This window comes from Mixophyes fleayi, chromosome 2 (genome assembly GCF_038048845.1).
Source record: "Mixophyes fleayi isolate aMixFle1 chromosome 2, aMixFle1.hap1, whole genome shotgun sequence".
Taxonomy (NCBI): domain Eukaryota; kingdom Metazoa; phylum Chordata; class Amphibia; order Anura; family Limnodynastidae; genus Mixophyes; species Mixophyes fleayi.
The window spans coordinates 2565119-2637207 of NC_134403.1; the positions used below are offsets into that span (position 1 = coordinate 2565119).

Sequence of the window (72089 nt, forward strand, 5' to 3'; positions counted from 1 at the left end):
CCTGTCGCTTCCAACTACGCAACATCGCCCGCATCCGTCCCTTTCTCTCTCAGGAGGCCACCAAAACCATCATACACGCACTCATCATCTCCCGCCTGGATTACTGCAACCTCCTCCTCACCGGCCTCCCCCACTCCCGTCTCTCCCCTCTCCGCTCTATACTCAATGCGGCCGCAAGACTCATCTACCTCTCATGCCGCTCCTCCTCTGCCTCCCCTCTCTGCCTTGCCCTACACTGGCTCCCCTTCCCCTACAGAATTCTTTTCAAACTCCTCACCATCACTTACAAGGCTCTCTCCCACTCTACTGCCCCTTATATCTCTAACCTCCTCTCCATTCACACTCCCACTCGCTCCCTGCGCTCGGCCAATGACCGCCGCCTCTCCTCCACTCTGATCACCTCTTCCCATTCCAGAATCCAGGACTTTCCCGCGCAGCCCCCCTCATCCGCCTCTCTTCTACTCTGTGCTCCTTCAAACGTGCACTCAAAACTCACCTCTTTCTCAAAGCCTACCAACCATCCACTTAACCCCCATTTCCTCCACTCATTCTCCCCTCTCTCCCATTCCCTCAACTGGCTCCTCTTGTGCCTGGTCTGTTTAACCCTCCCTTAGGATGTAAGCTCGCATGAGCAGGGCCCTCTTCCCTCCTGTCTCCTTACCCGTTATTCTGCTCCGTGTCTATTGCATCTGCCTGCCTGGAGTTTCTGAAGTATTGGTACTTTTGTTTATTGTTCTGTACTGTTATACCCTGTATAGTCTACTGTTTGTACTATGTGCGGCACTGCGGAAACCTTGTGGTGCCTAACAAATAAATGATGATAATAATAATAATAATAATAATATCTAATTCAGTCAAACCATTCCATTATAAAATCAACGAATCACAGACAGTATGTCTAACAGTTAAACAATTTGCTGATAGACCCCTGCTGAAAGGGAGAGGATTGGAACATCTTGACCCTACTCCCTGAGTAGACAGACAGGAATATAAGGAGAGCAGTATGTCAATGGATTCAATTCTATCATGGAGGATGCTGGTGTACAAGACATCAGCACAAAGAACTATGGGCCAGGACAGGGTCTGTATGAGTCAGTAGCCCAGGCTTGAGGATACATGACTGTGTAGAACTTTATACTGCAAGAGACCATCAGGAGTAAAAAATGTGTTTTTTTTCGGCTTGGCTGAGGAAGTAAGGGGAACTTGCCAATACCCCTTTGTCAAGTCAAGAGTATTCAAGTTGTTGGTACTAGTTTTTATATCAGTTCATCCTCCCATAGCATAGGGTAGGTATTGAACTGGGATACGCTATTTAACCAACTAAAGTTTTTACAGATGCGAATACTCCCACTGGGGTTTGGTGCAAGGACAAAATTAATGTTCCTTTCACTATTGGATTCCTCAATCACCTCTACTTTCCTTTAATACATCCGAGATATTCCTTGGCTGCCTCCTGAACAATAACCCAAAGGAGGCTTAAGCTACGTCACAGATAGCAAACATGGAAAAAGAGTGTTCCAATCTTTTTTTTCCTTGTGCCACAGCTTTCCTCAGTATGTGCTTTAACATGCAGAACTTGGCGCTCCACCAAGCCACCAATTTGGCATATGTCCTTCATCGATTTGGACTTGAATGTTGTTCCCTGCTCCGTAAGAATTTCCTTACAAATTCCCAAATGTGACAACATCAACACATGCTCTTTGGCTATGGTGCTGGACATATGTTCCATAAGGGAACTTCCTCTGGATATCGGGACACATCACTAATTCATATTGGTGCCCGTGAGCAGATTTTTCCAGTGGCCTCACAAGATCCTTAGCTACACATTAAAATGACACTTGAACTATTAAAATTGGTATAAGAGGTGCCCTGTACATGGGTTTGGGAGAGGTTTTTTGACAAATAGGATATGACCTGCAAAACTTTTTCACTGCCATGTGTACACCGGGCAAGTAACACCTGAGCAGAACTTGTTCCCATGATTTATCTTCCCCAGGTGTCCCTCACAGACATGTGTATGTGCTACTTTTAACACTGGAAATGCATGAACCTGAGGGAGCATTAACTGTTCTACCTTTTTCCCTGTTCAATGCAGTTCTATGCATTAAATTATTTTTAGCAACATAATATGATATACCTTCTGCAGGCTTTTTATCCTTGTCTACACCATTTACCTCAGGCACATTTTTAAATGCATGTTCCAAAGTGGCATCATTAAGCTGGATGCGAGCAAAGTCCTGCAAACTGAATAAAGCTGTTAATGAGGATGAGACCGTATCCTCACGAGAGGCGGGGAACGCTCATCTGCAACGTCACCAGCCGGCACTGTCTTCGATTCTCTAGGCTTCCCCGAATGGTGACAGTTTTGTGCAAGTCCTGTCATGACCCCAGGAAAGCATTGAGGGTTGGCAGTTCTCAAAGATCGAGGTTCAGACACTGTTACTTCTTGGCCAGATACTTTAAAACAGGCTTCTGACCGTTGAATTTGTTGCAGGCAGGTCCGGCCGGACTTGCTCACAGAAGACCTCTTTAAACAGTGGAAAGTCTCTACAGAATATGTGGATACAGCAGCTGAGGTGCTATGAAGGCCACCTCCATGGCAGTTTGGTTTTTAAGGGTGACTGGATGAGAAGTTCTCTCATACTACTCAGTTGTCCGTTGTGTACAAAGACCTTCACCTTGGGCGACTGGGTAGTTATAGTTTTGGGGATGGTAGAGCTGGAAACCAACGAAAGCTCACTCTCTGAGTCAACCAAGGCCAGGACAAGATTTTGGTTGATAAGCACAGTCACTTGAACAAACAAGGACTTCCTGATGTAGAGTTCATGGTACAACAGCTTGGATAAGCAGGTCCAAAATGCGCAACAGAACAGTCCATGGGTTCCTGTAGTCTAGGACACTTGGCCCGAAAGTGGCTTGGCTTACCCCATTCTAAGCTCTTCAGATTAGACAACTTTGTAACTGACCCTCTGCCAGTAGTAGTTTTACTATTGGGCACTGTAAGAAGGATTGTCAAACCTGACTTTCGAGGTGGCATCAGTTTTGGCATGAACGCAGGTGCTTTGGTTATTTGCTGTAAAGCACAAAACTTCTCTACTACTGTGGCAAGCTCTTCATAAGTCTGTGGGTCTGATTGCAGCATCCATCTTTCTGACAGCGATCCTGCTCCCCGGATACAGTAATCTATCGCCAGAATTTTAATAATCCGAGTAGGCGAAATCTCCTCCGGTTACAGCCATTTTGTTTAATTTTGGAAAGCTCGGCTTTTGACAATGCACGCACGAGCAAGCTCTTGCTTTACACTTTGCTTTATAGTCTGGATGGTAATGTAAATTGTCAGCATAGAATTACACACTCCTTCTTGTGACCCTAATGCTAGATAGACAGAAACCAACTCCCTATTAACCGACCACTATCTGGCATCGGTCACAACTGAGCAATGGTCTGCCTCAGTTTACAATTATGAGAATAAACCCTTTTTGCACTTGGTCTGCCTTTGGATTCCCATTCCCTCCACCTTCCCACTTCTCCAAGCATAAGGAAGCAAGAGTAAAAAATCTACATACAATTTATTTTCTTGTAGGCATTCGCAATTAAGATATGCAGACTTTTCACTAAGCATACAAGCATACAGCCCAATTAAACATTATCCTCAGTATGGGAAAGGCTTGTTTTTATGCTATAAAAGTTTTTTTGTATGAATTTCTCTTTGTGACTAAAGTAAAAGGCTATTTCCACACAAAATGAAAAAAATAGCTTGTGGTGCAATAAAATGGAACATAATAAAATACTAAAGATTGCTTTTTAGAGCCCAATTAATTCAGTATAATAGCAGGTCCCATAATGCATCTAATGATCCTGAACAGAAAATCCTCTCTCCTCCTCTTCTCAGGGAGTCTTGTTCACATTAAAACTGAGTTTTCAAGACCCCACCGCCTCACTTACATACTTTTTTTTTACCATTGAGAATTTCATGGGGGAAGGGAAAGAGAATCTCTTGCTTTGAAACTGTTAGATGCATTAGGGCAGGCCTGACAACCTGTAGCTCTCCAGGTGTTGTGAAACTATAATTCCCGGCATGCTTTTCCTTCCCAGTTCTCAGCTTGCTATCTACTGGTAAAGCATGCTGGGGCAAATGGCTTCACAACACCTGGAACTCCACAAGTTGCCCATACTTATAATAGGGTAATCAATATCAATAGATATTCAGGGGGTACCTGTAACCATCTGATGTTCAAATACAAAAGCTATTGTATTTACAATAAGACAGGTATACTGCCATGATGGGTCAATTTTGATCTATCTGATTGGATTGACATTTGATTATCTAGGATAATGCAATTAGTGGACAAAAACAACGTAGTATAATATTTTAGCTTAAAAAAGATGAGGGTAAAGTTTAAGCACATCAAATGTAGAGCGACAACATCTCAAATAGCCACAAAACTTGGGTAGGGATTGACATCTTTTGGCATTGATGGGCAAATGCAACCAAGTGGACCAGGCTCTTCTACCATCAAGTAGCAATGGAAAAATGGGTGTGCCAAATATTGGATGGGTGTGGTTGGTCAAATGTAGATGTGGATTTCTAGAGGCAATACAATTTATAGAATATTGTTTTTTTTAAAAATAACTATATATGCATATCAAATACAACACAGCCCAATCTGAGTAGTTTCCAATTCAGATACTATTCTAGTAACATTTATTCCATGTGAGAACATTCTAATGACTTCTACACAACACATAGAGCAGTATATTGATCTCTACAATGCAGAAAGCATGCTAGTGATATCCATTCAATACATGAAGCATTCCAGGGTTCTATATACAATACAGAGAGCATCTTAAACATTTATAATAAAGAAAGCATTCTAGTAACCTCAGTAAATATTAAGTGCTGATGACTGAGAATTTGCATTTCATACTTTACAGTTGTCCCAAGGTGTCACTTCAGTACCAGAACTATCAACATACACATAATGATCACCCTCATCACTATCAGAAAGGACAGCAATTTTAGCATCAGGAATGTGTACTGGATTGAGCTACTAATTAGTATTAATGCAACTGAAAAAGGAAGTGTGGAGTCTAATGTACCCCTGGTATTCACCAAGGACCCCGCAAGGAGGTATGGACTTGACTGCAAAGGATGCACAGATCGAAGTTCTCCAGGACTGTTACCAGTGTAGCAGTGGTGAAGAATAGTTAAACGGTCCAGGTCAAACCAAACAGGGAGAGCAGGACCAAGGGAGATCAAAAGAGAGATCAGGCTAAAAAAGAAAAGCAGAATGCCAAATCACAATCCAGAGGAGTAGTCAAGGAGCAAGCAAGGTCAATACCAAAGGAGCAGCAGGTCACATGTTAAATATGCAAAATGCTGGAAAAAGGAGGATCTGATACTCTGACACCCTATTGGTGCCAGAGCTGAGTTTACATAGAGGAGGTGGGAGGCTGATAGGCTAAGGAGTGAGAGGGCGGTCAGTGACGACACTGAAAATAGCGTCCCATTGATTATCAACGTGATGTGCTGCTGCGCATGCACCCGATGGCGCAACGAAGGCCAAGGAAGCTGCGTCCCTGTTGTCCGGCAACAGTATGCCCCCAGCCGGAAATGACAGACGATCGTTCCTGCACCATGAAAGTGATGCAGGGATGGTGCCTGACAGATTTACAATACACTTTGTTCTTTTGGAAGTGCCATCTGGTTTATCAGGTCTTCTCTGTTTCTCCCAAATGAGTCTATGATGCCTTCATATTTGTTGAATCAGGTTGGATGTTTCAAGTTTTGTTCTCTAGTGACCTCGATTGACTATTTGGGTACACACAATGCACAGTGCCATGTTATCCATGTCACTCTGAAAAAAAAAACTTTCTCATCTTAAACACATTTTTTTTCACCTCTATAATACATTTCTTCCCTCACCGCTCCCCTCTAAGACATTTGTCCACCCTCATAACTAACAAATTTCCCTCTCTCCCCCACCTCTGTAAGAATTTATTGTTCCTAACCCCTCCCCTCTAAAACACGTTATGTATTAACAGATATTTAAATAGTGCCTACATATTACACAGTTCTTGACAAAGATGTTGTCATCATTAGCATCAGTCACTGCCCCCAATATGTCCTTAGAGTGTGAGTGTCACGATCTGACTCCCTATAGGATGCTCCGTGCCTTCTGCAGCTCCTGTTTGTTTAGAACTGTGTTAGTCTTGCCGTGGTTGTGTTCCTGGATGCAGTACTTCCATGCCGTGCTGCTCTCCACTATGGACATTTGCACTCACTAGTAGGAGTTAATCTCTGCTCCTCATTGATGATACACCTGTGTCTCTTATTATTTATGTCTGTTCCTTCCCATGTACCATGCTAGTCATTGTTGTTGCTATATGTTCCTTGTTGTGCTCCTGGTGCACCTGTTCTCAGGGATTTCTACAAAACTACTTGTTTACCTGCATCAGCCGTGCTCCTGTTATCTGCCTTCTGCATCTCCGTGTAATCCCTGTGCTATATCTACACCATCTGGTCTGTGCATTTTCTGGAAACATATCTGCAATAAATTTTGTGTATTTCACCACATTCTGGGCTCATTAGCTGTGATTTTCTGCATTGAAATGTGACAGAGAGAATAAACTGGAGCACCCAAGGGAAACCCACACAAATACAGAAAGAACATACAAACTCCACACATTTTAGATCTGGGTCAGAATCACACCCATGACCACCATGCTGCCCGATTTTCTACTCCTTTTTAATAACACATCCCCCCTCAACTCTGGAGTAACATACTCTGTAACACATACCCCCCTGTAACATCCCTCTGTAGTAACACATCCCCTCACCTCTCTAGTAACACATTTCTTCCACTCATTCCACCACTGTAACATACATCCCTGCACATGAATTACCTGTCATGTTGTCAAAAGAAAAAAAGTCAAGTGGGAAGATTCTGTTGATGGGTGGAAATATTATTAAATCTGTTTTTGAAAGATTGAGTTTGAGTTGGCGAGAAGACATCCAAGATTAAATGACAGAAAGACAGTCAGTAACGCGAGACAACACAGATGGTGAAAGATCAGGAGAGGATAGATAGATTTGTGTATAATCTGTATAGAGATGATACTGAAATCCAAAGGAACTTATTAGTTTTCCAAGAGAAGTGGTGTAGATAGAGAATAGCAGAGGACCTAGGACTGAGCCTTGTGGAACTCCAACTGATAAAGGAAGCGGGGCAGAGGTGGATCCAGAGAAATTAACACTGAAAGAGCGATTAGATAGGTAGGATGAGAACTAGGATAGGACAGTGCCTTCAAGACCTAGGGATTGTGGCATTTGTATGAGGAGAGAGTGGTCAACAGTGTCAAATGCAGCAGAGAGATCCAGGAGAATTAGAAGAGAGTAATTACCTCTTTAGCTGTGATCAAATCAGTGCAGTGTCTGTGGAGTGTTGAGAGCAAATGCCTGACTGAAAAGGATTCAATAGGTTGTTTGCATAAAAGAAGTAACACAAGATTAGAACACTGGTAGTTGGACACTGGCAGCATGGACGCGCATGTGCACTATAGCCGGACAAGTCACTTCTTGTTGCTAGGTAATCCCTGAATGGAAGAGGGATGGCGTCTGACAGTACCCCTCCCCTTCCTTCTGTCTGAAATTACATTCAAATGTTGATTGTAGAAATTCTTCAATAATCGAGGAGCATGTAAGTCTAGTTTGTCCACCCAAGATCTCTCTTCCGGACCAAAACCCTTCCAATGTACTAGGAATTGTTCACGGCCATGAAATGTATGAGAATCCAGGATCTGACTGATTTTGTATTCACACCTGAGGAAGACTGGATAGGAGCCAAACAAGGAGGGAGCTGCATTTTTTTTTGCAGAACCAATGGTCTTAGTAAAGGTATAATGGATTTTAAGTATGGGAGGTAGATGGAGTATATTGGAAAGAACAAATAATATTAGAAACAGACACACTACCTAGTGGTCACAGGTATATATTGCAGCCCCTTATTCAGACTTCGATGTATTTTGGAAACGGGCGGGATAAAATATAGATCTGATAATTTTACATGTCATTATTTTGGAGGTGTTTGGCAACATGTAGCATTAGAATTAATGAAACCCCTGGATAATGGTAATGTGTTTAATTGTCTAGGGATAAAAAGGGGGATCCTAATGCACAGTGGTATATGCCACTCAAAAATGGGACATGGGAATTTCCACTTATGTAAGGTTACACAGCATCTGATAAATGCCATCAGAACTGTTGTAACATTATATAAGGACTAGGTAGGTAAGTACACAATTGTATGTAAACATGGTTAATTAGAGTCAAGGAGAAACCCAGGGTATGAGTATTAGTGCTTGTTGATGGCAGACACAAATTTTTAAAAGTTTGTGTTCATAAATACCCGTAAAACTGAGTTAAATAAAATAAACCCCAGTGAGTAGTAGTTTTATTCACCAGGATCAGGGGGACTGATATGGATCATGTAGTAGATTAAGCAGTGAGTGTTTACCAACTGCAGTAAATGTTTTAAAACAAAATGGTGGTTTAGTGATTTTGTTGCATTAATCTTTGCTGGCCAGTAGGGGCAATAACGTGCCTAAATCAGTTTTTTTGGAGAGTACATCAGTAGTGGATATACAGCTCCACTACCCAGTAGAGGTGGTTATGTACAACATTTCTAATGCTTTTATGTGTTTAAATAGGTTCTTTAGAGGGAAATTGACATCACCAATATACTAAATGGGTAAATCTCTAAACATTGTGTGTCCTTGGAGATATGATTAGGTAAGATGACGTTATGTGACATAAATGTATTATGTATACTCACATTTCTTTCTGTCTCCACATGTAACTAAGAACAGGATTCCTTTGTTTCTCCTTCCCAACTGATACATAGATGGAAATGAGAAAAGGGGGGATAATGGTAATGCTAAGAAGGGTATAAAAATTTCAAATTTTCCCAGGTACAGGGAAACGTTGAAGGAATTTTTATGGTAATGTAATAAGATAAGGCAGTCTACAGATCCCTGTCGCCACCTAGTGGTCGAAACTATGTGAAGTTTGGTCCATAATACTTGCAAAGGACAGCAAAATATGTATGTTTGGCTTTTTTTTTCAATTCCATAATGATAGTAACACCTGGAATAAAATCCGTAAGTCATCAGAGGGGACGGGATAGGATGCTAACCATGCTCGGAAGGGAGAATTCCCAGAAGAGTATTTTGTTTTTCTTCCCATATTAGGAACCAAGAAGTGGACAGCTGCAGAGGATATCAGAATACCACAAGTGGACCGGACGCAGGAACGACAGATGGGTAGGAAAAAGTAAAAATTTCAAAACAACTGATATTTTCTTTTCTTTCCTACAAGATGGATGAGAATGAAGGCGGAGCCCAGCTGTAGCAGATGATATCCCTGACAGATGACACGAGATCCTTAGACAGTCATTAAGGACACAGAATGGCAGGACTTGGACACAGATGAGATCCAAACCAGATGTCAAAGATGACTGTACCCCACAAGACCCCCCCATCGTATTTGGCGAAGATGATGACATCATGAAGAGACACCAAAGATGGAACAACCTTCGGATCTTAGATTTAATTGTTGAGGGATAATTTATTGGGGACTACCCTGACATGTGTCGATCTCTTTTCTTAAGACTAATTTTTTTTTATAAGACATGGCAACGTAGGAGATCCATTAGCTTCTCCCCCCGTTCTTACTTGATATTTGTACTAAAAATTTTCTTACCATAATTAATTCCAAACTCAAATATATATATATATATATATATATATATATATATATATATATATATGTAGCCCTATTGACCACCTGTTCTCACACACTCATACATGTTGCATACAATCACTAGGAACATTAGGGACACTGATAAGAGATGACAACAGATATCTGTCAGTCTAACTGTAATGACAGACAACTGACATCAGGGGGAATGATGAAGAGTACATAAATAATCTATTATTTATGCTTCATTTTATAACATATAACAGATTCAACTACAATTGAATTAGCACACTGATTGGGAACACACTGTTGAAGTCCTATAATTGAATGAACGAAAGTATATTGGTTAATATTGTTTTATTGTGTGATTGCACTCAGTATGCCATGCTACACGTGGCATACTGCGGATGCACGGTAAAATACGCACGCACACACTTGCATTACAACATTTAGTTATTTATATAATTCATATTCATATTTGGTTCCGTTATACAGTGATTTATGAGCAGATGGTATTTAGTTTATATTAGTTTATATATTAAGATTATATGTACACTTTAGTGTTATTTAAGGTTCAGGGTATAGGAAATGAGTCAAGTCTGATATCATTTTTAGTCCCCTATACATCAGCAGTTGTCCGGTTCATTCGACGAAAAGATCGCACATTGCATACTCTAGTTAGTGATGTTAGGGAATAAATACTTAAAGTTATACTGACTGTAATGTGTACATAGACTAGCTTAAACTGGTTTCTAGGCAGGAGAATCATCTGGAATGTTGACCCTCAAAACCTTTTGTTCACTCTGTGTTGCGAAACCGAATGTCCATTGTTGCATAATCTGAAGGAACGCTAACTTGAATCTAGGGACAAGAAAGAAAAAAAAAATGTTTATTTTTATTGTCGTTTTGCGTTTTCAAAGGTAATGCATTGCATAGGGTATGTGTACTTCCTGCCTAGCGTAAGTGTACTTCCGGTATTATTGCCACGTGTTTAAACAATCATGTTCATAGTCTGTTATACATGCATAGTATAATCACTTGTTAAAGTCTCTTAAAATATATTACTATTGTTTGGGAAATCTATTTTCTGTACAGAAAACAAAAGGTTGTGTGTGTGTATGCGAGAAATCGCAAGTACAGTTGAAATTAGACAGGAAAGCGTTGTATCCAGAATTTAAGTACTGTTGAAATTAGACAGGAAAGCGTTGTATACAGTTGAAAAGAGATAGCGCTACGGTTCAGGTGTGTCTGACGAGGTGACACTGTGTTTGACGAGACATGGTAAAAAAGGTGACCTGACAACAAAAGTTCTGTCCTAAGTGTGAACAGGATATAAAGAAACCTTTGTGTGAAGTGGTGTTCTGTTCTAACAAAGAACAGGGGATAAAGAGACACCACAGAGTATACATGGCAGGTATACTTGAAGCGAAAATAACAGGTTTTTCGCGGCATTCCCAATAGTAATCGCAAAGCTTACTGATAGTCAGTATCTGTAAGCAGTACGATCGGACCGCATGGTTGATTTTGTGCAGCCTTGATTGTGACTTGGTAGATGTGGGAGGAAATACGCTGCAACCACTGATATTCTTGATTGATATCGGTTGCTAACAGTGGTAAAGTACTCAAACTAGGAAAGGCATTGATATTTTTAAAGAGACGTACCTGTTGAAATCGTCCAGGGCCAAGAAGACATGGCCAATTGTGTGCTGCCAAATGAATGGCCGGTTGGTGCAGCAAAGTATGTTATGCATAATAAATATAGGGATGAGCGCGCTCGGATTTCTGAAATCCGAGCCCACCCGAACGTTGCGGATCCGAGTCGGATCCGAGACAGATCCGGGTATTGGCGCCAAATTCAAAAGTGAAACTGAGGCTCTGACTCATAATCCCGTTGTCGGATCTCGCGATACTCGGATCCTATAAATTCCCCGCTAGTCGCCGCCATCTTCACTCGGGCATTGATCAGGGTAGAGGGAGGGTGTGTTAGGTGGTCCTCTGTGCTGTTTAGTTCTGTGCTGTTTAGTTCTGTGCTGTTTAGTTCTGTGCTGTTTAGTTCTGTGCTGTTTAGTTCTGTGCTGTTTAGTGCTGTGCTGTGCTGTGCTGTGCTGTGCTGTGCTGTGCTGTGTTCTGCAGTATCAGTCCAGTGGTGCTGTGTGCTGTGCTCTGTCCTTCTGAGGTCAGTGGTGCTGCTGGGTCCTGTGCTGTGTCCTGTTCAGTCCAGTGGTGCTGTGTCCTGTGCTCTGTGCTTCTAAGGGCATAGTTATTTCCCCAATATTCCCCTGTGTTTAAAAAAATAAAAATTTTTTTTTTTTATAAAATACCAAAAACTACTTTAATATTTTTTAATTACCACAAAATTTTCACAACCAATCCTGCAGTATAAGTCCATTGGTACTGCAATATTACCAAGTTCACACATTCAGCAGTAAAAGTCCAGTGGTACTGCAATATTACAAAGTTTACACATTCTGCAGTATCAGTCCAGTGGTGCTGTGTCCTGTGCTCTGTCCTGCTGAGTTCCGTAGTGCTGCTGGGTCCTGTGCCGTGTCCTGTTCAGTCCAGTGGTGCTGTGTCCTGTGCTCTGTGCTTCTAAGGGCATAGTTATTTCCCCATTATTCCCAAGTTTGTAAAAAATAAAAAAAAAGTAAAAAAAAATAAAAAATTAAAAAAAAAAAAAAATATATAATAATTATAACCAAATTTGCAAAACCAATCCAGCATTATAAGTCCATTGGTACTGCAATATTACCAAGTTCACACATTCAGCAGTAAAAGTCCAGTGGTACTGCAATATTACAAAGTTTACACATTCTGCAGTATCAGTCCAGTGGTGCTGTGTCCTGTGCTCTGTCCTGCTGAGTTCCGTAGTGCTGCTGGGTCCTGTGCCGTGTCCTGTTCAGTCCAGTGGTGCTGTGTCCTGTGCTCTGTGCTTCTAAGGGCATAGTTATTTCCCCATTATTCCCAAGTTTGTAAAAAATAAAAAAAAAGTAAAAAAAAATAAAAAATTAAAAAAAAAAAAAAATATATAATAATTATAACCAAATTTGCAAAACCAATCCAGCATTATAAGTCCATTGGTACTGCAATATTACCAAGTTCACACATTCTGCAGTATCTTGTGCTACATATAATGGAGACCAAAAATTTGGAGGATAAAGTAGGGAAAGATCAAGACCCACTTCCTCCTAATGCTGAAGCTGCTGCCACTAGTCATGACATAGACGATGAAATGCCATCAACGTCGTCTGGCAAGCACGATGCCCAATCTCCTAGTACAGGGCATGTAAAATCCAAAAAGCCCAAGTTCTCAAAAAACAGCAAAAAAAGAAACTTAAAATCATCTGAGGAGAAACGTAAAGTTGGCAATATGCCAATTACGACAAGTAGTGGCAAGGAACGGCTTAGGCCCTGTCCCGTGTTCATGACTAGTGGTCCAACTTCACCCAAGGATCAAAGCCCTCCTCCCCCCCCTACAAAAAATTTAAGAGAGTTATGCTGTCAGCAACAACAACAAAACAGCAAAGAACTCTGCCTTCTAAACAGATGACATCACAAATCCCCAAGGCGAGTCCAAGGGTGTTGTTGGTTGTGAACCCTGACCTTCCCATCACTGTACGGGAAGAGGTGACTCCATCCAGCATTTGCAGCACGCCCTCTGCATATGCTGGAAGGATCACCCACAGTCCAGTTACAGATTTGGCTAATGAAGGTGTGAATGTTGTGCACTGGGAGGAGGATATTGATGTAGCTGGCGCTGAGGAGGATGTTGATGATTATGATGCAGACAGATACCAAATTGCATTTCTCAATTTCTATTTATATTCTAGATTATATAACGGCTGAAAAGTTTTCTGTTTTACTCCTAGTGGAGAGGGGATCTGATGCAGACAGATACCAAACTGCCTTTGTCCATTTCTTTGTATATTTGAATTGCTAGTTCTACAGTCTATGCAGGCTGCTTTATTTATATTCAACTACAAGTGTAGGGCGGGGGGGGGGGGGCATAGATAGCCACCAAAGTAACGTGGTCCATTTAATTTCACTTTCTAGCTCCACAGTCTGTGCAGCCTGCTTTTTTTTTATCTTCAAAGTATTTATATTTACAAGCCTTGCAATCTAAATTAACTAGAGGTAGTGACGTGGTAGAACTCCAAAAGGCAGTTTGGAAGCCCCTGTACAAACTGGCTCTATTTTTTAACTGAGTTGTCCCCCCTCCAGTGTGTACTCGGAAAGAGTTTTTAGTGCAGCGGGGAACCTGGTCAGTGAGCGGCGAAGGAGGTTGCTTCCTCACAACGTTGAAAAAATGATGTTTATAAAAATGAATAATCAATTCCTCAATGAAGTACAGCACTGCCCTCCAGACAGTACAGAGGGACTGTGGTTGTGGAGTCCAGCGGGGACGAATTGATAATGTGTGAGGAGGAGGAAGTACACACTGTAGGGGGAGAGGAATCAGAGGTTGAGGATAAGGACGACATCTTTCCTCAGTAGAGCCTGTTTAGTTTGTACAGGGAGAGATGAATTGTTTTATTGGTGTGGGGGCCCAAACAAAGCAATCATTTCAGCCACAGTTGTTTGGTAGGCCCTGTCGCTGAAATGATTGGTTTGTTAAAGTGTGCATGTCCTATTTCAACAACATAAGGGTGGGTGGGAGGGCCCAAGGACAATTCCATCTTGCACCTTTTTTTTTGGCATTATGTGACCATTCAACAGTCGTTTGCCATGTTCAAAAAGTAAAAGAAAATGCCAACAAATTCAATAAATTAAATCAAAAGTTAAATGCCCTGTCATTATTTAAAACAAGAGGTTTTGACGTGCTAGAATTAGTGTAGTGTTAAGATGTTATAAACACTACACTTGGAAATTGGAGGAGGTAATGTGGCCCCGGTATCAAATTGGGTACCGGGGCCACCCCACTATGCAGTCCAGATACTTGTTTGGTGGAATTCCGACACGTGGAGGGTTTTTAAATTATATTGTGGCCTCGGTACCAAATTGTGTACCGGGGCCACCACACTACGCAGTCAAGATACTTGTTTGGTGGAATTCAGACCAGTTGAGGGTTTTATTATTATATTGTGTGGACCACTCTATCTATACCACACTACAACTCTATACCACTCTATTTCCTACTTTAATTCTATTTAATTCTATTTCCTACTTTAATTCTATTACTAATTAATTACCATAAAGAGGAACAAAAAAAACAAATTTTACCAAAAGTATAATATGACTTAGACTTACAAACACTACACTTGAAAGATCGTGCCTTTAAATGAAAAAGTCAGTCTTCATTGCACGACTATGTGCAAGTGCAACAGGGACATTTTTTTGGGTTTACAAAGTCAAACAATAACACTACGACCCTGTCTGTCTGGGGTCTGTCAATGACGAATTGTCTGTAGCATGTTTGGAGGAGGTATTGTGGCCCCGGTATCAAGTTGGGTACCGGGGCCACCCCACTACGCAGTCCAGATACTTGTTTGGTGGAATTCTGACACGTGGAGGGTGTATTTATTTTATTGTGGCCCCGGTATCAAGTTGGGTACCGGGGCCACCCCACTACGCAGTCCAGATACTTGTTTGGTGGAATTCTGACACGTGGAGGGTGTATTTATTTTATTGTGGCCCCGGTATCAAGTTGGGTACCGGGGCCACCCCACTACGCAGTCCAGATACTTGTTTGGTGGAATTCTGACACGTGGAGGGTGTATTTATTTTATTGTGGCCCCGGTACCAAATTGTGTACCGGGGCCACCACACTACGCAGTCAAGATAGATAGATGCGTATCATAGATAAAGTACATTCAGTGGTGTGGGGCAAATTGAAAAATATTCAAAATGCACTGACATTATCAAAAACAAGAGGTTGTCACACGCTAAAACTCCAACATGTATATGATGGAGAGGATGGAGGAGCAGCCGTATGTGTAGTGTAATGCAGACCTGTTGAAGGTTTTTTATATATTTTATTGTGGTGCCCAGTGCCCACTCCTCTACGCAGTCCAGGTACATTTATTGGTGCGATTCATAAAAGTTCAGGGTTTTTAATATATTGTGGTGACCCACTCCTCTACGCAGTCCAGGTACATTTATTGGTGCGAATCAAACAAGTTGATGGTTTTCTTATTATATATATTGTGGTGACCCACTCCTCTACGCAGTCCAGGTACATTTATTGGTGCGATTCATAAAAGTTCAGGGTTTTTAAGATATTGTGGTGACCCACTCCTCTACGCAGTCCAGGTACATTTATTGGTGCGATTCATAAAAGTTCAGGGTTTTTAATATATTGTGGTGACCCACTCCTCTACGCAGTCCAGGTACAATTATTGGTGCGAATCATAAAAGTTCAGGGTTTTTAATATATATTGTGGTGACATACTCCTCTACGCAGTCCAGAAAGATACCTTGTTGCAACGTTTTGGACTAATAACTATATTGTGAGGTGTTCAGAATACACTGTAAATTAGTGGAAATGCTTGTTATTGAATGTTATTGAGGTTAATAATAGCCTAGGAGTGAAAATAAGCCCAAAAACTTGATTTTTAAACTTTTTATGTTTTTTTCAAAAAAAATCCGAATCCAATACCTTAAATCCGAACCGAGACCTTTCGTCAAGTGTTTTGCGAGACAAATCCGAACCTCAAAAATAACGAAAATCCGGATCCAAAACACAAAACACGAGACCTCAAAAGTCGCCGGTGCACATCCCTAAATAAATATGGTGCGTATATAACGGCATACTGCGACAAATGGGTCAAGATGACCCAGGAGTGTGTGAAACCTTTCCCAAACATAGGTAGTTTTGACTCAGAGGTGTTAAATAATGTTAGAAATAAAGTGCTGTTGATTGAATCAACAAAAACAAGAATTGAACATAATGACTGTTTAAAATTGTGGCAACAAGAAGGGTACACGTGGCAAAGAAGCGCGTGTTCAGCGGAAGTAAGCGTACCGGAAACAAGCATTCCGGAAGTGTGCATTGCAAAGCGTGGAGAACTAAGCGCAAGCGCGCCCCCAACAAATGTGGTCGGGGCGGTACGTACAGCCAATACCAAAAATGTTAAAAATTTAATGGATAATTTGTATGATGTCTTAAGTTATGATGAGAGTAATGTTTTAGAAGAAGAAAATGTACCCACCGTCATTTCAGCCATTGCCCATGCCAGTAACACACAAGAAACAGTACACGGACAAGGAAAGGGAACGGTTCCAAAAGCAGGGGAAGCGGCTGAAATTGGTGAGAATAATATAGGAATTAATGGAAAAGGGGACATTCATTGTACTGCAACAGCAATTCCAGCAACTAGTTCAGGATTTAGTGATTTGGTAGTTCCCAATGGGAAGGCGGACAGAGATGGTGTAGTTCCCATAAAGCATGTAGTAACGCATTTTCCATGGACTAGGACGGAACTGTTTACAATTATTATTATTATTATTATTATCATTTATTTGTTGGGCGCCACAGGGTTTTCGCAGCGCCTTACATAATACGAACAGTAGACCATACAGGGTAAAACATCACAGAACAATAAACACTAAGTACCAATGCTTCGGAAACTCTGGGCAGACATATGGAGTGAGGGAGGAGCAGAAGAGTCGGTATGAAGACAGGAGGGGAGAGGGGCCCTGCTCATACGAGCGTACATCCTAAGGGAGGGTGGACAAAACAGGCACGAAGGGAGGCAGTGATGCAATGGAGAAAAAGGGACCAGGGGAGAGGAGGGAGAACAAGCCGAGTGGATGAGGGGTTAAGTGGATGGTTGGTAGAATTATAATTATGTCTGATTGCCCTGATCCTAGAAAAGATTTGGCCAAGTGCCAGAAATTTATTAGACATTTAGGTAATGCACATGAGCCTACTAATAAAGATTGGCGAGTGGTATTTAGAGCCTGTCTTCCTCTCGATACTGATATACAAAAGTTCATTAAGGATTGTATGTTAGAGGAAGATAAATCCTTAACCGAGGATGATAATCAGGAAAATATTAGACGTATAATCACACAGTTGGCCATATATTTTGCTGTGATAGTGGAATGGGTAAAAATTTTCACTATTAAACAAAAAGGTAGTGAGATTACAACTGACTATTTCGCTAGGGCTCTAGTGCCCATGATTAAGTACACAGTGATACCAAATATAAGGGAAAATCCACATCATAGGGAGGTAGCTGTTGCAGTACTAATGGACGGTCTCCAGGAGGATTTAAGAACCTGGATACAAACCTCTTTCCCTAATTGGAGAGGTCTCACGGTAAATGCAATTAGAGAGCATGCCGTGGAACATGATAAAAATATATGAAAATGGGAAAAGCACAGTGTGATAGGCTAATGATGATGCGTATCCAGGCTTTAGAAAGATTACATTCACAACTTCAGATTTGTAATAACCACTATAAGGGACGAAAGAAACAGAAATCTCTGAAGTGTTTCAATTGCAAAGAAGAAAGACATATTATATAGGATTGCAGAAAAGAAAAACACAATCCTAGAGGAGGGTCACATAAACACCCGCAAAGAAGGCGCACACAAGTCTCAGAGGTTTTCCAACAGGCACCTGCACACCTCACAGCAGTACATGTTTTGAGGGAGAACTATAGTCAACTCAAGAAGTCAGGTCATATCTGTAGTCCTACAACCAAGCAAGGTAAATGTTAATCTGTGGTAAGTATTAGTGTGCAGGTTTAGAAAGAAACTGATTTAAAAGTAATACTTTGTTGATTTTGCTTGTTTGTTTTATGTTGTCACATGTTTGCTTTCCTGATCGCTGGCCGATTGTAAAGAATGAAAATGTTTGTTTCATTTGCTGTTTAAAGATAACTATCTTGTCTTTTCTTCTCACAGATAAGGGTAGACGAAAGAATTATAGACTTAGCGCTTAAGGGGGTGAGATAGAGAAATAGAAAAATTACTCTTTAGAGACAAATTAACAATGGATCATTGGAACACTCTTTGTTTTAGGCTGCAGTGAATCATGAAAATTTGTTTGGCTGAGAATCATTATTCAAAAATGAAGTATGTACATGCTTTGTTCCAAAATATTGTTTTATGTATTTCAGATACGTATGAGTCACTAAGAGTTAATCTTTCATTTCTCTATTATAAGTCAGGAAGTCCGTTGGAAAGGTATGTAGTTATGGTGATACTGAGTCCTTAATGAACAAAATGACGGATGACACTGGATTGCACGGTTGATGTAAGACCCTCTAGTCAAGTATGGGGAGGGGTGATAGTTTGGTGAATAGCTAAAGGGATTAGTGGAATGAAAACAGCCATTTTCCCATAGTGTCCAATCCAGCTGTCATGTTTGCTGTAAAATCTCCCTTTCTGCATGTCTGTTTGTTTTTAAACTCTTGTATTCACATCTTTGTATTCTTATTATTTGTTGCTCTCTTATTTCCTCATTCTTTACATCTATGCTAGTATCTCTCTCTCTTCTCTTGTATAGAGATACAAAAAGATGTAGACATGGTCTCAGTAATGGGGCTAAGAATTTTTTTTTTACATAAGACGGACTCAGGGATACACACACTAGATTGACACAAGTCACAGAAACAGTTAGGGGTTTGGTGTTATATGTATAGAAAATGCTGGTTTTTAAGCAAAAAAGTTTTTTGTTGTGGAAATATGATTCATGTTGTTTTTTAGCTTGCATATCTGCTTTTTGCCTTCTGTACAAAATGTGCCTTTATATTTATGCACAAAGGGAGGAGAGATCGCTAGAGGTTAGGCATACAGATAGGCATCTCTGTGTAGAACATTGGAGTAGGATTTTTGCCACAAGATACAACATAATGTGAAACCCTAGAAAATGTAGAATTTTCGTGTTTTATATTTTTTCACTGTTGGACAGACATGTACTGCATACTGTTATATTTGAAGAAAGTGTTATAGAGATAGACCCCTTTGCCCTTCTCACTTAGTCAAGAAGCTGAATGTGAGGTACTGAGAATGGCATGTGAGTTGGCAGAGGGAAAATCGATTGATATACATTGGTCTTCAGCATTTTTCTAGTCTAGGGGGCGACATTGAGTTGACTGAAAAATTTTTTTTTTATACCAGCACGAGTAGGACACTACATAGAGGACTTTATACAGTGACACAGCTACCAACTGAAGTAGCTGCTAGTAAAGTCCACACTTACACACACGACCATACATGGCTGTCACACCAGGGCGAAAATAGCTGTCAAATAGACAGCAGGGTTTTATGTGACAGCTGACAAATTTATGTTTTGTTTTGTTTTTCGTTGTATTGTTTTAAAATGTGAACACACACACACACAATGCACATATTAGTTAATATATGAAGATTTGTGTTACCTGAAGAATGAACTGTCTGGAAGGTGAAGAGATGTGGTGAGGAGTCTGGTGGACTCTGGAGAGATGGACAAGGTAGCCCAGTAGCTCCCGGAGTGTATCTTCCAGACCCAGCGGAGGCAGCGCATGGTCTGGCTCAGCTGGGTACAGAAGGTATGTGCAAGCTGGTAAGAGCATATTGGGGTGTACCAGACGTTTCTTCTCAAGCTAGTAGGACAGCAACATCCTATCTTGATTAAGAGAATGTCAGGAAAATGATACCAATAGAGCCATCCCATATCCCTCCTGCAGATGAGTTTTTCTCCAGGTAAAACAAATCCACGTCATCCAATTACCACCTTGCAGGATTCTCAAGTATACACTGGTGTACCGATGAAATATATCTGGTTAAAGGTTTATTGAAATGTGTCTAATGTATTATTGTGTCATACTCAAAACTTTTATTATTCAATGTGATAGCCCTAGAGTTATAATAAGTGATAGGGGTATTCGTGTTATTTATAATAAATGTATAATGTATGAGTAGTGGTAACAAATTACATACTTTTGATTAACCACAAGCCAGTGTGAACATAAAGTAACAGTACTAAGTAGAACGAATTGAATAGAATGAGAGTTGGAACTTGATTAAAGTGGCTGATAGCTTTAGCCACTAGTCCTTCCCCACTATCAAGATCACTCCTGGGCTGCCTCTTAACCTGTTGACTTTTGAAATGTTCTTGACCCCTCTTGGGATAAGTTTCTAACTAAGAGACTAGTTTAGACCTTAAGAGGAAAGGTAAACGGTGAGACAGCAACCGAGAACGTACAAAACACTGTTTCCTGAAAAGTCACACTAACTGTCAGGATGTTGGACCGGAGAGTAAGTTGTGGAACAGTAATTTCCTAGGCTCAGGTTATTTGACAGACAGGTACCAGGTGTAGACTACCAGCATCATGACTTCAAGGGTAGCAGAGACACACTGGTGCCCATTTCACCCACTGCAGAGGGGCCAACACTCAGAGAAGGGTCCAAGTACACTCATGAATCTGTTTTGGGAGGCCTCAAATGCAGTTAGTAGCACCTGAGCCAAAGGCTAAGACAGTTGTCCAGCATGAAGTTGTAGTTTTTCTGTTCTATGTTTCTCTCATCACATTCTCTTTTCAGGACGGTCAATTCTTTTGATTGTTGACAGGTGACAGAGGCTGGTTCAGGTAATGATATTGAGGAATTGGAGATGAAGGAGAAGTTAGTAGCACAATCGGTCCAGCCAATTACTCTATTCAATTCAGGGGTAAAGGAAATTTGGAAACCTTGGAGCTTGGAGAAAGTGTGAGGGGCTATTGTCTGAGTAGTATTATGTCTGTAAGTACGTCGACCCCATAGTTGAAGAGAGGTACATCCAGTGATGCCAGTCCAATAATATTCGGACTTGAGTAGGCATCCTTGAGAATGATTATAATTCTTGGATGGGTAAGGTTGTAGACCAAAAAGTGCTGGGTGTGCTCTCACGTGCCTCAGTGGTTATATCAAGTAGGACTAGTTCTGTTTCCACTAAATATTTCTGAGGCACCCGAATTATGGGTGGGAGGTAACTAGGGGAAAAGTATGACACCTAGGTCCCTTAGTCTGGAGTCTCACAATATTTGGCAAGCCGATCACTGTTTCACGTACAAAGAAACTTGAGTATTGGGAGACTGGGAAGAACGAGCAGACAATAGCCCGCCCACAAGGGCTGAAGAAAAGAAATGTTGATATTATTGGAATTTATATTGTAACTCAGGTTTATGATGTTATTGGTGAACGTGAAATGTTTAAATGTTGTCTGAGCTTAAAGACCTGTGTTGGTCGGATGAACCTGTTAGACAAAAACAACTGTAGTAGAGTATTCTGTATTGATGATACATGTTCTATTGTACTCTGTACCCCTCTAAATAATGTATTACATGTTTTATTGTACCCTTGAGGGGCATACAAAAAAGGTTATCTCCAAGCTCCAGAGGTATACGGTCTATAGTAAAAGAAGAAATTGTTTTGAGGATTAAGACTCTCTTATGATAACTTGTTTAGATCTACAAACCTCATGGTCATACACCAACGGGGACTTGCATTACAGAGCAATGAAACGTGGTACTGCATATAAAATCTTTAAGGTGATAGTTTATTATACTATCAAAGGGTGGAACTGTCGAAGTCGTATAATTGGATGAATGAAAGTATATTGGTTAATATTGATTTATTTAAGGTTCAGGTTATAGGAAATGTGTCAAGTCTGATATTGTTTTAATCCCCTATTCATCAGCAGTTGTCCGGTTCATTCGCCGTAGAGATCGTACAAAACTGGTTTCTGGGCGGGAGAATCATCTGGAATGTTGACCCTCAGCCTTAGAGGGGGTTGTTTGAACTAGCCTATGACCTGTTTACATTGGACCCACCTGAAGTCTGGACCTATAGAAGCAAGCCACGTCATCTGCATTGTTCTCTCTGTAACACTGAGTGTATATAATATAGCTGTGCTCCTACTGGGTTTCAGTCATTCTGATCACAGTATTCTGGAGTGAACTACTCTCCACTGGTACCTGTGGGAGCGCATTGTGAGCGCAAGCGAGCGCGGTATGTATTTATCTTTTGGTATTGGCTGTACTGTATTATATTATAATCATGTATTGAACTGTTAAACTTTGCATCTGCTAAAATAATTTACTTTGTGTCTTGGAAACACAATACAATCGCTTGGGCAATGCTTATTTGCAAACGATAGAATTACTTTAATAACACCATCCTTCCCTCACTGGGAAAAATGATCAGATTGTTAAATGTAACGTTTTGTTGTACTGTTGGTTCAAAGGGAAAGGAGTGCAGATTGATCTGGTTGTAACCTTGTGTTTAAAAATGTCCGTTGGACTTGAGTGAGGTGTGCATGTTTGTCTGGATTCTCCCCTCCCCCTTCACTACACAATACATTCACATACATATAGCTTAATACATACACACACACACACACACACACACACACACACACACACACACCTTTAGATAAGAGTTAGTCAACACACACACAATTACATATATATGTATATTACAGGCAATAAGAATGATGTATGACACAAAATCTATATTTTGTGTAAAATATTGTTACGCTGTTCATTGTTCTATAATATAATACAACGCACTTTAAATGAAGTTATATCTTGTTGTGCTTATTCTTGAAGTCTCTCGATATAAGGGAATATAAGAATGATGCTTCTTGGGTTAATTTAGAAATACCTTTTGCGAGGAGTTGGTTGACGGTGATAGTCATATATATAACGGTATTAAATGGTCATACATACATTTGCCAGAATATTAAGGAGATTGAAACCCATAAGGAGGTGAAAATCCTTCAACAAGGGCCAATAAAGAAGGTAGTGTTTTTTTTATCTTCAATAATTTTTATTAAAGTTTTCAAAATTATATGGGGTACAGAAATTCAGAAAGGGGACGACAAATACACTTAAAGGGGAAAAACAAAGAGGAATACAAAGGGATTTCTAGAGGTTGTCCCCACCCAGTGTCTAATTCGCAGATATTTAAATAACTGATGAAGACAGATTATATCTATCCCTAAGCAAAGCAAAGGGGACAAAAAGGGTCTGGGCAAACATCTCGGACAAGGAGGCTATCCCTCTATCTCTCCATATAGTAATGTTCAGATCCAGAATAAGTTTTGACAGTGCTTGGAGAGAGAGATTACGGGAGGGAAGTGCAAACTTTGTATGGGACCCAATGACTCTGTCCCATACCCGCAAGGCGTCCAAGATAAAGAGTAATTTATAGATGACCGAGGGGCGGTCGGATTTGGAAGTCCAGAGAAGATCTGGCAAGGGATAATTTGCGCACAAGGCCCTCTCAATATCAAGCCATGGCTTAGCAGCATGAGGTAGCGACCAATCTCGTAAATGATTCAATATAGAAGCATCCTGATAATATGTTAAATTAGGAAGCAATAAGCCACCCCACGACTTCGGTAGGAACATGCGCTTGTGAGTGAGAAGGGGGCGTTTCTGTCTCCATATATATATGTCATCATCAGAGTGTGAAACCGAACCATCATTCATTTTGGTACAATGTATGGAATAGTTCGGAAAATATACATAAGTTTTGGTAACAACATCATTTTAAATGGCGCTATACGGCCCAAACAGGACACCTCGAGGTCAATCCAATTTTTAGCTCGAACACCATAGATAAAGAGGGGGGAATATGATGCCTAAATATGGCAAAGAGACTCGTTAACCCACACAAAAGGAGATTTCTTTTGTAGGTTCAGAAGTGAGGTTGGCGGTATGTTAATAGAAAGGGCCTCGGATTTAGTAATGTTCAGTTTATAAAATGAGGCCCCGCTGTAGCGGTTTAAGATATGCTTCGAGGTTAACAACGAGGTCCATGGGTTGGTTACAAACAGGAAGACATCATCAGCAAATAAAGATTCCTTATGTCTATATGAGTGGATAGTGATACCTGGAAAATCAACAGCTTGTATGGGCCAGGGGTTCCTTGACCAGGACATACATTAAGGGGGAGAGAGGGCACCCCTGCCTGATACCATTAGTGATGGGGAATGATGTGGATAAAAACCATTGCTAATTACTTTTGCAGAGGATCCCTGATATAAGGCTAATATAGAATGTAGGACCCTTCCTTGTAAGCCAAACTTAAGCAATACTTCCCTCATATACTTCCAATGGAGTCTGTCAAAGGCCTTCTCTGCATCTAACGAAAGCAGAACAACTTCCTCTTGAAACCCAGACATTAAATCAACGTCATTTAGTATGTGACGCGTATTATCAGAAGCCTGATGGCCTAGGTACAGAGCCTACCTGGTCTGGATGGATCAACTGTGGTAGAAGGGGATTCAGGCTGTCAGCAAGAAGTCTGGCGTAAATTTTCAAGTCAGTGTTAAGCAACGCTATAGGTCTGTAATTTTTGCAATTAGAGTGATCTTTACCGGACTTTGGTATAGTTATAATCTGTGCTTCCACAGAAAGCTGCCCCCCCCCCCCGTAACGCTATTAAACAAAATAGTGAGAAGTGGGCCATCCTCCGCCCCAAACGTGGTGTAGAATGCGTTAGTGAAACAATCCGTGCCAGGAGCCTTGTCTTATGGGAGACGTTTAATAATGTCTTCAACCTCCCGCTGGGACCAAGGAAGACTAAGCGACTCTAAACTGTCCGCATCTAACGAGGGAAGATTTAGATGGTGTAGCAATGCAGAAATGGAGGCATCTGTTGGCTTAATAATGTCACTATAACCCCTTAGGTTATAAAGCTTAGCATAGTAATTGGCAAAATGGTTAGCTATGGTCGCAGGATTATATATCTTAGTACCTCTGGAGCCATAAAGGACTTTAATTTGATTCCTAGCTTGCTTGCCCCTTAATTTTCGGGCTAGGAGACGACTGGCTCTATTACCCATTGTATAGAATTTTTGGCGCAGATTAGTCAAGGATGATATCATGCAAGATATGAAAATAGTATTTAACCGTTTCCTCAAATTATTTATTTCTTTTTGAAGAGATTTAGAGGGGCTTGTTTGATTTTGAAGCTCTAACATAGCCAGGTCAGACTCAAGTGTTCGTTGGCGTAGAAGATATTGTTTTATTAAACGGGTTCCTATTTAAATAACTACTCCTCTAAGAACTGCCTTCAATGCACACCAATGAGTTGAAAGGGAAGTATCATCTGGGTTATTTGTCTGTGTGTATTGTGACAATGCATCCGAGAGGGCGACCCTGGACCCCAATGAAGTAGGTAAGTAGACTGGCATACGCCAAGGTCTTGGAGTTACTCTAGTGAGTTGCAGATTCCAGGACCACTCTATCTGGACATGATCAGACCATGTTATAGGGAGGATATTGATGGAATCAGTATGCTGAAGTGTCCATTTGTCTGACAGAACCATGTCTATCCTAGAATATGTATTATGAACTATAGAATAATAGGTGTATTCCCGTGCACCCGGAGATTGCACCCGCCAGAAGTTATGTTCCACTAACAGCTTACAAAAAGCATCATCATCAACATTTATTTATTTAGCGCCAGCAAATTCCGCAGCACTTTACAATTGGGAACAAACATTATTAATAAAACAATACTGGGTAATACATACAGACAGAGAGGTAAGAGAACCCTGCTCGCAAGCTTACAATCTATGGGGAAGCAGTAGAAGGACCATGGGTAGGATCAGGGCCAGTCAACCTCTGGGTTCTGGATTTATCTAGTCTAGGGTCCAAAGTCAAAATGAAATCTCCCATCATCACTAAATGACCCTTTCGAAAAAAGGTAGTGTTTTTGACAGTAATGGAGATGGGATGAGTTGAGGGGGGAAAGACTAAGATTTCAGTCGTAGGAATATTAAATTTAAGAAAGTGCTTGGACATCCAAGACGAGATGGCCTAGAGGCAGCAGGATACATAAGCGATGAGAGAAGGATAGAGGTCAGTGGAGGGATAGAGGATAGGAGAGGAATGATACATTTGGGTTTCATCAGCATATGGTGGTCCTGGAGGCCAAAGAAGTTTTTCAGATCACCAATGGAGCAGCTGTACAGGGAGAAGGACGGGCGGCCAAGAACAGATCATTTGGGAACACAGACAAGAAAGGGAAGAGGGAGTGAGAGGTGCAGTCGAATGTATAAAACAAAAAGGAGCAGTTGGTGAGAAAGTGGAATACCAGGTAAGGACAGTGATGTGAAGGCCTGTAGATTGGAGAATTTGCAAAAGCATGGGGTGGTCAATGGTATGCAGCACAGGGGTCAAAAAGGATGAGAAGGGACACATTTTGCTTCGATTTAACTGAGAGAAGGTTGATAGCAACTTTAGTGGTGGTGGTTTCGAAGATTGGAGGGAGTAAAATCCAGATTGAAGTGTAATAGGGGATCAAATAGGGGCTCAAAGGAGAAAATATAGGTGAGAACAACGTACACAACCTATTTGAGAAGTTTAGCGGGAAAGGGAAGGAGGGACATAACAAAAGTCTAGTGTGTGGAAAGAGGGATTCCAATGACACCACTTGTTGGGCTCCCGATCTGGGTATGTGGGAAGCCCAAGAGAAAGAGAAAAGTGAGAGAGGTGGAGTCATCAGGTTTCACTGATGGCAAGCCGAGGGATGGAGGTCAGTTAGTTATATACTCACCTGGCATTCCAGAGAGCACAGGATAAAAGGAGAGAGGGAAGAAGAGAGATGTGGATGAGGATGCTTGGACTGATGGATTGCGAGAGTGGACAGAATTATCAGTGAGGGGGGTGAGAGTTAGGAATGGGAGAATTGGACGAGAAAGAAAACTAAGAGGGGGCCCTAGTGTGAGCCGCCCCCCCCCCCCCCCCCCCTCCTAGAGGTCTGGGTCCAATGCTAAATAGCAAAGTCCAATCACAAGGATGGGAAAGGTTTAACATCTTGCCATTATGTTTTCTATCTTACCTGTCACAACCTCATATTTTTTTGGGGTGTTTACCTTTGGCTGGTTATCTTGCGGTTATGTAATCACAGGTTAATGTATCCAATGCTCTCTATTTTTTTTCTATTAAAACAATCTTGATGGCAATTTAAAAAAGGGTCGCTTTGAAAAACTGTGTTTTTGCTAAAACATTTTATTGGTTTGGCGTTGAGAAATTCAGCAATTGTAAAATCAAACAAAATCATGCCAAAAATCATTGATTTACACAAATCGCTGTTTCATAAAATTCCCCTCCTGTGTCCAATCATATATTTAGCTTGTTTATTCTTTCACTTGTATAGTTTTTGTAATAATTCTGCAGAAGAAAAAAAATATCCCTTAAATCAAAATATTTTCACACATAACAGATTTTACATACAATACAAAAATGACCCATTTTGTTTTGTTTTTTTAAATCCCATTCTCACTCTATCTTTCATCTCAGAAAAATAATGCATATTTTTATATTACTTCAGTCAGTTTACAATCTCATAGAAACCTTATGAGACTAAATCCCATAGGGGAGAGAAATCCTCATTAAAATATGTTTATAAAAGGATCTCCGCAGCTGTGGAGATAACACTGTGTTCATATATCTCAGTCTGTACAGTCACTGCAGAATCCTTTATCCCACAGAGACTGAAGTTTTCTTTCAGTCACATAACACTTGATGAATTGGACATAACATGATAGTAATTATGTCCCTGCTGGAATATGAGGCAGATATGAAGATGGAAAATCTGTCTAGAATCAGCACCTCTTTTGTGTTTATTGGTCTCTTGGAAATGGAGAAATATAGATACCTGTATTCTGTCTTATCTCTCAACCTGTATATAATGCCAATGTTATTATGCTGTCTGATTGTCTATGTTATTTGGGCTGAAGAAAGTCTGCACCAACCAATGTATATTTTCATAAGTAACCTGCTTCTCAATGGAGTTTTTGGAAACACAGTTATTTTCCCTCAGTTTATAATTGACTTGATGTTGGGATCCTCAACTATTTCTCTTCCTGGATGTCTCACACAGATATTCTGTGTCCAGAGTTATTTTGCAACTGATTTATTCACTTTCACCACCATGGCGTATGACCGCTATTTGGCTGTGGGTCACCCTTTGAGATACCCCTCCATGATGACAAACAGAAAGGCTCTGATATATATATTTATAATTTGGGTTTCTGCCTTTATAGCTGTCCTGATTCCTGTGATAATGACAGCAAACCTCCAGTTTTGTGGGGTAAATATTAATAACATTTACTGTGACAATATGTCCCTGATCAGACTGGCTTGTGGTGATTCCTCAGTAAATAATATCTTTGGACTTATTGGAACATTTATTATTGTTTTGTTGACTCTTCCAATTATTATGTATTCCTACATAAGGACAGTGTTGATCTGCCTGAAGATCTCCAGATCCGCGTCTCTGAAAGCTTTCCATACGCTGGTATCCCACATAGTCACATTCTCTGTGTTTACAGCTACAACTCTTTTTGTTTTCCTAAGGTACAGGCTGAATGGTGGATCCATGTCTGTCACTGTTCATGTTACACTTTCCATCACTGGTTATCTCACTTCCTTCATTGTGAATCCAATTGTGTACGGAATAAGGACAGAAGCTTTAAAGATTAAAATACTACATCACCTGCAGAAAATACATCTATTAAAGAGACTTTCTGAATTGAAATAACGTAATATTTGTATTAAAAAATACTGCAATAAATGCAACATCATTATAATGAACATACTGCTTATTTCAGGGCTGTTCTGGTGACACAGTGGTCAGCATTGCTGCCTCATAGCACTGGGACCTTAATGACTTACATTCTGACCACACCTCTATCTGTGTAAAATTTGTATAGGATTCCACCAACAGTCCACAATCATACTGGTAGGTTAGTAGGCTTCTGACAACATGGAGCCTAGTGTATGTGTGCGCTACATAGCGAAGACTGTAAGCTGAATAGGTGATGTTATTAATTTAATATTCTCTGTGTAACATGCAGTTGCTATACAAATAAATAATAATTATTGACTGTGAGCAGAACACCCAAAAATATATATCTATTTCTTGCTTTTATATTCCAAATTGTCTAAATCTAAATTCAATTGTGTGAGTGACAGAATCTCATTATCAGTGACAAATTAACTATTTAGTGGACAAAAATGCAGGGTGCTCTTTGACTGTAAAGAGCACAACCCCAAAAATATATGTATTTCTTGCTTTTACATTCCAAAGTGTTTCAATTTAAATACAATTGTGTGAGGGGCATTATCTGTGACATCTCTACTACTCAGGGGGCAAATAAACAGGGTGCTCATTGACTGAGCTGCACCCCCCCCCCCCTCACCCAAAAAAAGTTATAAAAATGTTTTTCTTGGTTTTAAAATCCAAAGTGTTTCAATGTGAATGAATTGTATGAGGAGCAGTATCAGTGACATCTATAGTTAGCAGCTACTAAACAAAGGGCCTCATTCATAAAGGAGCATATCTGGCAATTTTATATGTGTAATACGCACAATTACTCTGAGCAGGTCCAGAACCGGACCATACGTCACAGAACACAGCAGCGCCTGCTTTGCAACAGACAGATAACACTGCTTGCCATTTCGGAGAGGGGATGGGAGAGAAAGTGGCGGGTGCACATAGGTAGTGTCCAATAAAGGCGTTTCCCTACAGATGTGTCGGATTCCATCTCTGAGGCACAAATAAATATACTGCTTGTCAGACATATAGCCAGTACCTGCTCGAGATCTAGTCTAACTCATGGTGATGACCAATCACAGTATTCACAACCTCGCCCTCTATTGGGAGAACAGATTATTCACCTGCACACACTCATCTCGTTATACAAGTCTGCCAGAGGGAGATCACTATGGTGCCATACTTGTGCAAATGTTGAAATTGTTTCAGATTTTCATTTATTTTTTTTCTATACATTTTTGACAATTTTAACACAAGTCTGGACATTTCCAATGCTTGTCTGATTTCAAATGATGTGTGTTGTATGTTGTATAGTTCCTACATGCTTGCATACATGTGCATTATGGTTGTGTGCATTAAAAGATTTTACATAGTTTTTCTATCATAATAATCAGCAGCTATTTATATGGCGCTACTGATTCCGCAGCGCTGTACAGAGAACTCATTCACATCAGTCCCTGCCCCATTGGGGATTACAGTCTAAATTCCCTAATGTACACTCACAGAGATAGACTAGGTTCAATTTTGATAGCAGCCAATTAATCTACTAGTATGTTGTCGGAATGTGGTAGGAATCCGGAGCACACGGAGAAAACCCACGCAAACACAGGGGTGACATACAAACTCCTCACAGATAAGACCATGGTAGGGAATCGAACTCTTGACTGCAGTGCTGTGAGGCAGAAGTGCTAACCACTAGGCCACTGTGCTGCCTGCCTTTCTATGTCATATACTATGTCTGCCTATGTACCAACTTTTGTTTATCTTTCTTCTTACTCTTTATAGAAATCCTAAGACTGATCTGGCTGCAAAAAATGTGGGAATTCATCATACTTTACATGTAAACACCTTTTGGCCTTTACTTCAAATGGGCAGTGGGGCAGCAGAGGGTATTTGGGCAGTAGAAGACATTTGGGAAATAGAGGACATTTGGGCAGCAGAGGGCCTTGGGGCTGGAGAGGGCAGTGGGGCAGCAAAGGACAGTGGGAAAATAGGGATTTTGGGCAGCAAGTGCATTTGGCAAGGAGAGGGCAGTGAGGCAGGAGAGAGCATCGAGGAAGCAGGGTAAAGTTGGGGAGGATATTGAAAAATCTTGGGGAGAATAAGGAGGATAAATTTGGGGAGGATAAAGATTGAAATATTGTGGTATAAAGGCTTGGCACAGGAAATTTGGCAGAGGGCCAGGAGTGAGGGAAAGTGCTATAAGAAAAGGAGAGGAACCATGTGCCAAAGGGTCAGTAGGGAGACATATGGCATTGAGGCAAGTGGTTAAATGGTGAAGAATTGTCCAAAAAAGTCGGTGAGACGTGTTAGGATAGTGTCAATCTTTTGGAAATGTGTGATGGATATGGGTTAGTATTATGCTTATGTCCTGAGTGGTGAGGGGGGGGGGTGCCGCGAGTTGGGGATGGGGGGGTCGGGGGAGGGGCCACACGGAGCTAGTGTGGTGGCTGGTCTCCTCCCTCTGTGTCACATGGGACATGCACCAAATGACAGGTGCCGTCCCATGTGTGAAGGGGATGAAGACTCCACATCTCCTAGATGGCAAAAAGGTAAGTTGGGGGAGGGGTAGGGTAGTATATTAATAGTGCGTGTATTATGTGTGTGTGAGGGGCCACTGCGTGCGTGTATTATGTGTGTGTGAGGGGCCACTGCGTGCGTGTATTATGTGTGTGTGAGGGGCCACTGTGTGTGCGAGGGGCCACTGAGTGTGCGAGAGGCCAATGTGTGTGTGAAGGGGGGGCCAAACTGATATCTTGCCTAAGGCCCCATGAGGTGTAAATCCGGCTCTGGCCAGGTCCTCCTCTTCTTCTACTGTATCTGCATCCTCACCTGGTTTACAAATGCCCTCTTAATTCTCTGTCTTATAACCCAGTATTGTCTATTATTATATTTGCCCCAGTTGTAAAGTGCTACGGAATTTGCTGACACAATATAAATAAATGATGATGATGATGATGATGATGATGACGACAGTGGAAGGATAAAAAAAGAAAAAGAAACCTTTATGTTTTTCTCATTAATAACCATTTATTGCATCACATTAGTAGATTTCATAACATTTTTTTATTTTCTCTTTTATTTTAAAATCCGGTGTTTATATGTGGGGTCTTTTCTACCGAATTGTTAAAAATTTAGTAACATACAGGGCCTGATTTATGAGGGCATGCACACTGAGTGCAACATGTGTTTGTTTTAAAACACATGTACATCACGTCTACTTACGTCCGAATTCAACAAGAAGCGGATCTGAAGATATGCTGCTTGATGACAACGGTTGCAATGTGACATAGAAATTGGCGTGCATATAAATGGGTCTTTCTGTGCACCGCTAGCTAACATATATAGATATATACAGATAGATAGATAGATAGATAGATAGATAGATAGATAGATAAATAGCATTAAAGTAATGTCATCGTTTTCCAATAAGCATTGTCTATGCGATTTGAGTGGTTCCAAAGCACAAGCAATTTATTTAGCAAAAGCAAAAGCTTAGCAGTTTAATAAATAAGTACAGTACAGTACAGCCGATACCTGACACATACATACATGCGCTGTGCCCGCTGCGCTCTCTGCTGGATCCAGCTAGACAGTCCTTCAGTCCAGAAGACTGTGGTCAGTGTGACTTTTTAGCTGGTTCCAGGGAGCTGTATATATACATTTAGTGATACAGTGAAGACAATAAAGGTGACTTGGCAAGTTTCCAAAGGTTCAAGCTCCAGGAAGGTCCAGTGTAAAGCAGTCCATAGGTCAGTTCAAACAACCCCCTCCAAGGGTGGGGGTCAACATTCCAAGGGTGGGAGTCTGCTCTCCAGATGATGCATACTTAGTTTTCCTACCAAGAACTGGTTCAAACTGGTCTATTGCATTACACAGACAATATCATTCTGATCATTTATTCCCTATCATCGATAACTAGCGCATGCAATGTGCGATCCTTTCGGCGAATGAACCAGACAACTTCGGATAATTAGGGTATTAGAATGATACCAAATATGACATGCTTCCCGTGACCTGAACTTTATCACTGAAGTGTACATATAAACTTATAATATATAACTATAAACCAAATAACATCTGCTCATAAACAACTGTGGAATGGAACCATTATAAATATGAAATATATATATATAAGTGAATGTGAACGTGCGAGTGTATGCGTGTGTGCTTTATCGTGCGATTGCGCCATGACACGTAACACGTGGTGTACTGATCGCAAACGCATGGTAAAACAATATTAATCAATATACTTTCTTTCATCCAATTATACAACTTTGACAACTCGACCCTTTGATATTACACTAAACTATCACTTTAAAGATTTTATATGCAGGATCTCAGTACCACGTTTCTTGCTCTGTAATGTAAGTCCCCCTTTGTGTATGACCACACTGTCTGTAGATCTCAGTCAGGTTACCAGAAAAGAGAATCATACTCCTAGAAACAATTTTTTTCTTTTACTATAGAACATATACCTTTGGAGCTTGGAGATAACCTTTTGTATGCCCTTCAAGAGGGCGATAAATCATGTATCATCAATATAGAATATTCTACAACAGTTCTTCATGCCTATCATGTTCATCTGTCCAACGCATGTCTTTTAGCTTAGACAACATTTAAATAATGCATGTTCACCAATCATCCTATGTCTATCAACAATGTCAAATACGATCTCCTTCAGCTTGTGTTAGTATATACCCTCTAATAATCTCAACAGTTCTTTTCATCAACACTTGTGGGGCGTGCTATTGTCTGTTCGGTCTTCCCAGTCTCCCAATACTCAAGTTCCTTTGTACATGAAACAGTGATTGGCCTGCTGAATATTGGGAGACTCCAAACTAAGGGACCTAGCTGTCCTACTTTTCCACTAGTGAGCTCCCACCCCATAATTAGGGTACCTCAGGAATATTTAGATGAAAGAGAACTAGTCCTACTTGATATAATCTCTGAGGCATGTGAGAGCACACCCAGCACTTAGTTTGGTCTAAAACCTTACCCACCCAAGAATGATAATCATTCTCAAAGATGCCTGCTCAATTCCGAATATTACTGGATTGGCATGGCTGAATGTACCTCTCTTCAACTATGGGGTCAATGTACTTACGGACGTAATACTCCTCAGACAATAGCCCCTCGCACTTTCTCCAAGCTCCAAGGTTTCCAAATTTACCTTCTACCCCTGAATTGAATACAGTAATTGGCTGGACTGATTGTGCTAACACCTTTTCCTTCATACCCAACTCCTCAATATCACTACCTGAACTCCCCTGTTCACAACTGAAAGAATTTGCTTTTCCTCTCAAGGTCTAGTACAGTCTCTCCGTTACAAACTCATCACAAGAAAAAGTCAAAAACATTTCAAAAGATAACAGGTTAAAAGGCAAAGTGATTTTGATAGTAAGGCGGACTAGTGGCCAAAGCTACCAGCACCTCCAAAGAAGTTTCAACCCTCAATCTAGTACCATTACTTTATTTTCCCACTGGTTTGTGGCTAATCAAAAGTATGTAACTCACTATCACTGCTCATACATTATACAGTTATTACCAATAACATGAATACTCCTAGCACCTTTTATAATTCTAGGGATACCACATCGAATAACAAAAGCCCTGAGTATGACACAGCAATATATTAGAAACATTTCAATACACCTTTACCCAGATATATTTTATCAGTACACCAGTGCATACTTGAGGATCCTGCAAGGTGGTAATTGGATGACGTGGATTTGTTTTACCTGGAGAAAGTCCATCTGTAGGAGGGGTATGGGATGGCTCTATTGGTATTGTCTTCCTGACACTCTTATAATCAAGACAGTACATTGCCTTCCTACTAGCTTGAGAAGAAACGTCTGGTACACCCCATTATACTCTTACCAGCTTGCACATACCTTCTGTACCCAGCTGAGCCAGACCATGTGCTGCCTTTGCCAGGTCTGGAAGATACTCTCTGGGAGCTACTGGTCTACCTTGTCCATCTTTCCAGGGTCCAGAAGACTCCTGACCAGCTCCCTTCACCTTTCAGACTGTTTATTCTTCTAACACAAATCTCATATATTAACTAATTTGTGTGTGTTTGTGTGTGTATACACAATTAAAACATTACAACGAAAAACAAAACATAAATTTGTCAGCTGTCACGTAAAACTCTCATGTCCGCCCTGGTGTGACAGTCATGTGTGTAAGTGTGGACTTAACTGACAGCTACTTCAGTTAGTAACTGTATCACTGTCACTAGTCCTCCATGTAATGTCCTACTCATGTACTGCCATTGTTATAAAAAGTTCTTCAGTCACATCAACATCGCCCTCTATACTAGAAAAATACTGAAGACCAATGTATGTCAATTGATTTTCCCTCTGCCAACTCACATGCCTTTTTCAATCCCACATATTCAGCTACTTGGCTAAGTGAGAAGGGCAAATGGGTCTATCTTTATAACACTGTCTTCAAATATAACAGTACCCAGTACATGTCTGTCTAACAGTGAAAAAATATAAAGTATGAAAATTTTACATTTTCTAGGGTTTCACATTATGTCAGGTCTTGTGCCAATAATCCGACTCCAATTTTCTACACAGAGATGCATATCTGTATGACTACTTAATTTACTTTCAGCTGGTCCCCTGACTCCCACCCTTTTTGCATATATATAAGGCACACTTTGCACAGGAGACAAAAAGGCAGATATGCAATCTATAAAACATGAATCCTATTTCCACAACAAAAACCTCTCAGCTTAAAATCATCAGCTTCTATACACGTAAAAACAAACCCCTAGCTGCTTCTGTGACTTATGTCAAACTAGTGTGTGTATCCCTGACTCTGTCTGTCTGATGTCACAAATGTCTTAGCCTCAAGAATGAGACCATGCCTACGTGTTTCTGTATCTCTTTACAAGAAAGGACTGAGACATTGATAAGGGATGTAAAGACTGTGAAATAGGAAAGCAAATAAATAATAAGAATACAAGGATTTGAAAACAAGCAGAAAAGCAGAAAAGGAGATTTTACAGCAAACATGACAGCTGGATTGGACACTATGGGAAAATGGCTCTACTTATTCCACTAATCTTCTTAGCTATTCACTAAACTATGAAACCTCCCCATACTTAACTGGGGGTGGTCACGTCACCCATCCAATCCAGTGTCGTCCATCGTTAGCTCATATGGAACTCGGTATCACAATAACTATATACCTTTGCGACAGACTTTCTGACTAAAATAGAGAAGTGCAAAATTAACCCTTAATTACGCATACGTTGTATCTCACATGTGTTTCTACCTGAAATATATAAAACTGTCACTCACCAGACTGTGAGTGCCAGTTCTCCTGTGTTCAGGAACCGTGGCCGTCCGCCATCCTGATGGTCTGAGCATGTGCAGTCCTTATTAAACCTTCAGTACCTGTTGCTTTTAATTGATTGGATGATCAGGCAACTCTCCCTATTTAAACCACCTGTGATCATTACCTGGTTGCCTGATCTCGGAGTCTCATTCCCCATGAGCCTCTGAAGGTGTTCCTGTGTTTCCTCGTGTATTTAGCTCCAGCTGATTCCCGTCTACTATGTTTGTGGTTTCCAGACCACTTCAACTCTCCTGTGTTCATCGTGCCTGCACTCAGCTGATTCCTATCTGCTACTGCTGCCGGATTCCAGTCCGCCTCAACTCTCCTGTGTTCATCGTACCTGCACTCAGCTGATTCCTATCTGCTACTGCTGCCGGATTCCTGTCCGCCTCAACTCTCCTGTGTTCATCGTGTCAGCTCTCCACTGATTCCTATCTGCTTCTACTACCGGATTCCAGACCGTCTCTACTCTCCCGTGTTCAGCGTGTCTTCCCTCCGCTGCCTCCGCTACTACTGCCGGATACTAGACAGCCTCAACTCTCCTGTGTTCATCATGTTTCCAGTTTTACTTACTACTGCTTCCTGAGTATTGCTCCGTTGATACTGGTTACCTGCCGTGCGCTGCACCAACCTGATTACCGCTTCCATCCTCCAGTGGTTTCTCCTCCTGCCGGCGTTCAGCCGTTCAGGTATCCCTGCACGTCTCACTGACAGCCTGCTCTCCTGAACCGCGGTATGCATACCTTCCATTGACTTTGCTTTTGTATTGCATATCCGTCTGGACTGTGTTGTGTTCATCTCCGGAGTCTTCTATCTACTGAAGCTATTGTGACTATTGACTTTGTGTCCTATTACCTGGATCGCTCCAGTGATTTTGTATACTTTAAGCAGCGCTTGTCAGTTATTATTGTATTGTGGATATCATCGTGGGATCAAGTTCCGTGTGCCCCCTTTATCCTCTGCATTACATTCATCTCCTCGTGTCCTCCTCACATATATATAACAGTGGTACAACTTGCTGACGCAGACCACTGACTTCCCCGTTACCTACTTGCACCTGGAATCCATTCCTTCACTATAGACAGTGGTACAACTTGCTATACGCAGACCACTGACTTCCCCGTTACCTACTTGCACCTGGAATCCATTCCTTCACTATAGACAGTGGTACAACTTGCTATACGCAGACCACTGACTCTCACTACCTCCTCGCTACTCCTGGACATTCCTCCTCACTATAGCAGTGGTACAACTTGCTGTACGCAGACCACTGACTCTCCTCACGTTTACTTGTCCATCTGGTTCCTCGTGTACATTCATCTACTCATTACCAGTTGCTGCTAGTCATAGACTTTCTTTGAGCATTCTCTCACCATCTTCTGATTCTCCTGTTCCGTTGTCACCCTGCTACCAGAGAACCATAGTACCAGCGATATTACTCTGGTAAGTACATCATCTGGTGATATCCTGGGCAAAGACTCCTAGTGCCCGTGACAAAAACAACATTAGAGCCAAGTATGTACATACTTTATTTTAAATAATGACTCTCAACCAAATAAATTATCATGAGCCATTGCAATTAAAGAAGAGTTACAATGATCCATTGTTAATTTGTCTTTCAAGATAAATTTTTGTACTTCTCTATCAATCCCCTTAATCACTAAGCAAATATCTCTATTGTTTGTCCTTATCTATGGAAAAAGAAGAACCAGATAGTTATTTTCAAACAACAAAGAAAAACAAATATTTTTTTTCCTTACCATCGGCCAGTGATCAGGAAAGTAAATGCAAGACAACATAAAACAAGCAAGCAATAACAAGAAAGTATACTTTTAAGTCAATTTCTTTCTAAACCTTGTCAAAGTCGTATAATTGGATGAAAGAAAGTATATTGATTAATATTGTTTCACCGATCGATTGCCTTCAGTACACCACATGTCATGATGCAATTGCATGATAAATAATGCACGTATACACTCGCACTTACACATTCACTTATATATATAATTCAAATTTATTAAGGTTCCAATCCAAATTTATTTGTTAATTAAATGTATTAGATTGTTTATTTATGCATACTGTAGTAAAGTTTTTTATTGTTCAGGTGTTTTAAAAGATAAAGAGTTTGGTCTCATATTTAAGCTTTTTTCTCCAGTATTAACCCAGTGTGGACGTAATAGCGATCGCATCTAGCGATCGCAAGATACAATCAATATGAGATTAATGCTCAAAAATACTTTTTTGTGGGTCAGTTTGAACTGGTCATTCAGAGTCAAATCATGGGAAAAATAGGGTGGGGCAAGTTTCCCCTCACCTTTTGTAAGGATCAAATGAACTGACCTATATCTTGCAAGGAACTGGAATACCATTAACCCTGGACCAATGAAGACCTCACTAAGTGTTATCTGGACAAGTATATACAAGCATTCTGGCATTTGTTCTAGCTCTCTCTGAACCTGGCTACATGTGAGCATGGCTGTGTTCCATGGACCTCGGTGAAGCTCTATAAATGTAATGTATTCGGTGTTTTATACTTTCCTGCTTTAATGTAACATCTTTAATATGTATCATGTATCGGGCTATATTGTACTGTATTGTACTTATTTATTGAACTGCTAAACTTTTGCTTCTGCTAAATAATTTGCTTGTGCTTTGGAACCATACAAATCGCTTAGACAATGCTTATTGGAAAACGATAAAATTACTTTAATAACCAGCACAATGATACTTACCACTGATTAGCATTTGCCTTGCCTGGTCCTAATCTCCTGGATTTCAACGTAATTCGTTCTTTACAATCTTTCCTCAAGTGTCCCTTCTTAAGGCAGTTAAAACACTTTAAAGATTTCTGTTTCTTTCATCCCTTATAGTGGGTTTTATCAGTCTGAGGTTGTGAATGTAATATTTGTAAAGCCTGGACACTCACCATCATTAGCCTATCACTCTGTGCTTTTTCCCTTTTACATATGTTTTTATCATGTTCCACGGCAGACTCTCTAATTGCATCTACCGTGATGTCTCTCCAATAAGGCAACGAGGTTTGTACCCTGGTCATTAGATCCTCCCTGAGACCATCCATTATTACTGTAACAGCTACTTCCCTATGTTCCACATTTTATATCTGGTATCCTTGTGTACTTAGTCATAGTTGCCAGAGCCCTAGCAAAATAGTCAGCTGCAATCTCACTACCTCTTTGTTTGATAGTGAAAACATGTTTCTTCAGTCCACTATCACTGGAAAATATATGGCCAACTGTGAAATTATATATCTAATATGTTCCTAGTTAATCATACTCGGTTAAGGATTTATCCTCCTCCAACATACAATCCTTAATGAACTTTTGTATATCAATATCGAGAGGAAGACAGGCCCTCAAAACTACTCACCAATCTCTATTAGTAGGCTCATGTGCATTACCTAAATGTCAAATACATTTCTGACAATCAGCCAAATCTTTTCTAGGATCAGGGAAATCAGACATAATTGAAAACAGTTCAGTCCTAGTCCATGGACAATGCATTGCTATATGTTTTATGGGAACTACACCATCTTTGTCCGCCTTCCCATTGGGAACTGCAATTGGGCGGACTGGATGTAAACCTACTAAATCACTACATTCTGGACTACTTTCTGGAATTACTGTTGCTGTACAATGAATGTCCCTCCTTCTATTAATTTCTATATTATTCTCAATTTCAGCTGCTGCCCCTGCTGGTGGGACCGTTCCGTTTCCTTGTCCGTGTGATGCCTCTTGCATGTTACTGGCATGGGCAATGGCTGAAATAACGGAGAGTTCAGAAGTGGTATATTAAATGAAAATCATTGTTATGAGCCATGGCCTGAGGCACCGCAGAGGCTCAAAACAATGCCCTGTACTTTTGTATATTAAACCTATAATTTAATATGTTGCGTCCTTGATACTCTAACGAATCCACTAGCCTGTGAAGAAGAGAGCTCGACCAAGTTAACCCTTGGAATACCAGTGTGTGATTTGTTGATATATTTGATTAACAAGCTGTGTGTGCTTGTATTTACATGTGTGTAACAGTCTGAAGGTGTGAAGAGTTAACCCTGTGTGTGCTGGTGTGAGTCTTACTAGTCTGTGGATAGCTAGAAGCCTGAGTGCTAGTGTGGGACAGTATATTTGGTTCCTATTGCCCGCAATCAATAGGTGGGGGCAAACCTGAAGTGTCTGGGGGTGTGAGAGCGCTGTGCTGGGGGCGATTCCGTAGGTCTAGAACCTGTGTGATAGGTGAGAGAGACTGCGGGCTGAAATCGTGTGTGACCTCATACAGCGAACACCCCAAAGTCACGGCAGCTGGGAGCGTGTTCTTGACACGGGCGAATGTAGAAGTCATCATGTTTGCAGGTGAATGAGACTTTCAACATGAAACACAGGGATTGGCTCTCAGTGCAATTATGGGCGTAGGCATGTCACTCGTGGATCCCTTCCATATTATTTGTAAGATGGCTGACTCAATTTTTTGACAATTATCAATAGTATATAGGCAACTGGGGCCATGACAAGCCTGCCTAGTTATACACAGGCAATAGCAGTTGAATGCACCTGCGTGCCCTATATAAGAGCTGGAGTGACATTCATTCAGCCCTGCCATTTTTTGAATTCTGTTTACTTGTTCTAGAAAGGGTTGAAAGGTACTAAAGTCTTTTTTTCAAATAATGGGTGAGCACATTGTCCTGGGGATGTGAATCACTTGAAATGTCCTTTAAGTATTGTTCCTGTAGACTGTCTTTTTCTATCTCCTTAGAACAATGTCTGACCACAAACAGACAGGCCCGGGTCAGGCTTCAGACTCCTCCGCTTCAGACTTGAAGCGGAGGCAGACAAATTTTTTTCATGACAGGAGGTGGAGACTTTGGTCCAGCTTGTGGCAGAGAGGCAGCACTCCACCACCCGGCAGCTCTCCGCCCCAGCTAAATCACGTGCATGGGAGGAGATTACCAAAAAAGGTAAAGTATTTATTGTGGTCCACTAATTCATATATTGTGCTCTGCAACCTGAGTACAGATCAAGTTATTATTTAATGAAGTAATAGTATAAATGTATATAGGACTGGCGCTTTTCAATAAGAGGATGTTAACTTCACAATAATATATACATGCAAAAACCCATCAGAGGGATTAACACCATGCTTCACTATTATTGGGATTGCAATACATCCATGTCCATAAATAAAGTCAAATAAAAGGGAATTCTTCTTAATCAAATCCTCCGTATATATATCTTCCAATATCGAAATTCAGAAGCCGTGATTACTTTCTCTCACCAACCCGATATATGAGATGAATCCAAAGTTCATGTAAAAATTATAAACAAAATCATAGCGCAGACTGATATAACCAAGACATGTTAAACACCCAAAAAGTGTTTTTCTAGCATGCAGCACCAACGGACACCAATGTAGTCATCCACCACCGAAATAGGAGATTCCCCTTATGGGTATACACTTGCCAGAAGGCAGATGTATACAGCATGTAATATAAATTCCTTAGGGTTTAATCACTCCTGCTGACACGCCTTTCACTACACGAATGAATGAAGCTTCACCGTGGAAGAGTATCCGCCTGTTAAATATTTCCTTGTAGTTCGTCCCTTTTATTCGTTCAAGTTTTAATAGGAAGATTTTCATTCGACTATATGTGGAATAAAACTCTCATAGTGTGTCATACTTATAACATTTTTATTGACACAGTAACATATAACAAAAAGCAATATAAAACCAATAAAAAACAATCAAAACTTCCTACACACAATGTACTCTGGATGGCCTCTTACCCTGACTCTGATGGGAAACCGCATATAGAATCTAATGATGGAGAGCCAGCTTTCTCTGTGTATGCCGTGAGTGGGAAATAGCGTAACCTCCAAGGACCCTGTGTGCAGTCCAGCCTCCAACATGTTTCGATTATGTGTTAATCTTTTTCAAGGCTCCCGGGACTATACAACCCTCCCTTACTTAAAGCGGAAGTGGCCAATCATCACAGGGTAATTAATTATTCATCTTTGTTACTCCCGTCATTCATAAACACTGCCGTCATTATTGAAAAATTACCTCAGTGCTTCATAAAATGAATTATAAGGTCTTCTTAAATAGAAATTGTTCCCATGTAACTACTATTTATAAGAAAACCCTTTATCATAACTTATATGAAGTGTATATCACACTACAAATAGGTAACGGACGAGATCTTTAATGTGTCAATTAAGAGTGCTGCATCGCACTCAGACCCAAGATGTAATTTAACAAACAAAGTGCCCTAATGTTGGAGCTATACATGTGTTTAACCTTTTATTCCCATCTGTCATACAAAAAGGTTAATCTACTCCGAATACATTTATCATAATAATTAACCTTAAAGGAGAACTTAACAATATTGAAATTCGATATCTCCACTTAAAAACATTTACATTAATAACAATTTATCATATGTATAATTTCACCCTTAGCTGACAACTATGCATACAATAATCTATGAAAAACAAAAAGCAAACATCTAACACTTTTTACCCCTTAATACGGGACAAAGAGGAACCTATTAATAAAGTGTATACCATAGATAAACCATAGTAAAGATGATAATGTATGCATGATCACTAATATAACATTCCCTTTATGGAGAGTTGCCCGGAATTTTGACAAACACGAACTATAATAATATCACATTAAAAACCATTTGGTCTCGAAATCATTTTTGAGACCTCTGGGAGATAAGGTGTCCATGGAGAAAATTATTTTCATCTCCGCCTGGGCTAATACAACATTTGAACTTTTTTTTCTCCAATCATCATTAATTTTTTGTAAGCCAGAAAAAAATACAATATCTTTAATATCACTATTATGTACTTTTTTAGGAATGTAATTCATATCCTTTTTTTTATTGCGGATATGCTGGCTCCACCTTTCCCTTAATTTCCTCAATGTTCTACCTATATATTGATAACTACAAGAACATTGAACTACATATATGCAATTCATGGAGTGGCAGGTCATAAAGTTATTGATCTTAAAGGTTTTATCATCATCAACATTTATTTATATAGCGCCAGCAAATTCCGTAGCGCTTTACAATTGGGAACAAACATTAATAAGACAATACTGGGTAATACATACAGACAGAGAGGTAAGAGAACCCTGCTCGAAAGTTTACAATCTATAGGACAATGGGAGTTTAAAACACAAGGGCATGTGCTACATCATATTGCACAATGGACCAGCCAGACTGCAAAGGTAAAAGTACTGAGTGGGCTGTGTGTGTTGCAATGTTGGTCAGAAGGTTGTTGTCTTGCGTTAGCAGTGTAGAGGATGGCAATAGGGTAATCTAGGGAAATTAAGATGATGGTTGAGGAGAATCATAACCTTGTCTGAAGAGGTGGGTTTTCAGTGAACGCTTGAAGGTTTGAAGACTAGAGGAAAGTCTTAATGTGCGAGGGAGGGAATTCCACAAAGTAGGTGCAAGCCGGAAAAAAATCCTGTAACCGAGAATGGGAGGATGTGATGAGAGTGGAGGAGAGACGTAGATCTTGTGCAGAATGGAGGTGTCGAGTAGGGAGATATTTCGAGACAAGTGAGGAAATGTATGTCGGGGCAATTTTGTTGATGGCCTTGTATGTTAGTAGAAGAATTTTATATTGGATTTGTTAAAATACAGGCAGCCAATGTAGAGGCTGACAAAGTGGCTCAGCAAAAGAATAACGGTTTGTAAGGAAAATCAGTCTAGCCGCTGCGTGCAAAATAGATTGTAGGGGTTCAAGTCTGACTTTGGGAAGACCAATAAGGAGGGAATTGCAATAGTCGATGCGGGAGATGATGAGTGCATGAATTAATGTTTTTGCAGTGTCTTGTGTCAGATATGTGCGTTTTCTGGAAATGTTCTTTAGGTGTATGTAACATGATTTAGATATAGAGTTGATGTGGGGAATAAACGACAGTTGTGAATCAAGGATTACACCTAGGCAACGAGCTTGCGGGGTGGGATTTATGGTCATGTTATCGACAGAAATAGAAATGTCAGGCAGGAAGCTTCTGTTCTTGGGTGGGAATATTATTAATTCAGTTTTTGAAAGATTGAATTTGAGTTGGCGAGAAGACATCCAAGATGAAATGGCAGAAAGACAGTCAGTAACGCAAGACAACACAGATGGTGAAAGATCAGGAGAGGATAGATAAATTTGTGTATCATCCGCATAGAGATGATACTGAAATCCAAAGGAGCTTATTAGTTTTCCAAGAGAAGTGGTGTAGATAGAGAATAGTAGAGGACCTAGGACTGAGCCTTGTGGAACTCCAACTGATAAAGGAAGCGGAGCAGAGGTGGATCCAGAGAAATTAACACTGAAAGAGCGATTAGAGAGGTAGGATGAGAACCAGGATAGGACAGTGCCTTCAAGACCTAGGGATTGCAGCATTTGTATGAGGAGAGAGTGGTCAACAGTGTCAAATGTAGCAGAGAGATCCAGGAGAATTAGAAGAGAGTATTGGTTATTATTTTTTGCTGTGATCAAATCAATGACAACTTTGGTCAGCGCAGTCTCTGTGGAGTGTTGAGAGCGAAAGCCTGACTGAAGAGGATCCAATAAGTTGTTTGCTGTAAGAAAGTGTGTGAGGCGTGTGTAGGCAATTCTCTCGAGAAGCTTGGAGGGGCATGGGAGCTGGGAGATGGGGCGTTAATTTATGAGAGAGTTAGGGTCAGAATTCAGTTTTTTTAAAATGGGAGTAATCACTGCATGCTTGAATATAGATGGAAAAATACCAGTAGAAAGAGATAGATTACAGATTTTAGTTAGAGGGGGAATGAGCACAGGAGACAGGGACATACCCATTTGTGAGGGAATGGGATCAAGAGGACAGGAGGTAGAGTAGGAAGATGAGAAGAGAGTAGAAACTTCCTCTTAATTTGTGGGATCAAATGAAGAGAGAGTGTCAGATGATGCTACAAAGGAATTGAGCAGATTGCTTGTCAAGGGAGATACCATTTCAAGCCCGATCTTATCTATTTTGTCCTTGAAATAGGAAGCAAGATCCTGTGCACTGATGTTAGTTGGAGGATTTGGGGCGGGAGGATTCAAAAAAGAGTTAAATTTGTTAAAGAGGCGTTTGGGGTTAGAAGCCTGAGCATAGATGAGAGATCGGTAGTATGCTTGTTTAGCAGTGTCCAGAGCATTTCTGTAGGAGTGGTAGATATCAGTATATGTGATGAAATCATTAGAGGCACAAGATTTACGCCAGTGACGTTCTGCTTTACGAGAAAGTTTTTTTAGAGTTCGTGTTACTGTAGTGTGCCATGGTTGGCAACGAATTCTACGCGCAGTATGTAGTGTCGCTGGAGCCACTTGATCCAGAGCAGTTGCTAGGGTTTGATGAAAATGGGGTACTGCCCGATCAGGGGAGGAGAATGTAGAAATTGGGGAGAGAAGGTGTTGGAGAGAGGTGGAAAACTGTTGAAAATCAATAGCGTGTATATTCCTGCGGGTACGAGGAGGCTTGGAAGAGTTTGACACCAGGGAGGGTAAAGAACTGGGGGTGAGCGCGTAGCTAATAAGGTGATGATCCGAGAGGGGGAAAGGAGTGTTAAGGAAATTAGAAACTGAGCATAGTCTGGAGAAAACAAGATCAAGACAGTTGCCATCCTGATGAGTAGCAGATTCAATCCACTGGGAGAGGTCAAGTGAGGAGGTTAGAGAGAGTAGTTTGGAAGCAGCATTGGAACGTGGATTAGAAATAGGGATGTTGAAATCACCCATGATGATGGTGGGGATATCAGTAGATAAGAAGTGAGGGAGCCATGCAGAGAAGTGTTCAAGAAATTGTTGGTGTGGACCAGGGAGGGGTGCGATAGATGACAGCAACACGCATAGAGAATGGGTTAAAAATCCTTACAGCATGTACTTCAAAAGATGTGAATGTGAGTGAAGGGATACTTGGTAGAACTGTGAATGTGCACTGTGGGGAGAGAAGTAGTCCAACCCCCCCTCCTTGTCTGCCTCCTGGTCTGGGGGTGTGGGTGAAATGGAGATCACCATGTGAAAGGGCTGCAGGTGAGGCAGTGTCTGAATGCGTGAGCCATGTTTCTGTTATTGCTAGAAGGTTGAGGTTGCATGAGAGGAATAAGATGTAGATTTAACTTCAAATCTTTTAGTAACCTCCTTTCAAGTATTCCTACAACTATGCAGGAACCACATCTAAAAAAATCTTTTGTCATTTTATTTTCTCTAATTGGATTTTTAAGATGACTTTTTACCAATTGCTGCTTTAAAGTAGGAGCCCTCCTATATATAAATTTAGGCTGTTCTGTAATATAATCTTGCAATAAAACATCTTTTTTTCAAAATATCCCAATATTTCTTAATCATTTTCTCTACATCTTTACAACAAGAGTTGTATTGGGTAATAAAAGGTATATTTGGTCCTCCCTTCTCCTCCCCAATTGATGGACCTTGTAATTGACAGGGTCGGCTGCCTCAAGGACTTCATATGAATCTTGCCAATAGGCAAAAGTTTGGTTTCCTGGGTCGGGACTAATAATAGGACCATGTCGCCAGGGTTGAAAATTTGAACTACAGAAGTTTTATCCTAACCTCTCTTTTGCCGCTCCTGAACCTCTTCGATATGTTGCCCTATCCTTTCCTGTCTCTCATATTTTTGGGACACAAATTGCACCAGAATTGGCACTTTGGGGCTCTTCTGCCCACATCCTTCCCTTAATGTATCCAAGATACCCCTTGGCTGCTTCCTGAAGGGACTAAAACCCTATAGAGGCTTGAGATACCTCACAGATGGCAAACATTAAATATTAAATAAGCGTGTTCCAATCTTTTTTTTTCCTGCTCCACAACTTTCCTCAGGATGTGCTTTAACATGCAGTAAAAGTGCTCAACCATGCCACCTGTTTGTGTATGGTACAAGGAGGTATGAAGTACAAGGAGTACAAAGAGGTATGAAGTACCCCTGTAACAGGATTAATTATTTTGCTAATCTTGTTTGTACCAATGAACTTGGGTCCTAATTTGAAAGACATTTTGTGAATATAAATGTTCCTAGAGGACAACCAGATATAATCTCCTTTATGAAACTTAGTGTCTATGATGCTGATCAAAGAAACTTTTGGCTCCAATTATAGCTTGTGAACCTTGCTGCAAACAGTTTTCAGAGTTTTCACAATATCAAAAACTTCAGAAGAAAGAGTTTGAACAGGAGTGAATGATGAATGAGCTTTAGAATGTAAGCCAAAAATGTAATATAAAGTTGAGATTCCAGATGCAGAATGTGAAGAGTTTTTGTTGGCCAATTCTGCCCATTGTAGGGATCCACCCAATCTTCCTACAAGTTTGAGGTATAGCATCTCAAATACTGCTCCAGTATCTGATTTACTCTTTCTCTCTGAACGTTAGTTGTGGGTTGTATACTAATGAGAAGCTGAGGTTGATACCAATAAATTACAAAAGTCTCTGAGCTGTAAATTTTACTGCTCTATCTGAAATAATAGATATGTCGGATAAACAAGGAGGCCAACATCTTAGCAGTTGGAAGTTGACAGAGTGGTATGAAATGAGACATCTTGCTGAATCGGTCTACCACCACCTAAATAATAGTGAAGCCTTTGGAGGCCCCAATAAAGTCCATGGATATGTGTGTCAAAATGTGTTTAAGAAAAGGTGTTTGGATTAAATAAACCATAAAGAATGTTCTGAGGAATCTTATTGTAGGAACAAGTCAAGACAGTTCATAATCTTGTATGTTCTGCCTCCAGGTTGGCCACCAATGCAATGTCAAAAGGTTCTTTGTCATCTTCCTAATACAGGGATGCCCAGAATATTTATTATAATGATGATTAAACAGCCAAAAGGAATTAGGAACAGATTTTTTGGAGTTTCCGTGGGAGCTAAACTTTGGTGCTGTCTTAAATTGACGGTGAGATCTGAACTGAGTTGCAAGAATCATTGAAGCTGAAAGAATAGGTGTGTCATCAGGAATATTATTCTGGTTATGCAGGAAATTTTTACAGAAAACATTAAATTTAAGATTCTTCGAACCCAGATAAGAGTAAACAGTAAATAACAAAATGAAACCTGGTGAAGAAAAGAGTCCATCATGTTAGCCTCTTGGCGGATCCAGTAAATTCTAAACTTTTATGGTTGATAAGAATGGTTATTGTCTGTTTTGCACCTTTTAATCAATGGAACCCATTTTAAAGACTTCAATACTCTGTATTGAATCAAATGTCTTATTTTCAGCAGGAGAAAATTTCTTTGAGAAAAAGCACAAGAATGTAGTCTCTGGGTAACAGGAACAGTCTGGAATATTACTGTCAATTACCAACGTTAGAAACATCTACTGCTACAAAGAACAGCACCTGACAATCTGGATGGTACAAAACTGGACCGGAAACAAAACATTATTTTAAAAACTTAAAAGCTTGAAGTGCCTGTGGTGACTACAGGGATGAGTTTGCACTTCTTGGTTAAAGCCATAATAGGGGCAAGTATAGATTATTAAAGTTATTTTATCGCTTACCAATTATCATTGTCCACTGCGATTTGTGTCGTTCCAACTCACAATGCGATTTATTATCAAAAGCAAAAGAATAACAGTTCAATAAATAAGTACAGCCGATACATACGCCGCACCCTGTTGCGTACAGTCATTCAATCCTGAAGTCTGTGGTCAAAGAGACTGTAAGCTGATTCCAGAGAACAATATATATATACATTTGGTGTTACAGTAAATACAATACAGATGACTTGGCATGTTTCCATAGGTTCAGGCTCCAGGACAATCCAGTATAATGTAGTTCATAGGTCAGTTCAAACGATGCACTCCAAGGGTGGGGGTCAGCTCTCCAATCTGATGCATACTAATCTTCCCACCGAAAGCTAGTTCAAACGGATCTATTTGCGTTACACACACAATATGTTCTGATCATTAATTCCCTATATTCCATAACTAGCAAACGCGAGGTGCGACCTCTTAGCCGATGGAACCAAATCACTGAGGATAAATAGGAGATTAGAATGACACAAAACATGATATATTTCCTGTAACCTAAACTTTAGATCTCTATAAAGTGCTTATCATATTTATCATATTTAACTATAAATTCAATAACATTTGTTCACAAACGACTATGGGTTGGAACTATTATAAAAAATGAAATATATACAAGTGAAGGTGTAAGGGTAAGTGTATGTGTGTGCAATTTATAGTGCGATTGTGTCATAACACGTGGCGTACTGATCGCAAACAATATTAATCAATATAGCTTTTTTCATCCAATTATTTGACTTTGACAGCTCCACCCTTTGAGAGTACACCTAACACTCTCTCCCTAAAAGTTTTATTGTAGGATCTCAATAGTATGTTTCATTGTTCTGTAATGTATGTCCCCCTTTACGCATGACCACACTGTCTGTAGATATCAGTCAGGTTACCATAAAAGAGAGTCACAATTCTAGAAACAATTTTCTTTTTCTATGGAACATATACCTTTGGAGCTCAGGGATAACCTTTTGTATGCCCTTCACCCACACATGTAATACATTATCTGGAAGGATACAGGATACGATAGAACATGTATCAACAATATAGAATATTCTAAAACAGTTCTTCCTGCCTAACATGTTCATCTGTCCTAAGCAGGTCTTTTAGCTTAGTCAACAGTTTAAATAATGCATGTTCACCAATAACATCATCTTATGTCTATCAACAATGTCCTTTACGATCTCCTTCAACCTGAGTTAGTATATACAGTCTAGTTATATTAACAGTTTTTTTCATCATAACTTGTGGGACAGGCTATTGTCTGTTCGTTCTTCCCAGTCTCCCAATACTCAAGTTTCTTTGTACGTGAAGTGGTGATCAGCCTGCTGAATATTGTGAGACTCCAAACTAAGAGACCTAGCTGTATTACCTTTCCCCTACTGACTTCCCACCCCATAAATCGGGTACCTCAGGAATATTTAGTGGAAAGATCTTTTAGTGGAAAAATCTCATGTGAGCTTTAGGATGTAAGCTCACATGAGCAGGGCCCTCTTCCCTCCTGTCTCCTCACCTGTTCTTCTGCTCCATGCTTATTGCATCAGCCTGCCTGGAGTTTCTGAAGTATTGTTATTTTTGTTTATTGTTCTGTTCTGTTTCACCCTGTATAGTCTACTGTTTGTACTGTATACGGCGCTGCGGAAATCTTGTGGCGCCTAACAAACAAATGATAATAATAATAGTTCTACTTGATATAATCTCTGAGGCATGTGAGAGCACACCCAGCACTCAGTTTGGTCTAAAACCTTACCCACCCAAGAATGATAATCATTCTCAAGGATGCCCACTCAAGTCTGATTTATTACTGGACTTGAGTGGGCTTAACTTCGGAGTTAAACCGGAGTTACACAGGAGGAAACAGGAGAAGAACATTCTGCCTATTAACACAGTTTACAAGGACAACTGTCAGTATTCACCTGAAACTCCATATTCTACCTCTGATGTTTTAAACTCACCCTGGCTACAAGCTACATGCAACATGAGGACTGTTTTGGACTCTGATCTCATTTTCCTCTCATCTCATGAAAGTTTGTTTTATTTATCTGTTTGTTTTCAATGCAAAATCCACTCTGTTTAATCAGACTGCTGTACTACTTGCTCAACCACTCCCTACCCATGCTACAGTTATTTCAGTCCCCTATCTCAGCACTGTACTTCAATTCTATTTAAGCTTTGTCTCCCCTTACAAATAGGAAGAAATTATACTGTCTTTCAACCACTCTCCTCTCTCATGACTCTGCAAAATCTCAGCTATTCAATTACCTGCTCTTTATTACTCTCCATTCAACACTTCCACCCACTCCCCCACATGGCTCCCCACATCATTACTTTATACTATCCAGACATCCAGGAATACACTACATTTGCTGCATCCTAGCTCTGCACTACTTATCTGATTACGCTGGACATTGCAATTAGGCAATTCCTTTAATTCCTCTTTTTTGCTATTTGACTAATAGTCCCAATGCTTGCCAAAATATTTTTCTTTATCTCTTTTCATGGCATTATCTTTAGGACTATATCATCCCTCACCCATCCTGCAACACACACCTCTGTCCACATTGCTCCTTCATTACTTCACTCACCTCTAGTGAACACTCATGAACTCTTTTCCTATTTAAATTCAATAACTTTAACAGCCTCACCCTGCCGCCAGAAACTAAAAGTACCCACATCTTACAATCATATTTCCTACCTTTCTTCCTCCATGCTTCTATTAGCTGGTGATATATCACCTAATCCAGGTCCCCCTCACTTCTCCCACACACATATATCTGAACACTACAGAAATCTGGCAAACCTCAAACACATAACCTGTCTCCCCTCTCTTCCAAAGTCCTTTAAATGTGCCCTTTGGAATGCACGCTCTGTTTGTAACAAACTTACCTCCGTACATGATCTCTTCCTCTCATACAACCTCAACCTTCTAGCAATAACAGAAACATGGCTCACGCATTCAGACACTGCCTCACCTGCAGCCCTTTCACATGGTGGTCTCCATTTCACCTGTCGAAGTCAGCAAATTGGATAAAGTCATTTCAATTAAAGTCTAGCAAACTTGGTTGTCTTTGTCTGAAAAGATGCGTATGGTACGCTACGGCGTACCAGGGCACGCTACGGCGTGAAAAGGCATGCGCATCCACTACACGTGGCAGCAACAGTAATCTGTCTTTTACCACACATTCGCACAAACACGCATACTTATAAAATAGTACACATTAATGGTAGTTGCAACACATAGTCAGTTATGTCGAAATATAGTTGTATTTATATGTTATATCAGAGTTACATGCATATTAGTGAAATACACGGAATGGGTTGAAGGAATAACATCATGAGTGGTATCATAATGAACCTTGTCACATATCCTACTGTTTGGTTCATTCTGCGAGGAAATCGCAGAATGCATACACAAGTTATGAATGATAGGGAATTATGAACTACTTAAGACTAAGGAATCTTGGCGGGAAGAGCAGAGCATACCCCCTGCTGAGATGACCCCCTCCTTTGGATTCCTTTGTATGAACTGGCCGATGATGACGACCCCTTGGACATTCCTGAGACCTGGACCAATAGATGCAAGCTATTCCATCTTCATTGTATTACTGTATGTGATTGTGTATATAAGCAGCAGCTTGTGATCCAGAGTGCAGACATCTTGTCCCCAGACTTCAGGATTGAATGACTCCACTGGATCCAGAGCGCTTGTGATAAGTAACGGCTGTATTTACTATTACTTCGCTTGAGCATATTATTCTACTTATTGCGAAAAAAACTTTGTGCTTTGGAAACACAAATCGAGGTTCGACAATCGTTATTGGTTAGCGACAATACGCACATAACAATTTGGGCGCTCGTGAGCTTTGGAGGTTTCGTTGCCGATGATACGCAAGACCAACGGATTTCGGTTCCTCAACAAAGGGTGGAGACGCGTCATAAACGGGTAAGAACGCATGGTGTTCAAAACCTGAATTTTACTCTGTGTTGCGAAACCGAATGTCCGTTTTGCATTATCTAGGGCACGCTAACTAGAACCTAGGGACAAAAGAGAAAACTATTTCTTTTTTTTTCTGTCATTGTGCGTTTTAACTGTATTGCATTGCTTAGTGTATGTGTATTTCCTGCTGAGCGTACGCGAACTTCCGGTAGACTTGCCACGTGGTTAAACAATCGTTTTGATAGTTATTATATGTGCATAGTATAATTACTTGTGAAAGCCTCTGAGATATTATTACTGTTGTTGGGAACTTTTGATTTTCTGCGCAGAAAAGGTGTATAGTGTGTTATGTTGTAACGTAGATACACTGTTCATTATTCATTGTACTCAGTTGCTGTCTGATGAGGCGGATTGCCCAACTGAAGGACGGTATACAGGGCAGGTATACTGAATGCGAAAACGTGTTTTTCGCAAAAGCGCTACCAAGAGATCGCAAGGTTTGCTAATAATTAGTATTGGTAGGCAGTGCGATCTAACCGCATCTTGAGTGCGGATTGGTGAAGCAGCTAGGAGGAATTATATTGGAAAGGCTGGTTGATTGTATTGACTTTGTTCTCCCAGTTATAATAAACTCAGCAGATTTTGTGGTTGAGCCAGGGTATCGAGGAGCTGATAGCCCTTGGGGCCCACAGTGATATTTCTGTATTAGGGATCCTTGCCGGGTGCGAGAAAAGCGAGTGAACGCGGCTAAAGGAAATACGTTCACCGAGCATTAGAGATCTCAAGCTGTGATTGTAGCAACAAAGTTGGTATATTGTTCAACATGGGTGCTAAGCATATGCTAGAGATGGCCAGTGTACTGCCCAAGGAAGGCCCTATTGGTTCAGCTAGGTTTCTCATGTGTAAGAAATATGGTGCATACGCAACTGTGTATTGTGACACGTGGGTCGAGATGACCAAAACTTGTGATAGGCCTTTCCCAACAATAGGAAGTTTTAATGCAGAGGTACTAAATACTGTAAAAGATAAAGTATGGTTGATTACCTCAACGAAAGTGAGGAATAAACATAATGATTGTTTAAAATTGTGGCAAATGGAAGGTAACACGTGGCAGAGCAGCGAATGCAAACCGGAAGTAGGCGTGACGAAAAGCGCACGCAAGGCGGATGTAACCATTGCGAAGCATGGCGAACTCAGCGCAAGCGCGCCCCCGCCACCTTATGTGGCGGGAGGGGTAAGTACAGCCGTTGTTAAAACTGAAAATAGAAAAATTGCTAAGTTGTATCCGGTTTTAAACCAGTTTCAATCAAGTGTATCTGAAAATGAAGATGAACCCACTGTGATTTCAGCCATTGCCCATGCTGTTAGTGTACTAGAGGCTCAGCGCAAGTATGAGAAAATGGCTGAGATAGGTGAGAGTAGCGTGATCACTAGGAGTGAGAGCGTTCTAAATCTAGAACCAGCAAATCCTGTAGTGTCCCCTGAAGTCAGTGTACCAGAGGGTGCATTCCCAGTCCGCACAATATCAGTTCCCAATGGGAAACCGGATAAGGATGGTGTAGTTCCTTTAAGAAATGTTACAATGCATTGTCCCTGGACTAGATCAGAATTACGTTCCATTATGACTGAATTCCCAGACCCTAGAAAAGAGTTGGCTAAGTTTTAGAAATTTGTTAAAGACTTAGGGAATGCCCACGAACCAACCAATAAGGATTGGCGTGTAGTGTTGAGGGCGTGTCTTCCTCCCAATACTAACATACAAAAATTAATTGAAGATTGTTTGTTGGATCAAGATGACACCTTGACTGATGAGATTAACCAAAAGAATATAGAACAGATTGTCAAACACTTAGCCATCTATTTTCCAGTAGTAGTAAATTGGAGTAAGATTTTCACCATTAAACAAAAGGATAGTGAAACAGCAGCAGATTACTTCACTAGAGCTATACCTGTGATAACACGGTTTACTGGGATATCCAACATAAGTGAGGACCCACATCACAGAGAGGTAGCTGTAGGGGTACTGATGGATGGCCTTAGAGAAAATTTAAAGACGAGAGTACAAACCACATTACCTAATTGGAGAGGCGTCACGGTAGACTCTCTTAGGGAGTCTGCTGTGGAGCATGACAAAAACCTTTTTAGAAAAAGGGAGGAGAAAAGTGATAGGTTAATGACGGTAAGTATACAGGCTCTAGAAAGGGTGCATACAAGACCACCAGCATACAACCCATATAACAAGAAACCTAAAGTGATCAGGTGTTTCAACTGTAACAAGGAAGGACATTACATGAGAGATTGTAAAAAGGAAAGACTCAATACACAGAGGGGTGGGTCACATAGATATCCTCCAAGGAGGGATTCACATAGACTAGAAGACTCACATCTACCCGCGCATATTACGGCAGCAAATGCTGCGCGGGAAATCAATAGTCAGCGCTAGGGGTCAGGTCATACCTGTAGTCTACAGCCAGTGAGGTTAACTGAGAGTCAGAGTGAAGAACCAACAATGATAGTTGACAAAGCTGGTAGGAAACAAACTTTTCTTGTAGATACAGGGGCGGCCCGATCTGTGATAACCTCTCCTTTCAATCTACAGGTGACCAGTAAAACCATTCCAGCTATGGGGGTGACGGGAAAAGTGTTACATTATCCTATAACTAAACCCGCTGAAGTTACTATAGGCCCTCTGCATACTAAGCATTCGTTCCTCTTAGCTGCAGCGGCTCCTACTAACTTGCTAGGGAGAGACTTGTTATGTAAAATGGGATGTGTCATATACTGTACTTCAGATGGTGTGTTCCTAGATATACCCGAGAAGGTTGCACATGAGGTACAGGACATATTGGACACCCCTCAAAGGTTAATGTTACACTCTCCGGTTATAGAACAAAGTCCATCTCAAGTAAAGGGGATGTTGCTGGAAATACCAGGTTCCCTATGGACCAGAGATGGACAGGACACTGGACTGATGGCAAACGTAGCCCCTGTCATGGTCAATCTAAAAAGTGGTAGGATAGCTCCAAAAATCCCACAGTATCCATTAAAACCAGAGGTGGAACTAGGGGTATATCCTGTTATTGAGAGGCTGATACAACAAGGGATTTTAATCCGTACAGCCAGTACAGCAAATAGTCCCATCTTCCCTGTGAAGAAGAGTGGGGGGAGGGGCTATAGATTAGTCCAGGACTTAAGGGGAATTAACAAAGTTGTTGAGAGCCAATTCCCCGTAGTGCCAAATCCAGCTGTCATCCTCATGCAGATTCCACCGTCTGCCAGTCATTTTACTGTCATTGATCTATGTTCTGCTTTCTTCTCAGTCCCTCTTCAACCTGACTGCCAATACCTTTTTGCATTCTCCTACAGGGGAGTGCAATATACATGGACCAGACTACCCCAGGGGTTCATTGACAGCCCCAGTATTTTCTCCCAAGCCTTACATGACTGTTTGCAATCCTTTCAACCCCACAATGGGTCTGTTCTAATTCAATATGTGGACGATTTGTTGTTTTGCTCTGATTCTTTTATGTCATGTTTGCATGATACTAAATTGTTGTTGCTTCATCTTTCACAAACAGGGCACAAGGTGGCAAATGATAAATTACAGCCATGTCAGACTAAGGTCAAATACTTAGGACATTGCCTCACTAAGCGGCTAAGACACCTGGCAACCGACAGAATTGAGGCCATACAACACATGACTCTGCCGCAGAGCCAGAAGCAGATTCGTACTTTCTTGGGGATGTGTGGATACTGTAGATCCTGGATCCCAGGTTTTTCTATTCTGGCATTACCATTGCAGGAGCTAGTCTCTTTCTCAAAACCAGAACGTGTTGTACACACAGAAGAGTCAGAGCAAGCGTTCTTTAATCTTAAAGATAGTCTGACTAAAGCACCTGCATTGGGAATACCCGATTATGAAAAGCCTTTTGAGCTATTTTGTACAGAAGCTGATGGCTGTGCAGCAGGTGTCCTCGCACAGAAACATGGTGACGCTAGCAGACCGGTAGCATACTACAGTGCACAATTAGACAATGTGGCAAGATCACTCCCAACATGTCTCAGAAGTGTAGCAGTAACGGCCCTTCTAGTAAGTAAGAGCGAGGATGTAGTATTAGGACATAATTCAACCATCTATACACCCCATGCTGTATCAGCTCTGTTAAATTCAACCCAAACCAGACATGTTTCTTCAGCTAGATTCACAAAATGGGAACTAGCCCTGATGGCACCCTCAAACATCACCATCAAACGATGTAACACCTTAAATCCAGCTACATACATTCCGTATGTGTCTCAAGAGACACAAAGGGTGGGAGGTGAGGAGACCCTGGTTGATGATGAGTTAGGCAAGAATACTGACACGCATGACTGTATGGAACACCTGAATCAGACCTTTACTGCTAGGCCCGACATACGTGACACCCCCTTAGAAAATGTAGATTTTACGTTTTATACAGACGGAAGTTGCCATAGACAGACAGAGACAGGAGAGCTATGTACTGGTTACGCTGTTGTAGACGATCAGGATGTGGTAGAAGCTGAACCCCTTGGCCCACCTCACTCAGCCCAGGTGGCGGAACTAGTAGCACTAAGGAGAGCGTGTGAATTGGCAGAGGGTAAATCAGCCAATATATATACTGACTCTAGGTACGCCTTCGGGGTAGTGCACGATTTTGGGGCCCTTTGGCGTCTTAGAAACTTTACGACAGCAGCAGGTACACCAGTGGCACACTCACAACACATAAAAGGACTTCTGACAGCGATACAGTTACCCAGAACAGTAGCCGTCATAAAGTGCAAAGCCCATACCTTTGAAGAAGACCCAGTGTCACTGGGCAACAACAGGGCAGACGAAGCGGCTAAATGGGCAGCAGGGCAACCTATGACTGTATCGACCGAGACTATGATGGTTTTTCAGACATTAGACATGCTGAAATTAATTGAAATGCAAGATTTGTGTTCCCTGCAGGAAAAGGCGGTCTGGAAGGCGAAGGGATGTGGTCAAGAGTCCTCAGGACTCTGGAGGGATGGAGAAGGTAAGCCTGTAGCTCCCCGAACATACTAGCCAAGCCTGGCTGAAGCAGCACACGGCCTGACTCACCTGGGTAAAGAAGGTATGTGCAAACTGGTGAGAGCATACTGGTGTGCTCCCGGATTTTCCTCTCAAGCTGGTAAGAAAGCAATGTCATGTCTTACTTGTTTGAGGAAAAATGTTGGGAAAACTATTCCAACTGAGCCATCCCACATCCCTCCTACAGACGGACCTTTTCAGGTAATACAAATTGACTATATCCAATTACCACCGTGCAGGAATCTAAAGTATGTGTTAGTATTAGGGATGTGCACCGGCGACTTTTGAGGTCTCGTGTTTTGTGTTTTGGATCCGGATTTTCGTTATTTTTGAGGTTCGGATTTGTCTCGCAAAACACTTGACGAAAGGTCTCGGTTCGGATTTAAGGTATTGGATTCGGATTTTTTTTGAAAAAAACATAAAAAGTTTAAAAATCAAGTTTTTGGGCTTATTTTCACTCCTAGGCTATTATTAACCTCAATAACATTCAATAACAAGCATTTCCACTAATTTACAGTGTATTCTGAACACCTCACAATATAGTTATTAGTCCAAAACGTTGCAACAAGGTATCTTTCTGGACTGCGTAGAGGAGTGGGTCACCACAATATATTATAAACCCTGAACTTTTATGATTCGCACCAATAATTGTACCTGGACTGCGTAGAGGAGTGGGTCACCACAATATATTAAAAACCCTGAACTTTTATGATTCGCACCAATAATTGTACCTGGACTGCGTAGAGGAGTGGGTCACCACAATATCTTAAAAACCCTGAACTTTTATGATTCGCACCAATAAATGTACCTGGACTGCGTAGAGGAGTGGGTCACCACAATATATATAATAAGAAAACCATCAACTTGTATGATTCGCACCAATAAATGTACCTGGACTGCGTAGAGGAGTGGGTCACCACAATATATATTAAAAACACTGAACTTTTATGAATCGCACCAATAAATGTACCTGGACTGCGTAGAGGAGTGGGTCACCACAATATATTAAAAACCCTGAACTTGTATGATTCGCACCAATAATTGTACCTGGACTGCGTAGAGGAGTGGGTCACCACAATATCTTAAAAACCCTGAACTTTTATGATTCGCACCAATAATTGTACCTGGACTGCGTAGAGGAGTGGGTCACCACAATATCTTAAAAACCCTGAACTTTTATGATTCGCACCAATAATTGTACCTGGACTGCGTAGAGGAGTGGGTCACCACAATATCTTAAAAACCCTGAACTTTTATGATTCTCACCAATAATTGTACCTGGACTGCGTAGAGGAGTGGGTCACCACAATATCTTAAAAACCCTGAACTTTTATGATTCGCACCAATAATTGTACCTGGACTGCGTAGAGGAGTGGGTCACCACAATATCTTAAAAACCCTGAACTTTTATGATTCGCACCAATAATTGTACCTGGACTGCGTAGAGGAGTGGGTCACCACAATATCTTAAAAACCCTGAACTTTTATGATTCGCACCAATAATTGTACCTGGACTGCATAGAGGAGTGGGTCACCACAATATCTTAAAAACCCTGAACTTTTATGATTCGCACCAATAATTGTACCTGGACTGCGTAGAGGAGTGGGTCACCACAATATCTTAAAAACCCTGAACTTTTATGATTCGCACCAATAATTGTACCTGGACTGCGTAGAGGAGTGGGCACTGGGCACCACAATAAAATATATAAAAAACCTTCAACAGATCTGCATTACACTACACATACGGCTGCTCCTCCATCCTCTCCATCATATACATGTTGGAGTTTTAGCGTGTGACAACCTCTTGTTTTTGATAATGTCAGTGCATTTTGAATATTTTTCAATTTGCCCCACACCACTGAATGTACTTTATCTATGATACGCAATACGCATCTATCTATCTTGACTGCGTAGTGTGGTGGCCCCGGTACACAATTTGGTACCGAGGCCACAATATAATTAAAAAACCCTCCACGTGTCTGAATTTCACCAAACAAGTATCTGGACTGCATAGTGGGGTGGCCCCGGTACCCAATTTGATACCGGGGCCACAATACCTCCTCCAAACATGGTACAGCCAATTCGTCATTGAGAGACCCCAGACAGACAGGGTCGAAGTGTTATTGTTTGACTTTGTAAACCCAAAAAAAGTCCCTGTTGCACATAGTCGTGCAATGAAGACTGACTTTTTCATTTAAAGGCACGATCTTTAAAGTGTAGTGTTTGTAAGTCTAAGTCATATTATACTTTTGGTAAAATTGGTTTATTTTGTTCCTCTTTATGGTAATTAATTAGTAATAGAATTAAAGTAGGAAATAGAATTAAAGTATGAAATAGAATTAAAGTAGGAAATAGAGTGGTATAGAGTTGTAGTGTGGTATAGATAGAGTGGTCCACACAATATAATAATAAAACCCTCAACTGGTCTGAATTCCACCAAACAAGTATCTTGACTGCGTAGTGTGGTGGCCCCGGTACACAATTTGGTACCGAGGCCACAATATAATTAAAAAACCCTCCACGTGTCTGAATTCCACCAAACAAGTATCTGGACTGCATAGTGGGGTGGCCCCGGTACCCAATTTGATACCGGGGCCACAATACCTCCTCCAAACATGGTACAGCCAATTCGTCATTGAGAGACCCCAGACAGACAGGGTCGAAGTGTTATTGTTTGACTTTGTAAACCCAAAAAAATGTCCCTGTTGCACATAGTCGTGCAATGAAGACTGACTTTTTCATTTAAAGGCACGATCTTTAAAGTGTAGTGTTTGTAAGTCTAAGTCATATTATACTTTTGGTAAAATTGGTTTATTTTGTTCCTCTTTATGGTAATTAATTAGTAATAGAATTAAAGTAGGAAATAGAATTAAAGTATGAAATAGAATTAAAGTAGGAAATAGAGTGGTATAGAGTTGTAGTGTGGTATAGATAGAGTGGTCCACACAATATAATAATAAAACCCTCAACTGGTCTGAATTCCACCAAACAAGTATCTTGACTGCGTAGTGTGGTGGCCCCGGTACACAATTTGGTACCGAGGCCACAATATAATTAAAAAATTGGGCATCAACTGTCACCGTTGTTTAATATCTGATACACCTAAATATGGACTGCACAGTGGAGTGGCCCCGGTAGTAAATTTGGTGCCGGGGCCACAATACCTCCTCCAACTTCCAAGTGTAGTGTTTATAAAGACACACAGCGTCGAAGTGTTATTATTAGTTGACTTTCTTAACCCTAAAATTGTCCCTGTTGCAAATATTCGTGCAATGGACAGTTACTTTTCTATTGAAAGACTCAAGCTTTCAAGTGTAGTGTTTATAAAATATAAACAACAATACAGTGGTTTTAGAGCACGTCAATACCTCTTGTTTTAAATTATGACACGGCATTTTACTTTTGGTTTAATTTCTTGAATTTTTTTACATTTGGTTTTACTTTTTGAACATGGCAAACGACTGTTGCTTGGTCATATAATGCAAAAAAAAAAGTTCCAAGATGGAATTGTCCTTGGGCCCTCACACCCACCCTTATGTTGTTGAAATAGGACATGCACACTTTAACAAACCAATCATTTCAGCGACAGGGCCTACCAAACAACTTTGGCTGAAATGATTGGTTTGTTTGGGCCCCCACACCAAAAAAGCTATTCATCTCTCCCTGTACAGACTAAACAGGCTCTACTGAGGCAAGATGTCGTCCTCATCCTCAACCTCTGATTCCTCTCCCCCTACAGTGTGTACTTCCTCCTCATCACACATTATCAATTCGTCCCCGCTGGACTCCACAACCACAGGTCCCTCTGTAGTATCTGGAGGGCAGTGCTGTACTTCATTGAGGAATTGATTATTCATTTTTATAAACATCATTTTTTCAACGTTGTAAGGAAGCAACCTCCTTCGCCGCTCACTGACCAGGTTCCCCGCTGCACTAAAAACTCTTTCCGAGTACACACTGGAGGGGGGACAACTCAGGTAAAATAGAGCCAGTTTGTACAGGGGCTTCCAAACTGCCTTTTTTTCCTGCCAGTAACAATATGGACTGTCTGACATGTCTACTTGGATGGTGTCAGCAAAGTAATCATCCACAATTTTTTCTATTGTGACAGCATCCAATGCAGCGAGAGTAGACATGTCTGCAATGGTTGGCAGGTCCTTCAGTCCGGACCAGATGTTATCAGCATCCCCGCCAGTGCCTCCTTTGGGGAAACTGAGCTTTTTCCTCGCAGCCATAGATGTGGAAGAAAATGAGGGTGGAGCTGTTGGCATGTCACGGTCCTCTTCAGAGGACAATCTCCTGACCAGCAGGTCTTTGCACCGCTGTAGACTTGTGTCTGCCGGAAACAGAGACACAACATACGCTTTAAACCGAGGATCGAGCACGGTGGCCAGAATGTATTCCTCTGACTTTAAAAGAGTGACCACCCTCGGATCCTGGCAAAGCGTACGAAGGGCTACATCTACAAGAGCTACATGCTTGGTGTAATCGCAATGGCTTACCAGCTCCTCCCTCACTTTCTCCAGCTGCTTCTGCAACAGCCTGATCAGGGGAATGACCTGACTCAAGCTGGCAGTGTCGGAACTGACTTCTCGTGTGGCAAGTTCAAATGGCTGCAGAACCTTGCACAACACGGAAATCAGTCTCCACTGCGCTTGACTGAGGCGCATCCCCACTCCTTTGCCTATGTCGTAGGTGGCTGTGTAGGCCTGAATGGCCTTTTGCTGCTCCTCCATCCTCTGCAGCATATAGAGGGTGGAGTTCCAGCGCGTCACAACCTCTTGTTTGAGGTGATGGCAGGGCAGGTTCATGCTTTTTTGATGTGCCTCTAGTCTGCGGTAGGCACTGGCTGAATGCCGAAAGTGTCCAGCAATTTTGCGCGCCACCGCAAGCATCTCCTGCACACCCCTGTCACTCTTGAGGTAATGCTGCACCACCAAATTAATGGTGTGGGCAAAACATGGGACGTACTGGAAATTGCCCATATTTAATGCCCGCACAATGTTACTGGCATTGTCTGACACCACAAATCCCCATGAGAGTCTAAGTGGGGTAAGCCACTGGGAGATAATTTCCCTCATTTTCTCTAATATGTTGTCAGCGTTGTGCCTCTTATTAAAGCCTGTAATGCACAATGTTGCCTGCCTTTGCATGAGCAGCCATTTTGTAGATGCTGCTACTGATGCAGCTGTTGCTGTTGCTGCGGAAGGGGATGCATCTACCCAGTGGGCTGTCACAGTCATATAGTCCTTCGTTTGCCCAGAACCACTTGTCCACATGTCCGTGGTTAAGTGGACAGTGGGTACAACCGCATTTTTAAGAGCACTGAGGACACTTGATCGTACTTCTCTGTACATTTTTGGTATCGCCTGCCTAGTGAAGTGGAATCTCGAGGGGATTTGGTACCGGGGACACAATACCTCCATCAACCCTCTAAATCCCACTCCACTGATGGCGGACACCGGGCGCACGTCTAACACCAACATTGCAGTTACAGCCGCAGTTATACGCTTTGCAATAGGGTGACTACTATCGTATTTGGTGGTCATGGCAAACGACTGTTGGACGGTCAATTGTTTTGTGAAAGACTTAGCGGTCTTACGACTTCCCCTCTGGGAAGATGACCGACTAACAGCAGCAACAGCAGCAGTGGCAGTAGTAGGCGTACCGCTGCAGGATTCCTCGGATGAATCCCGTATTGAGGAGGACTCAGTCTGGCTGCTGACTTGGGCTGCAGGACTGAATCTGATGGAGATTGTGGAGGAAGTTGACGAGGAGGGTGTTGCTGGTGTGTATCCAACTGGACCACGGGATTTAGGTGTCCCTGTACCGATGAGGGTCCTAGCCCCAGTTCCTGAACTAACCACTGAACTATGAAGGTTATTCAGGTGACGTATAAGGGAGGATGTTCCTAGGTGGGCAAGATCCTTACCCCTGCTTATTTGAGCTTTACATAAGCTACATATTGCCATACATTGGTTGTCTGGATTTGGATAAAAATAACTCCAGACCGAAGAGGTGCATTTTTTGGTCTTCTGACCAGGCATGACGATGGGCTTTTTCATCCCATGGACATCAGCTGTTTCCCCCCCTGGTGCCTCATTTACAATAACCACATCACCATCCTCATCATCAAGTTCCTCCACAGCGCCAGCTACATCATCAATAGCCTCCTCCCGAGCCACCTCTTCCCGTACAGTGATGGGAAGGTCAGGCTTGACAACCACCAACACCCTTGGACTCGCCTTGGGGATTTGTGATAATTTCTCTTTAGAAGGCAGAGTTGTTTGCTGTTTTGTTGCTGACAGCATAACTCTCTTCAATTTTTTGTAGGGGGGGGAGGAGGAGGAGGGCTAAGATCCGTGGGTGAAGCTGAACCACTAATCATGAACACGGGCCAGGGCCTAAGCCGTTCCTTGCCACTCCGTGTCGTAAATGGCATATTGGCAACTTTACGTTTCTCCTCAGATGATTTTAAGTTTCTCTTTTTGCTACTTTTTCTTAACTTGGGCTTTTTGGATTTTACATGCCCGGTACTACGAGATTGGGCATCGGGCTTGGAAGACGACGTTGATGGCATTTCATCGTCTATGTCATGACTAGTGGCAGCAGCTTCAGCATTAGGAGGAAGTGGGTCTTGATCTTTCCCTACTTTATCCTCCAAATTTTTGGTCTCCATTATATGTAGCACAAGATACTGCAGAATGTGTGAACTTGGTAATATTGCAGTACCAATGGACTTATACTGCTGGATTGGTTTTGCAAATTTGGTTATAATTATTATATATTTTTTTTTTTTTTAATTTTTTATACTTTTTTTTTATTTTTAAAAAACTTGGGAATAGTGGGGAAATAACTATGCCCTTAGAAGCACAGAGCACAGGACACAGCACCACTGGACTGAACAGGACACGGCACAGGACCCAGCAGCACTACGGAACTCAGCAGGACAGAGCACAGGACACAGCACCACTGGACTGATACTGCAGAATGTGTGAACTTGGTAATATTGCAGTACCAATGGACTTATAAATTATAATGCTGGATTGGTTTTGCAAATTTGGTTATAATTATTATATATTTTTTTTTTTTTTAATTTTTTATTTTTTTTTACTTTTTTTTTATTTTTAAAAAACTTGGGAATAGTGGGGAAATAACTATGCCCTTAGAAGCACAGAGCACAGGACACAGCACCACTGGACTGAACAGGACACGGCACAGGACCCAGCAGCACTACGGAACTCAGCAGGACAGAGCACAGGACACAGCACCACTGGACTGATACTGCAGAATGTGTGAACTTGGTAATATTGCAGTACCAATGGACTTATAATGCTGGATTGGTTTTGCAAATTTGGTTATAATTATTATATATTTTTTTTTTTTTTAAATTTTTTATTTTTTTTTACTTTTTTTTTATTTTTTAAAAACTTGGGAATAATGGGGAAATAACTATGCCCTTAGAAGCACAGAGCACAGGACACAGCACCACTGGACTGAACAGGACACGGCACAGGACCCAGCAGCACTACGGAACTCAGCAGGACAGAGCACAGGACACAGCACCACTGGACTGATACTGCAGAATGTGTAAACTTTGTAATATTGCAGTACCACTGGACTTTTACTGCTGAATGTGTGAACTTGGTAATATTGCAGTACCAATGGGCTTATACTGCAGGATTGGTTGTGCAAATTTTGTGGTAATTAAAAAATTTTAAAGTAGTTTTTGGTATTTTTTAAAAAAACTTTTTTTTATTTTTTTAAACACAGGGGAATATTGGGGAAATAACTATGCCCTTAGAAGCACAGAGCACAGGACACAGCACCACTGGACTGAACAGGACACAGCACAGGACCCAGCAGCACCACTGACCTCAGAAGGACAGAGCACAGCACACAGCACCACTGGACTGATACTGCAGAACACAGCACAGCACAGCACAGCACAGCACAGCACAGAACTAAACAGCACAGAACTAAACAGCACAGAGGACCACCTAACACACCCTCCCTCTACCCTGATCAATGCCCGAGTGAAGATGGCGGCGACTAGCGGGGAATTTATAGGATCCGAGTATCGCGAGATCCGACAACGGGATTATGAGTCAGAGCCTCAGTTTCACTTTTGAATTTGGCGCCAATACCCGGATCTGTCTCGGATCCGACTCGGATCCGCAACGTTCGGGTGGGCTCGGATTTCATAAATCCGAGTGCGCTCATCCCTAGTTAGTATGTGTTGATGTGTTTTCCGGTTGGGTAGAAGCATATCCGGCAGCCACTAATACTGCTGTGGTCACTGCAAAGAAAATTGTACAAGACTTTGTGTGTAGGTTCGGTATCCCTAGAATCATTGAAAGTGATAGGGGTACCCATTTTACTGGTAATATCTTCCAAAATATGTGTAAACTCATGGGAATCAGTAGCAAACTTCACACCCCTTACCGACCACAAGCCAGTGGTAAGGTGGAGAGAGTAAACGGTACTATCAACAAGAAACTGGGTAAGATAATGGCTGAAACTGGGTTGGCATGGCCTGAGGCTTTGCCGTTGGTCCGCCATAGCATTCGAACCACTCCTAGACCTCCTCTTAATCTGTCCCCCTTTGAGATACTGTTCGGACGACAACCACATTTGATCGTGAGTCCACAAGATGACTTAAAGTGTAAACTGTACAATATCTTATAAGAATAAGTAGACAGCTGAAACAACAACAACAAAAACTAAAAATGCTGTCACCTGGTATGCCAGAGACGAACTGTCATGATGTTGAACCTGGAGACTATGTTATGATCCGCAATTTCTTACGTTCAGGTTGTTTAACAGACCGTTGGAAAGGCCCGTACCAAGTGCTGCTGACCAGTACTACATCACTGAAGGTTGCAGAGAGAGACACTTGGGTCCATTCCACCCACTGCAGGAGAGTCCATAATCCGGAGAAAGTGCAAGACAAAACTCAGACCGACGACATAGAACTGTCACTTGTGAGCCTGTTCCGGGAGACCTAAAGCCTGCAGTTGAGACACCTGAACCAGAGACGTTGCCTCAGAACTATCTTTCCAGCGATGGAGTGGCGGTTTTTGTTTTTCTTTTGTTCCAGGATTTTCCTTGTTTTTACTTTTTCTAGGACATTTTATTTTTGTGAAGGAGGATGGAGGATGGAGGAGAGTTCTGGGAGTGATACGGATGAAATGGAGGCCGAAGAAAAGTTAATAGGATACTCTGAACAGCCCATTATCAAACTTGGTCCAGGGGTTATGAAAAGGTCTGCTAGCTCAGGAACTCGGAGGCAGTGTGAGGGGCTATTGTCTGATGAGTATTGTATCTGCAAGTTCTGCGACTCCCTAGTTGAAGAGAGATGCATCCAACGATGCCAGTCCCCCAGTACTCTGAATATAGGCGGGCATCCTTTGAAGGATTATCACTCCCTGGTGGGTAAGGTGCTAAACCAAACCGAGTGTTGGGTGTGCTCTCACGTGCCTCAAGGGCAGCATAACATAGGACTAGTGCCATTCCCCCTAAACATATCCGAAGTACTCGAATTGAGGGGTGGGAGGCCCATAGAAGGGAGGTACAATAACACTAGGTCCCCTAGTCTGACACTTCGACAATACTCAATAGGCAGATCTTTGCTGTGCCTAAACATATCTCATGCAAAGCGCCTGGAGAATTGGGAGGCTGACCTATCAGATCAGACAATGGCTCGCCACTCTCATTTTAGAGGAAGACTCACAAGGTCACTACTAGGCAGGAATGTTGATGGAAGTCACAAGTTAGGGCGTATAACCAAACATAAGAAGGTATCCATTGGAAAAGTCTCTACAGATAAATGTGAAAATGTCATTAATGCCGACACGTGTCTAGAGCAGATGGAGACATTAGGCATGGGTAGTTTTATCAAAACTCTGTGTGATATAATTCATGGGCATACTGTTCCTTATGTTCTCCCTGAGGATGTGTATTTTGTTTGTGGGAGAAAAGCTTATTCCTGGGTGACTCCGAGTTCCAAGGGCTTGTGTTTCCTAGCTAAACTGGTTCCTGAAATCATGACTATTACTCATGAAGAAATGGTTAATATTCACAAGACTACATCACCACCATACATACACACACACAGTATGAACACCGTGGCAAGAGAAATATGATTCCTGGTGAGGAACCCATAGCTACAAAATTGATTAGTGAAACTACTGGTTTCCAAGTTATGGTTGCTCTAGATCTCACCAGGACCGCTCGGGGAACATTAAACTTTAAATATATCCAAGACCTAGCCAAATTAATAGATAATATCACCGAGATGTATGATGACACTTTCAGGTATACTGGAAGGGAGCTACAAGCGTACAAGAAAGAGTTGGTGCAACATAGACTGGTACTAAATTATCTCACCTCTATTACTGGTGGGTACTGTGTGACACTGGCCACCCAGTTCGGTGTCAAATGTTGCACGTACATTACTAATAATATGGATGACCCTAAAGAGGTTATAGACCGGAAGATGGATGAAATTTTGCAGCTGAAATGGGAATTTCGAAAGAGCCATAATTCTTCGTTATATGAGGTCGGGGAAAAGGTGGCGGGTTGGTTCTCATGGTTGAACCCAGCAAAATGGTTCTCCGGTCTGGGGGAGTGGGTACAGGAAATGATTGCGAGTGTAGGTAAGCTCCTTCTCCTTATACTGGGTGTCATCTTAGCAATTGGTTTAGTTGTCAAATGTGTTCCTACTGTGTTGAAGTGTGGAAAATGGTCTCATAGGAGTCACACTGAGAAAGAGACTGAAAGGGTGGTACCAGATACCGAGATCATGGTCTGTGAAGAAGTATTGTATAATCCTGAGCTTGAAACGGTGATTGGGTGATAGTTTATTACACTATCAAAGGGTGGAGCTGTCGAAGTCAGCAAATTGGATAAAGTCATTTCAATTAAAGTCTAGCAAACTTGGTTGTCTTTGTCTGAAAAGATGCGTATGGTACGCTACGGCGTACCAGGGCACGCTACGGCGTGAAAAGGCGTGCGCATCCACTACATGTGGCAGCAACAGTAATCGGTCTTTTACCACACATTCGCACAAACACGCATACTTATAAAATAGTACACATTAATGGTAGTTGCAACACATAGTCAGTTATGTCGAAATATAGTTGTATTTATATGTTATATCAGAGTTACATGCATATTAGTGAAATACACGGAATGGGTTGAAGGAATAACATCATGAGTGGTATCATAATGAACCTTGTCACATATCCTACTGTTTGGTTCATTCTGCGAGGGAATCGCAGAATGCATACACAAGTTATGAATGATAGGGAATTATGAACTACTTAAGACTAAGGAATCTTGGCGGGAAGAGCAGAGCATACCCCCTGCTGAGATGACCCCCTCCTTTGGATTCCTTTGTATGAACTGGCCGATGATGACGACCCCTTGGACCTTCCTGAGACTTAGACCAATAGATGCAAGCTATTCCATCTTCATTGTATTACTGTATGTGATTGTGTATATAAGCAGCAGCTTGTGATCCAGAGTGCAGACATCTTGTCCCCAGACTTCAGGATTGAATGACTGCACTGGATCCAGAGCGCTTGCGATAAGTAACGGCTGTATTTACTATTACTTCGCTTGAGCATAGTATTCTACTTATTGCGAATAAATCTTTGTGCTTTGGAAACACAAATCGAGGTTCGACAATCGTTATTGGTTAGCGATAATACGCACATAACACACCCACACCCCAAGAACAGGAGGCAGACAAGGAGGGGGAGTTGGACTACTTCTCTTCCCACAGTGCACATTCAGAGTTCTACCAAGTGTCCCATCACTCACATTCACATCTTTTGAAGTACATGCTCTTAGGATTTTTAACCCATTCTCTATGCGTGTTGCTGTCATCTATCGCACCCCTCCCTGGTCCACACCAACAATTTCTTGAACACTTCTCTGCATGGCTCCCTCCCTTCTTATCTACTGATATCCCCACCATCATCATGGGTGATTTCAACATCCCTATTTCTAATCCATGTTCCAATGCTGCTTCCAAACTACTCTTTCTAACCTCCACACTTGACCTCTCCCAGTGGCTTAAATCTGCTACTCATCAGGATGGCCACTGTCTTGATCTTGTTTTCTCTAGACTATGCTCAGTTTCTGATTTCCTAACACTCCTTTCCCCCTCTCGGATCATCACCTTATTAGCTACGCTCTCACCCCCAGTTCTTTACCCTCCCTGGTGTCAAACTCTTCCAAGCCTCCTCGTACCCGCAGGTATATCAACGCTATTGATTTTCAACAGTTTTCCACCTCTCTCCAACACCTTCTCTCCCCAATTTCTACATTCTCCTCCTCTGATCGGGCAGTACTCCATTTTCATCAAACCCTAGCAACTGCCCTGGATCAAGTGGCTCCAGCGACACTACATACTTCGCGTAGAATTCGTTGCCAACCGTGGCACACTACAGTAACACGAACTCTAAAAAAACTCTCATAAAGCAGAACGTCACTGGCGTAAATCTTGTGCCTCGACACTGCTAAACAAGCATACTACCAATCTCTCATCTATGCTCAGGCTTCTAACCCCAAACGCCTCTTTAACAAATTTAACTCTCTTCTGAATCCTCCTGCCCCAAATCCTCCAACTAACATCAGTGCACAGGATCTTGCTTCCTATTTCAAGGACAAAATTGATAAGATCAGGCTTGAAATGGTATCTCCCTTGACAAGCAATCTGCTCAATTCCTTTGTAGCACCCTCTGACACTCTCTCTTCATTTGATCCCAAAAATGAAGAGGAAGTTTCTACTCTCTTCTCATCTTCCTACTCTACCTCCTGTCCTCTTGATCCCATTCCCTCACAAATTCGTATGTCCCTGTCTCCTGTGCTCATTCCCCCTCTAACTGAAATCTGTAATCTATCTCTTTCTACTGGTATTTTCCATCACTATTCAAGCATTAATATTATTATTATTTATTTATAAGGCGCCACAAGGTTTCCGTAGCGCTGAACACAGTAAAGACAATGGACAGTACAGGGAATAACAGTACAGAACAATAAACAGCTAGTACCAAAACTTCAGAGGCTCCAGGCAAAGCAGATGTAATGGAGTAGGAGCAGAAGAGAAGGTAGAGAGACAGGAGGGAGAAGGACACTGCTCATAAGAGCATACATCCTAAAGGGAGGGGAAACAGACGGCCGGCACAAAGGGAGTCAGAGGGGGGGAGCAACTGTGCACCCCAACAGAGGAGGAACAAGGGGATGGGTGCGAGCATGGAGAGAGGGTTAGGTGGAAGGCTGGTAGGCTTTAAGGAAGAGATGGGTTTTGAGTGCCCGTTTGAAGGAACACAAGTTAGTGGACAAACGGATGGAGCGTGTGAGGTCATTCCAGTGGAGGGGGCAGCTCGGGAGAAGTCTTGAATTCTAGAGTGGGATGAGGTGATTAGAGTGGACGAGAGGCGACGATCATTGGCCGAGCGCAGGGACCGGGCGGGAGTGTGGATGGAGAGAAGGTTGGAGATATAGGGGGCAGTAGAGTGAGGGAGGGCCTTGTAGGTGAGGGTAAGAAGTTTGAAAAGGATATGGTAGGGGAAGGGGAGTCATTGAAGGGCAAGGCAGAGAGGTGAGGCAGAAGAGGAGCGGCGACAAAGGAAGATGAACCTCGCAGCTGCATTGAGCATAGAACGGAGGGGGCGAGGTGAGAGCGGGGGAGGCCAGTGAGGAGAAGGTTGCAGTAGTCCAGCCTGGAGATGATAAGCGCATTAATGCGGGCGATATTGCGAAGTTGGAAGCGACAGGATTTGGCAAGTAATTGGATGTGGGGGGCAAAAGAGAGCGAGGAGTCAAGGGTGACGCCCAGGCAGCGGAGTTGGGGAACAGAGGAGATGGTGGAGTTATTAACAGTTATGGAGAGATCCAGATGGGGTGAGGATTTAGATGGAGGG

At 41.4% G+C, this 72089-nt stretch overlaps 1 protein-coding gene across 1 annotated transcript; it reads left to right on the forward strand.

The window, feature by feature from the left end:
• Positions 1 to 28231: 28231 nt before the first annotated feature.
• LOC142140560 (olfactory receptor 4B13-like) lies at positions 28232 to 29221 on the forward strand. The gene has a single exon (XM_075198271.1). It carries the CDS (start codon positions 28232 to 28234, stop codon positions 29219 to 29221), a length of 990 nt encoding a protein of 329 aa, XP_075054372.1.
• Positions 29222 to 72089: the final 42868 nt, after the last annotated feature.

Coding starts and splice junctions, on each gene's coding strand:
- LOC142140560 (XM_075198271.1), top strand. CDS start 28,232: ATGTCCCTGCTGGAATATGAGGCAGATATGAAGATGGAAAATCTGTCT.